Source organism: Dendropsophus ebraccatus, chromosome 1, assembly GCF_027789765.1.
Source record: "Dendropsophus ebraccatus isolate aDenEbr1 chromosome 1, aDenEbr1.pat, whole genome shotgun sequence".
Lineage (NCBI taxonomy): Eukaryota > Metazoa > Chordata > Amphibia > Anura > Hylidae > Dendropsophus > Dendropsophus ebraccatus.
In genome coordinates this window covers 83,519,392-83,591,480 of record NC_091454.1, presented here as the reverse complement: position 1 = coordinate 83,591,480, position 72,089 = coordinate 83,519,392, and the positions used below count along the sequence as shown (strand labels likewise).

General features: G+C 38.2%; 1 protein-coding gene across 1 annotated transcript; it reads left to right on the top strand.

The window, feature by feature from the left end:
• Positions 1 to 19,375: 19,375 nt before the first annotated feature.
• KITLG (KIT ligand) lies at positions 19,376 to 71,843 on the top strand. The gene is made up of 10 exons (XM_069974180.1): positions 19,376 to 19,561; positions 36,295 to 36,396; positions 46,267 to 46,329; positions 55,773 to 55,934; positions 57,538 to 57,694; positions 57,783 to 57,845; positions 63,123 to 63,244; positions 64,699 to 64,766; positions 65,617 to 65,675; positions 67,621 to 71,843. The coding sequence occupies exons 1-9, from the start codon at positions 19,547 to 19,549 to the stop codon at positions 65,654 to 65,656; spliced, it is 792 nt and encodes a 263-aa protein (XP_069830281.1). The 5' UTR covers positions 19,376 to 19,546; the 3' UTR covers positions 65,657 to 65,675; positions 67,621 to 71,843.
• The last annotated feature ends 246 nt before the right edge of the window (positions 71,844 to 72,089 follow it).

The following is a 72,089-nucleotide window of genomic DNA, read 5'->3' as shown; positions in this document are numbered from 1 at the left end:
TATCATGTTCCTTTATTCTTCTCCCTCCTAAACCCATCATTCACACTAAAAATTTGCTAAAATCTGTCTCAAGAAAAATAAACAGAGACATTGGCTGAAAGCTCTAGTAAGATTTATATCCTACCCTAGTGCTCATTTCCCACAATTTTTAACAGGGTCACAACAGGCTCTCTTCTCCCCAATTACAAGGAGTGTCACCACCAGGTTTGTTCCTGTAATTTTTACAGTCCTTTTTGGTTTCTCTACAAGTAAATGTACAGGAAATAGTGTTTCCTACTTTTCTGGACTTAAACTTGATGTGGGTGCGCAATACTGCGCACGGTGTTTCCATCACCTTCTTAGATTTGCTCGTGTACCAGACACACTCCTTTCTGCTGAATAGGAAGCTCCTAAAAAATGCTTGAGTCTCCCATTGACCTTAATGGGGTTTGTTACTTGAACCAAGCACTCAAGCATTAGAAAATATTCAACTCAAGTGACAGGCATTTAAGCATTTTAGTATTTACTCATCACTACTCAACTTCCCCCCCTCCTCCTGTGGAACAGGCCCTTTAGAGCATGCTGACAAATGCGTCCTATAGAAAGAATAGGGTCTGGACATTTTTATTGTGTTTTATTGTGAAAAATTACCTCGAAGCATGTCATTAAATGCTGTTAAAAACAGCTTAATGCGAATGTTCCATCATGTACATTGCTTTGGGTCTTTAACCTGAAATGATCAGCTCCAGCAGCAACTGCACAGTGCTGATACATTCAAGTAAGAAGCCCAAAGCAATGTACCTGATGGTATATTCGCTTTAACCAAAATAGCAGTCCCCATAATAATGTACTACAAATAAAATTGCTATTAAAAAAATAGAAACAGATTAGGAAAAAAGATTGTTTTCCAGTATCGGGTTTAAATCAATAAAAACAAATCTAGGTGATATTTGTCTCTGAGGCTATACTCACACACTGTAAAATAAAAGCAAAATACGGAAGCAAATAGGTACAAAATGCCACCATATTTTGAATCTAATAATGTGCTACAATAAAATCTATTAAAAAAAAAAAAAAAACATCCGTCTGTGTACACAATATATATATAAATATATATATATATATATATATATATACTGTATATATATATATATATATATATATATATATATATATATATATCTGACAATCCTGTTTAAACGGTTCTAAATTTTCAGGCAAATGATGATTGCAATAACTTTTTGCCATCAGTGGCTTTTCATGACACAAATGAGTGTGACAGATGCCAACTGGAAGTCTAAAATTACTAATCCAGCTCCAGATTGTATGTCCCACTAGGGATGGGGACTGATGTGATTACAATTGTACAGCGAAATATGTTAATGCTATATAGACAGAGAGAGAATATTTTCATTATAATACATTACCAAAAAAGGGTATTATTAATATAGATAAATATTATAGATTAAAAGATTAATATAAAAAAATTATACAGAGTATAAAATATAAGTATAAGCCCTGGGGTGTTTATAAAGCTTGAGCCCCCACATTTTTATGGATGAAACGGACAGTCAAGCCTTCCATGGCACTCTAATGACAGAACCACGTGACTACAGTGCCCGGGAGAGTCAAACAGTTTCCCTGCTCCTGGCATGATATTGATACATCATGCCGGCAGGGAAACACTTCACTACAAGACTTGCCCATCCTTGGCATCTATAACATGGGAATAATCCAAAAATCAAGAGTGGAGCAACAAAGAAAACAGTTTAATGGAATGATTTGCACAATTTCTGTGTTTTCAACCCACTCCTGGTTTTGGTTACTAAGTTGACACACTTCTGAAATGATGGCCATTTTTATTGGATGGCATTGATTTAGCAGCAAATAACTTATTATACCAGGCTGTTGGGCCCGCGATAGGCCCTCTTTAGCCCTCGTCCACAGACAGCCACTCACAATAGACACATTATTATCTGCCACTGGATGCTGACCATTTCAATAGGAGCAAGAATTATTGTGTTTGATGAGGCAAAATAATAAAAGATGATAAAATCTAAACTTTTCAACCATTGCTCTAGCATAAGTCATCCGGGGACAGTTAGTATGTCCTCATGTACATTAGATTTTTTTTATTGGATCAAAATCTGTAATCTGTAAATCTGCAAATATCTAATGTAAATAGACAAATGAAAGAGAAACATAAAGAAGTCTTAAAGGTGATTAGTTTCATCACATTACATCACAGTAATGCTAAAGATCATTTAAGCAGCAGAAATGTTCTTGAAATATAATGTCTCAACTAATCCAAAGATCAAAACGAAATGAAAGTTCAGCTACAGATTACTAGATATTTTCTATGGAATGAGAAACAGCAGTCATGCTTTTGAACTTTCTGTTGTGTGCTCACAAGAAAAACTAGATCTTTCACCAAACATTGTCATATTCCTATCTCAGGGATGCATATGAAATAGTCACATTGGCCCAGATTTATATTTTAAAAAAATTATTTTCATTTTATCAGAGCAATTTGAGAAATAAATGTTATATATTTGGACAAATAACACTTTGGGGGAGATTTATCAAAGGGTGTAAAATTTAGACAGGTGCAAACTACCCACAGCAGCCAATCACAGCTCAGCTTCCAGCTCTGGTGAAAGGAAAGAGGAGCTGTGATTGGTTGCTGTGGGCAGTTTGCACCAGTCTAAATTTTACACCCTTTGATAAATCTCCCCCTTTGTACCTTAGTACTGCACAGTACCAAATACCCCTCTGTAGATCATAAAAGATCCCTGTATAAGGACCAAACCAGCATCGCAGTATAGGTGGTGAGTAGCAGGAAAGGAGTCAATGGCAGAGGCTTTATGCATGAACTAAAGGATGGGACAAAAAGTTGCAGTTTGGGGTTAAACTCTGATCGGTCTTTCACTACCCGCAGTCAATCACTTTCATGTTCTTGTCACTTGCATCTAAAAACATCTCTAACATCCATCCATTCCTGTGGAATCAGCCAAAATTTTTATTGTTTCTTTGAATTCCTGTCTTGACTACTGTAATTCTTCACTAATCAGACTTCCCTTCTCTAGTAAAGCTCTGTTCAGTTGCTACATCGATGCCTCCTTCTTATGCCAGTCACTACACTGGCTGCCTATTCAGCATAAAATACAATATTAGCTTCTCTTGTCATTCACAAAACTCTCCACAAAGCTGCACCTCCCTAAATCTCATCCCTTATTCTTGTTTACCACCCTACCAGTGCTTAATGATCTGTCAGTGACAACAATTTACATAATCTGTACTTCTTAATCTCCAGGACTTTACCAAAACTGCACCAGTTCTTAGACTTATTTCATATACCCAAAGATTTAAAACATTTTTAAGCAGGCTATAGTGTAAGTTTCATAAAACTTATCACCCTTGCTATTACTGTTCCCATATAAGCACAAGCACTTAAACATGCAGACATTGGTTGGTGACTGATTCCCCCATCTTTACTCGCACTATCCTATTTATAAACAAAATAGCTAGATCATTGTAGTATCTTAACAGGGCCCTCACACCTTTCATTTGACTTGATGGTTACACGCATGTATATTTAATGTCTGATTTTGTTTATAGACCGAATATATCCCCAGGCTAGTGTCAAAAAGTTATACAGATTTGTAAATGACATATGGAAAACATGCCTCAGCGCCTTAATGTAAGGTATTGGACGCCTTCGCTCTCCGTGCCTCTACGCTCAAAGAATTGACATGTCAGTTCTTTGAGCGGAGAGCCGAAGAGCGCACAGAATGCCTACAGAGCTGTACTACAGAGCCATCTGGAGCTGCTGTTACGTCATACAGTGTCACAACTACTTTGTCTCTTTAATTAGCTGACTACAAAAGAGAGTTGGCAGGGGTAGCACAACCTTGGTAGTAAAGGCCCTATTCCACAGAAGGATTATCGGCCGTATTTGGCCGCAAATTGTCCAGTGGAATTCAAGCCAATGATCAGCCAACATTGTTCATGTCCGTTGATCGTGCAGTCATTTGTCTTTTAAGCATGTTGAAAAACAAACGACTGATACAGCAACGATCTGCTACCGTCGCTCCGTGGAACAGGAGCGGCGGCAGCAGCAGACTGCTGCCGTGTGCTATGGGCTGCCCAGACGATCTGACAATGGTTACAGTGTTTATTTTTCCAACATCTCAAGGACAGATACGTTACTTAAAATGTAAACCTGCAGATTTCTCAAAAATTAAGCTTCATACAAGCATAAATCGGGTCCTATAACACTCCTGCCCTACAATCCATGTGATTGTAAATTGTTATACTATATGTAGACTGACTATAAAATATTGACTTTTTACAACAGGAATTAACCTCTTCCCATAAACTGTCTGGATTCAAACAGTTCTCTGTCTTGTAGATAACAAATCTTTAGATAAGCTCTAAACCTTATGGAAAAGGCATAGAAGAAGATAAGATCCTTTATAATACTATTTTTCACATTTTGACATGAACTAAGTAGACCACCCTCTATTCTTTTTTACGTAAATTTTTAGAAGTCTAGTCTTTTCCATGCCCCTGTATACATCAAGTTAATGTTGAAGGGCTACAGATGTTTAAAAGGAGCTACAAAACAGTTTAGTATAAGGAGCTTTACTGTGGAAACAGCATAGTACAGCTACTGTATTTATGCTGTTTCTGTAACTTCCACTCACTTCTATGAGATACAATAGGGTTCTAGGTTTGAGACTACTATGTTTTTATGTTTTTATGAGCTTACCCAAATTACAGCTAATGTGAGCCAAGAAGATAGCAAGTACAGATAGTAAATATCAGATTAATGCGGATAGGATAAAACTGAAGTTTTATAGAGTAGAATAGAAGGAGATATAAAGAGACTGGAAATGGAGGTGGACAGTATGAAAAGGAACAATATACTTGTAAAAAGGAAGAGGACAAGCAAACCTGACACAGGATTGTTATATAGCATGACATAAGATAAATCTTCTCATAAAGATGATTAACCCTTTGAGGACCAGGCCCAAAATGACCCAGTGGACCGCGCAAATTTTGATCTTAGTGCTTTCGTTTTTCCCTCCTCCCCTTCTAAGAGCTCTAGCACTCTCAGTTTTCTATCTACAAGCCATGTAAGTGCTTGTTTTTTACAGGAATAGTTGTACTTTGTAATGGCGTCATTCATTTTACCATAACATGTATGATGGAATTCCAAATATATTGTTTATGAAGATATAAATAGGTGAAATCGTAAGAAAGAATGCAATATGGTAACGTTTGGGGGGTTCCTGTGTCTATGTAATGCACTATATGGTAAAAGCGACATGATACCATTATTCTATAGGTCAGTCCGAACACAACCATATGCAGGTTACGCAGATTCTCTAATGTTATATATATTTTTTTTTATGAAATCCTTTTTTTTGGCAATTAAATATTAATAAAATGGGCCTATTGTGACGCTTATAACGGTTTTATTTTTTCACCTATGGGGCTGTATGGGGTGTCATTTTTTCCGCCATGATCTTTAGTTTTTATTAATACCATATTTGTGAAGATCGGACGTTTTGATCACTTTTTATTGATTTTTTTAAATATATAATGTAACATAAAATCGGTAATCTGCGCACTTTTTCCCCTCTTTTCGTGTACGCCGTTTACCGGTCGCAATGACGCTTGTTATATTTTAATAGATCGGACAATTACGCACGCTACGGTATATTATATGTTTATCTATTTATTTATTTTTATATGTTTTATTTATATAATGGGAAAGGGGGGTGATTTAGACTTTTATTGGGGGAGGGGTTTTGGGGTAGTGTGTTAGTGTTTTGAACTTTTTTTTTTTACACTTTTGAAGTCCCTTTGGGGGACTTCTACATACATTAGTTTGATTTATACACTGATGAATGCTATGCCATAGACATAGCATTGATCAGTGTTATCGGCGATCTGCTCATTGAGCCTGCCTGTGCAGGCTCAGTGTAGCAGATCGCCGATCGGACCGCATGGAGGCAGGTAAGAGACCTCCAGCAGTCCGTTTCAACGATCGGGACCCCCGCAGTCACACTGCGGGGGTCCCGATCGGTAAGTGACAGGGGACTCCCCCTGTCACTTACACTTAAACGCTGCGGTCGCGCCGCGATCGCGGCGTTTAAGGGGTTAATGACACGCGGCAGCGCGATCGCTGCAGCGTGTCATTACCGGTGAGGTCCCTGCTGCTCACTGCAGCCGGCCCCCACCTTCTATGAAGCGCGCTCCGCTCCGGAGCGCGCTTCATAGCGGGAATACCACCCATGACGTAAGGTTACGTCATGGGTCGTCTGGGGACAGACTTCCATGACGTAACCCTACGTCCAGGGTCGTCTAGGGGTTAAGAAGAGTGTTTTAAAATATTGGAGTCTGCTAGCTAGTGATCCTAAATATGGGAGCATATTCAAAGAAAAAGCTGTCTTTTTCTGACGGAAGTACGTTAGTAACTCAGCCCCAATGTATGTGATCCGCGATGGCAAGTGGTGGAACAGTTGGATGTGTATGCTGCTGATGAAGAGAATTCGAAACGATTACTGCGAAGTAAAGCATTATAGATCGCAAGACTTAAAACTTTAAGTCCGAAAGGACTGAAAGAGACTAGTAGCTTCAAAGCATTTTTGTAAATTAGCAGTTTTCTCCCTATCACCCATGATCATGCATACTGTTGTATAGCATTGTTAAATATTATGTTTATATGATGTACAATATTATGCGGCATGTCTGTCCCCTATACTCTTTGGATATGCCGATACATTTCTAAGATAGTGTTTACATATCAATACAATTTGGAAACAGCAAGCTATCATTGATGTCAACCAATCTCCACTGGGGTAAAAACTATTATTAAAGGTGGCATCAATGAATGTACATGCCACTCGTGGGGACATTTTGTTGCTCACTCTGATCATTTCCAGTGCCACAATGTGGAAAAAAGTTATGTTTCCTGCTGTCAGACACATTTAATTTTCAGACAACTCGAAACTTCTAAATCTGCTTCCAACTTCTATTTGAAATCCCTTACATTCCACACCACACCAGTGTAGCCCGCACTACCTGGATTTGGGCTTGTTGAGCCAGTCTTGAAATCATCAGGTTTATTTAACATGCATAAGATTTGCTGCACAACCTCTGTAGCCAAGTGTGAACAGATGCTGCAAATTTCTACAGTATTACTTGACCATCTATGTATGGGCTTGTCCCAGCTTTCCCTGATAGCAGATGTCAGGAGGGTGAATCATGCATGCAGGATTTTAACATGCCAGGTCCGCTCCAGAGGCATCTGGTGGAGGCTAGTTCCCCACTAAGAACACATGCATGCTCAGCAGCGTATGGAGGCATCAAACTGAAAGTATTTAAATTGTGTGGCCCCCTTAGGCTGACTTCAGTCTGTTTCTATGCATAAACATAGTAGGTGGACCCCATCAAAAGGTTTAGGATTTAAAGACATACAACTAATGTGTATGACCAGCTTTGATATCAAGGCAACCTGTTTATATATAAGCAAGATCAAAACAAAAAGAAAACAAGAAAGTGGAGAAAACTAGCAAAATCAAAGCTACTGTAGCAGGTAAACATCTTGTGATAAGCTTATCATGTTTACACTGATAGAACTGCAGGAGATATTGCATTCTTAACAGATAACAATCATTAGCTTTGACTCACCTGTATCTATTAGGATTACATTATGAGCACTGTTGTTTTGAACAGTTGAGTTCTATCTCCATCTATTTCTTGAAAGCACAAATAGGAACACAAGAAAACAACATATTCTACAGATTCCATAGATCTAAAAGCCTTATTACACGGAAAGATTATCATGCGAAAAATTGTTATATTGTTGAAATTTAAGCAATAATCTTTCTGTTTTTATGCTGGCAAGGATTAAACAAAAAATTTGTTTCTGTGTTGTTGATCACATCTTTTGATTCACAAATCTTTCTCGTTTGTTTGTTTGCTGCGATCAGAAGGAGTATAGAGTATATGAACAATTGTAATAACAATAGTAAAAACAGTCATCATTAGAGAGCTGAAAATTCATTTTGTGGGGTTCGTAAATTTTGGGTCAGATTTGAAAATAAAGGAATCTCATTAAAACAGCCAAAATATAGTAGCTACAATAGTGGGACTATTACAGAGTATGGATTTTTCAACAGATGTTGTTACAGTGTCACTTATTGTCAACTACTGCTTTTGTGATATATGAGAGTAATAATGCTGTTTAGGCTATTTGTGGAGTACATTAAAAGTATATACCTGACTAACAAAAAAAAAGTCTCTGGAAGTATCATATGATGTACTTATGGGCTCCTGTGGACTAATTGTGTGCTAAAAGACAACAGATTGACAGATGCACATATGGATATTTACAAGGAAGTAGTGGGGACCTGATAATATGCCACACCAATTTGCAACAGGTGCTATTATTGGGACTCAAGCCTTATCTGTGCATTTTAAAGCACAATAGAGGCCCCTAGCAACTCTATGACAGCACAATCAACACCTGTACAAAATACAGATCAAACAGATCAATGCAGTACTTATGTACTGCATTGATCCATTAGCTTGACACTCTATTAATACAGTCTGTTGAAGGCAGGCTGTATCAATTGTTGAGTCAGGCAACCACATGAGATTTAGCAGAGGTTCAGGTTGCCCTGGCATTGGCTCAGCTCTCCAAGATGGTGTCACTGGGAGCCAATCCGAACCACTGGAACACTAAAAAGGTATGTAATGCCATTGAAAGCAGCTGGGTGTCACCATGTGTGGAGTATATGGTGTATCGAGTGCAAAGCCCTCTCTAAATATATCCTTAATGGCTCCATGACACAAATAAATGTCATGGGTAGTTAACAGGTTAATTAATAGGACAATATGTTATCAATAAACCACTCTGCTTAGATGCAAAAATATTTTATTCAAAGATTAACCATTTTCAAAAAATGGTTGCTTATCTGATTTGTTTTAGATTTTGATGCTGATTTGGATGCATACAGTAGCTGCCTTGATTGCCCTGCAACTGCCCATGCAAAGAATATATAGGAGTTGGGACTACTATTAAAGGCAGGCATCTCTGCTCCTGTAAAGAACATTGAGCAGGCCATTGAGATACTGAGAACACCAAGCCCAGCAAATGTAGTAAATGATAGCTGTGACGTACACAGTATGACCACACTCCTCAAAGCAACGAAACATACAGGAACAGCAACGAAAAAAAAATTTCCGAAATTTCCGAATTTTTTTTGCGAAATTCTATCCAAATCCTTATCTTCAATTGTAATTGTAGGACAAAAATTGTTCCAACAAGCTTTAGAACTCAGTATGGTAGACCAATGTTGCACATAATGCTATTTAAACTTTTTCTTCTTCTACTCTTCCCTATTAGAATCACTGATGCATTAAATGAGATACAATTCCACAAGTATTGCACCTAATGGAGACAAATGATGGCATTTTGTGTTATTTAGTACCATAGATTTAAATTGAGTGCAGTTTCCTGCATTTGATACAATTAATTCAAAATGTTAGCAATTTCCTTCATTGACAAGAACAACAATTAGCTGGTAAAAGCAGCAAGTATAGTATATTATAAAATACACAAAAAGTCAAAGCCAAAGCTAACCAATTACACTTACCACTTCTCCAAAAACATCTGTTTCACATCTTTGCCAGTGAAGGATGCTACTGTGCGAGTCGCACTATTCCCCAGGCGATAATATGAAAATACACAGGAACACTCTGTGGGAACATTTCTATTTCTCAGGATACCTTACAGTAACATCTCTGCAAAAATATTATTGTAATGGCTAATTTAGGGGTGAATATGTCACTTGTAGTAATGGTCATCACACACGTGTACAATATACAAGGTCTGATGATATGTACTTATAGTAATCCATAGTAAAACAATTTACTGTAAAATAAAATAAATAGTTGTCTTTATAGCCATAGAGTCATACAATAAACACATATGCATCAAAGTGAGACACAATTTTTGATAAAAGTTTATGAATTAATAGTTCCTGAAATAAAAAAGTCATTCTAACATAAAGCATACAGCTGCTCAATCGCATGTAAGCTCTTCTGAGCATATGTCGCCAATATGGTTGAACTGTAAGGACAGTATACAATGTCTTAGATCAAAAACATGATGTGAACAGATAACGGATGTTGTGGCAGGGAATCATCTTTCATGAAGCTACATGAAGCTTCATGAAGTTCTCTGCTAATATTTCTGAATGAACGATTATCACCAAGAATGACCATAAAATTCAAGAGTAATTTAGTTATTTAACAAAAAACATTTGTGGATAAATGTGTGAAGCTTGTAGAACTTAAAAACATGGGATGGGGGTTTACTAGAATAGAAGAAAGTGTCTAGTTTCTTCCCAGAAAGAGGGCCACACTTGCCTACAGGCTATGCCTGATAATGCAGCTCAACCCTATGCATTTGAATAGAGATGAGCTGCAAGACCAGAAACAGCCTATGGATAAGAATACCACAGTTTCTTGAATGAAAGCTGACCTATTTCTCTAATCCTAGAAAACCCCAAATATTAGACCACCCAATATTTTGGGTAAGCAAGGTCATTTATGGTCATCAGCATACTCCCTTCTCATTCTTTTTGCCCAGCATTGCTCCCCATTTGACTCATAGTTCCAGCATGGCTTCCCTCATATCTAGTCCATGATCCACCATTTTATTACGAAAGATGAAAAAATCTCTAGCACGCTCGGCTTTATCCAAACTCAAACGCTTTGCATTTGATTTCTGTGGGTGAAGGATACAGCCAATGATCCAACTTCTTCAGCCACCAGTAATTAAATGCAAACCATTTAGGTTTGGACAAACCCAAGTGTGCTTCAGATTAGCTCATCTGTATTAATTATTAAATCGTTGTATGGTTCCCTTGTGATTTCTGGTCAGTGACATGGCTTTAATCCCATTCATAGACCTTAATAAAGCTCCTGATCCTGATCTGATTCCTAGCCATCTCATCCCTGGTCCCAAACATAGCTGCCCTTTTCATTTTTAATGCCCAGCATGGCTCCTCTCCACATTGCCACACAATGCTGCACCCTAGACACCTCTACCAACCTAAGGGGCCTATTCCACGGAGCGATAATCGTCTGAATCAGCCCGATTCAGCCTGATTCAGCCGATTATTGCTTGGTGGAATAGAGAAAACGATCAGCCGATGATCGTGTCATTGGCTGATCGTTTATTTAGGCCCAAACCTAAAATCATCGGTCACCCACCACGCATCGCTTTGTGGAATAGCACAGAATTGCACCACGGGCGATCAACGATTTGAGAAGCAGCATACATTACCTAGCAGGTCTTCTCCTCTGCTCTGTCTTCCTCCCCGGGTCCCGCGGCGCAGCATCAGCTTTGGTGCAGCCTGACTGAGCTGTCAGACCGCTTAGCCAATCACTGGCCGCGACCGCCACAGCCAGTGATTGGCTGAGCGGTCTGACAGCTCAGTCAGGCCACCCTGGAGTTGATGCTGCGCCGCGGGACCAGGGGAGGAAAACAGAGCGGAGGAGAAGCCCTGCTAGGTAATGTATGTTGCAAGGGCTGCAGCCCTTGCTAAATGATCATCGGGCCATGGAATAGGCCCAGTAAACGAGCGCCGATCTAGCTGATCGGCGCTCGTTTACACTGTGGAATAGGGCCCTAAATCCTCATCCTCCCTCCTTTCTTATGACTCTCACTGGTGCTAAAAATTCCCCTCTACTCTTTTCTCAGCTTAAATGCAGCATGAATCTAATAGCATTCCTCGCTTGATGTTCCTTGCAAGTCCAATGGATGTTCTTTTCAAAAGGTGCTTCACTGAAAACAAGTGCTCAGAAAATAGCTTTTAGTTGGGTTTAGATATGGTTTATTTTCATAAGGGAAACCTACATGAATTGTAATGCAAAAAAAAAATTATCGCAGAAAAAATTGTTGGTGGGGAAGGGGCTCCTTAAAGAGTGATCTTCCGAGAAGGTTTCATTATATTTTATTATAGTATAACATAGATTCAAGTGCATTCATGTCCTTAGCTCCATGGCCAGAGAGACATAGTTGGAAACTGGAAAACATTTTCAAAGTTAGAAGAAAAGGTCAGGAAGAGGGTGAATAATTTCCAATTCAACCTTTCTCATATTTTATTGTAACCTACAAATTTCAGCCAAAAGAGGAGCTAATAAATTCCATTAGTTAAAAACAAATCTTTGATTATCAAGATCCCTGACGCTCCATTTCCCAGCCGGCCGAACATCCGACTTTTTATACACTGTAATACAGTGAAAGATCCAGATTTAATTAACGACCAGAGAAAGACATGCACTGTAGCACTTCTCTCCAGTTGTTTCTTGGGATTGCAGAAGATCTTAGGAGTGAGACCCAGTGCATTCAGTGAGTTTTGACACATCAGAGGACATATCAAAGGTTATTACAAATGATGGTAATGCTTTACATAGTTACATAGTTACATAGTTACATAGTTAAGGAAAGCTAATTGTATTAATATCACATCTATATATATTAGCCTATACTAAATGTGATAGAGCAGAGAAAATCCTATTTCAAAACATTAACCTAGCACTGCAATACAACCAAGAGTATACAACTACTGTATACAACTTACAACTGCAACTGCTTCAATTTCACTGGATCAATCTACATCAATGTGTATGAGTTGGTAAAGGCTGTCACAAGTTACTTGCTCCATTAACATGCAAAACAGTAGAGATGAGCAAACTTTTCGAAAGTTTGGTTTGGCAGATTCAATGAACTTTTATGTAAAGTTTGGGTTTGTGCCGAATTAAACTTTAACAAACCGCATTAAAACAGCTGAATGACTGCAGGTTTTTATCTGTTTTAATGCAGTTTCTAAAGGCCGCTTGTTATACTTACATGTCTGTGCTCCCTCAGGGTCCATTTTTTTCAGTCTCTTCCCGATGTCTTCTACAGTGAAGGCCTACTAAGTCAATCAGAGGCTGACGAGGACAGGGTAGTACCGCGGCCTATGATTGGCTAGAGAGAAGAGTGACAGCCTGCTAAGCCAATCATAGGCCGTGGTGCTGCCCATCCTAGTCCGTCTGTAATTGGCTGAGCAGGACTTCCAGGACGGGACCAGAGAGACACCAGGAGACACCGGGGGACTGCGCACAGGTGGAAATATGTTTATTTTTTTACATGAGCAGCACCATCTTGCTGAACCCCTCTGAACTTTGCAGAAAGTTCGGTTCCGTAGTAAACCAATTTTTTTGCAAAGTTCGCAACAAATCTGGGTTAGACAGATCTGGGTCTACTGGCTAGTACAGCAAGAGAATGATGGGATGTTAGACAAAATGCATTTGTCTGAATATACAAATTAGTCCTTACAGCTGCAGGCTAAATAGCATAATATGGCCATGTTCAAAACTGGCACAAGCTACAACTACATACTGTAGTACAATAACATGTGATAATAGAGCTGTAAAGATAATAGGCATTGGTAAGCCGAGCAGGCCAGTGAAGTACTGCACGCTGCTTTGATTTGCCTTGTGTATACTGTGCATAGTCTTTCCACTAAGCAGGAAATGACTCACAGCCTACTTTTTCAGACTATAGTGAGCAAAGTTTGTTGCCAATAAAATAACATGGGAAACCCAGTATGTCCTTTAAAAGTTATAAAAATACATTTCTTACTTGTTATTGAAACCCCATGAGATGGGATTTTGTGAGATTACACTAAAACATATTTAGGATATAGAAAACATATAGAGTACTAACATTTGAGTACTCAATTTTCCACTAAAATGGGAACAGGACCCAGCACATAGATCAAGAAAAACAAGTTTTCCTTGTCTTCTTATCTGGGATCAATTACTACTTATAGGTAAAGTACGGATAAAGAGAGGGCTCAGAAGCTAGTTGAATTATATGTAAATTACAGTTTTTACACTACCTTGACACACACAGTGTTGGACAGGGGTTCCTATGGCCTATCAGAGGAAATGATTGTGAAAAACTATTAGCCATCAACAAATTTTAAATTTAAGTCACATAGAAGAGTGGTACGAGTCCTAAGAATTCTCAGGATTTTCAGGATTGCTGCAATAATAATCTACAAAAAGATTTTTTGCTAAATAATTTTATATAAATATTTACTTCTACTTTACTACTTCAAACTTAGCATTATTGTTGCATTGCCCTGAACTATTGTGTCTTCTTTTTACCAAGTGTTATTTTGTAAATGGTCAACGTCTATTGGTATGAACAATGAAAGTCACTAGTGTTTGGTTAGCTTTAAATGGAGGATGTCAGAGCTAGTTCTCATGACTTATATTAAGCTGTATGTGGCAGGTGACCTTCTTTTCAAATCTCAAAGCAAGAGTAGTGGTCCTATTTGAACATTTAGAAGTTTGCCTGAATTCACTGCATAAGTATGTACTATTTCATTTTTTTTTCAGGCTTAGTACTTTAAAGCACACCGGTCAGTAGGTTTTTGGCATATAACTAAAGGTTGCAAACAAACTATAGGGGGACATTTATTTAGTCCGGCGTTTTCTGCGTCGGGCTTAAAAATGTCCCTGCATCGCCAACATAAATCCTGTGCGCATAATAAATGCCCCCCCATAGTGCTAGTGATTGGATGGAATGAACATTTCTGGTCTTTTGTAGCTCAGAGAAACAGCCCCCTGGACTTTTAAGGCTTATTTTCATATCAATTAAAATCATAATATCTCAGCGTTAGACGGGTCACCTATTAAAACAAGGTATGTACACATTCAGGATCAGAAGCCCTACCCAGCATTGGCCTTATGTCATACATTAAAAACATGCTGACAAGTCCACTAGCAATAGTACTAGAAACATCAATTTTCTAGATGTGTGACCAATGAAAAAGCCCATCTTTTTAGGCCCCAAAAACCTGATCAAGGCTATATTTTGATGAAGGCTATATTTTGGCTTCTGTTTTTAGTGTTTTTGCTTTTTGCCACTGGAGAGAATAATTAGCAAGATACTGTAAAAATTAAATTAAATAAAATTTTAAAAGGTAGAACATGCTCGGGTTATTTTCTATAGATGTCGGACACATCACTGGTAATTGCGCTGGGCTTCTAACGTTGATTTCTCTGCCCCAGCAGCCAGTGTGAAAGGTTCCCTTTAAGTGCAGCAACTTGTAACACCTTCTTACTCCCCCCTCCCATACTTGACCCTGCTTAGGATTTCAGGTGTCAATGAAGCAGAGGGGGGAAGAGGAGACATTCCAGCTTACAGCTATTAAGGAGCTTGGAAAAACCTCTTTAACTTCTTGTACCAGAGAAAAAAAGCATTTTTCTACATCCTTGAAGCACCGACGGATATATGAAAGGTACCATATGTCTCCTTTACCTAACAGCTAGCTAACAGGGTCAGCAGTTTGGAACATGAATTACAGCTGACAGATTCCCTTTAATAAATTCCCCCATGCATCCTCATCTCAGTCTGACATTATATTTATGCTCTACATTTGCTAACAATCTCAAATTAACATCTTGCATAATCCGAAGCTCCTATTCTCATCTTCAAAACTTTCCTTGGGCAGCACCAGTTCTCTGGAATGAAACTGAAAAACTCAAACTATTATGCAAAAAAAGGAGCCCGTGGAGCCTCATTTAAGAGTCTCAAAACACAGGACTAGCCAGATATCCCTCCGGGAAGGGCCCGGCCAGGGGTAGGCTCCTGTAGGGAAACCTCCAAAACCACCATATTAAGTGGCCCTATAAGTCAATGTGATGAAAAGGGAACACCAAGGCCAGATATCCACAGACAGCTAATTCTGGGTGTTGCCCCTCATCAGTGTGAAGCAGGATTCTGGCTAGGAGGGTGCAATGTCTAGTAGAGCAATAATTGAAACAGATCCCTGAAGCTAAAGCGCTCAATGCAGTGAAATCCTAGGTGCATTGCTCCCTGGGAAACATGAATAGGCAAAAAAGAGAGCCGGTAGAGCCTAATTTAAAAGTTTCAAAACACAGGACTAGCCAGATATACCTCCAGGAAGGACCCAGCCAAGGGGTGGCTTATGTAGGAAAACCACCAAAACCCCCATATTAAGTGGCCCTATAAGTCAATGTGATGACAAGGGAAAAACCAAGGTTTTTTTTGCATATTCATGTTTCCCAGGGAGCAATGCACCTAGGATTTCACTGCACTGAGCGCTTTAGCTAGCAGCCGGCAGTTTTATTGTTTGCTTAGTCTCCTTGAGATCAGTGATCTGTTTCTCTTATGGCTCTACTAGGCATTGCAACCTCCTAGCCAGAATCCTGCTCCACACTGATGAAGGGCAACACCCCAAAATAGCTGTCTGTGGATGGATACCTGGCCTTGGTTTTTCCCTTGTCATCAAATTGACCAGGGCCAGCGTCAACACAGGGGTCCTCAGCAGTCCAGGGGCCCAGAGAGGAAGAGGGGCCAAGTGTTCTGATGTTCAGCCCGCTCACTGTAGTGCAGGGTGAGTGCTGAGCATCAGAAAATCAAAAAAAGAGCAGGACCTGCGGAGAGAGAGAGAGGGATGAAGGACCTTATCACATGGTCAGAAGGTCCTTAAGCTAATTACAGTGTGGAAATCGGCTGGGCAGAGAAGAGGAGGGAGAAAACTGAGCAAGTTTTGTGTGTGTGTGTGTCATTCAGTCAGTGTCTGTGTTTGTCTGTCAGTCATTAATGTATGTCAGTTGGTAAGTGTGTGTCAGTAAGGTGTGTCAGTCAGTATGTGTCTGTGTCAGTAATGTGTGTTTGTGAATGTTAGTGGTGTCTCAAATGATTGTGCATAGTGTGTGGATGAGGGGCCCACTGAGGCTCTGTCGCCCAAGGGCCCACAAAAACCTGCTACTGGCCCTGACATTGACTTATAGGGCCACTTAACATGGTGGTTTCCCTACAGGAGCCATCCCTTGGCTGGGCCTTTCATGCTGGGATATCTGGCTAGTCCTGTGTTTTGAGACTCTTAAATGAGGCTCCACGGGCTCTCTTTTTTTGCATATTCATGTTTCCCAGAAAGCAATGCACCTAGGATTTCACTGCATTGAGCGCTTTAGTTAGCAGTTGGCAGTGTTATCTTTGGCTGGTCTTCCTGAGATCAGTGATCTGTTTCTCTTAAAACTCAAACTATTACCATCCTTAGTTGTAAACCTTTACGCTATGTTCACACAGTAAAATAATACCAAAATATGGCCGTAAAAATACAGCGATATTTTCAATGTAATAATGCGCTGTATCCAAATAAATGGGAAACTGGCCAACAGTGCACATATAGTATACAATAATGACCATAATTGACTACAAACATCCAAATATTGAACATGCTCATTTTTTACAACCTGCTCCTCCAATAAAAAAAAACTGCCATATATTTTTACTTTTCATACATAACTGCATGATAACAAGCTCCCATCTATACTGATGCTTGTGCATTGTAAACTGCATTCTGCTTATCAATATACAAGAGTTAGGGGAGACAGAATTTGTGCGCCTGTGGCACAGCACACCTTAGGCCGCACCTTCTTTATACTTGTATGGCAAGATTTTAATGAAAACAACATATGTGAAGTTATGATAGGCATGATAGCGCTGTAATCTATGCATCAGTGCTGGCAGTTCATCACCGCCGCTGGGGGTGACTGCTTTGATTTCAAATATATTCTCTAAATATAATCCTGTTATGCAACTTTTTTCTATGCAGATTTGAAATATGGATAGGTGACATGTCATTAGGGCTTTCTTCAGACACAAAAAACGCTGAAGATTGTAATGCACTACCATGGACTTCTACCTGCCCATTCTTCTGATTGGAAGTTCTTCTGATCACCAGTCAATGATTGGCTGGACAAGCATTCCCTACATGTTGAGAGGAGAGCATGAAATGATTGGCATGAGATTATTACCATTGGAATGGCACCGGCTGGGGATGGGAGGAAGGTCATGCCATCCTGAGCTTTTCTATATGTAAGATTACTGCTCCAAAACACTCCTTTATGGCATGTTCACATGTAGCATATAAATGCTGCAGACTTCAGTCAAGGAATTGAGAAATGACAGCATAAAATTCAAGCTAAAATCCTCAGCATCAAATCAACATTGGGTGCAGACTTTACCAAGAGAACCATGCTGTGGATACGTTACATATGAACATACACTAAAGCCCCTTTAAGGCTATGTTCACACAACGTCAAAAAAAGAGAAAAGGCGGCTTCTTTTTCTATTTAAAAAGCCATCTGTTAATGCCATGATATATTCGTCTGCAATGCATTGAAGTCACAGAATGACTGACGGATACACAGTGTATAAAATGGCGGAAGTTATCTGAGCGGACGTCAAAATAATGATCATGTCAATTATTTTTGGACGTCTTTTGCAAACACTGGACGTTATTTTTTAGCTGTTTACACACAGTTTTTATTTTTTTACTGTCCTTTCACCCTTTTTACTATTAAATTGGACTTTACAATTGAAGACATCCCCAAATGCCAATTAGTCCACCTAACTAGAATAATGTACCAACAGCTGTTGCACTGATGGACAGCAAAACAACAAAATGATGGATATCATTTTAACCTTAAAATGACGAACATCCACAGACAGGAAAAAGTGTTGTGTAAACATAACCTCAGAGTGGCCAACACATGCGCCATCATGTAGATGAATAGGAGTCTACTACATGGCTCAACCATTGTGCAGAAACGATTGCTGGATCATTTATGCGGCCCTTTTGCCGCCATCATTTGTCAGCTGCAGATCCCCTATTACTTGGGCAGATGCAAAAGAGTGAATAAGATGTTGGCCAAATGTATCATTAAGGAATATAGACTAGTCTATACTTGATCAGCAATAAATCATGAATGAGTAACTGTATTATCATTATTAGCAGTAGTAATAGCAACAGTATTGTTTAGATTGCGTAATTTCCTGCTGCTTGGCTTCCATTTGTGAATATTATTATTATTATTATTAATAATAAAGTAGCTTAAATACTTGTTTTATTAGCTACTTTGTATTCCTTTACATTTACCACCACCATATTGCGAAGGACTGTACTGTACAAGTTTTTGTACACTGATCCCACATTGTATGCCTGTGATTCCTAAGAAATGAAGTGCACTGCACTAATCCAGTGCAATGAGATAGCCTGCTCCCACACATGAAAGGTGACCTGGGAGTTCCTTCCATGCAGGTCAATAGGCAGAGCCTGCTGCTGCACTTGTCCTACTTAGTACACACCAGTTATCTCTATGGCCGGGCTTGTAATGTGTTAACAAGTCCCAATAAGAGAGCAGCAGGCGTGGCCAGCAGGCTGTATGAGCAGGAGGGGGAAGGCTGCTATATAACTAGTGTATTGGGATCAGAGTGCACAATCCCACAAAGTGACTATGAGAGAGGATTACTGCGAAGTGATTCCGTGCTTATCATCACCACTGGCCAGGGAAAGCCAATGCACGGATTAGCTGAAATATGCTGGGGCTTCACAACAGCTGAACGGATATTAGACAAGCTACCTGAACTGGAGAGCTCCATCCTTTCCTTATGAAGAAGACAAAAGTAAGTAGCTGCCTATTGCCATATAGTGGAGGTGCCATCCCTCATGTTCCTGCACTATTCAGGACACTTGCAACCTGCATACCCCAACGGTAATCTAACACTAGTGTGAACATAGCCTTATTCCCTAATAGGAGACAATCTGGTGTACAGCGTCCATGGTGGAAGGGCTTGTATTAGCTGTGTGTCTGCAGGCAGCAGAGGCTTCTGGAGGAACAGCTGGATGGCTAGAAGGAGCAGTGAAGTGCACCTGGAGTTGGGGGCTCCAGCCAAGGAGCACTGCTTGCTCTGGACTACTGGCACACAGCTCTGTCTGGCTGCATCTCCTATGGAAATAAGACGCAGGGGACTTGTTCCTTATTCCAAGGAAGGACTGTCATGCTTCTATGGCATACTGTTGCTGCTGAGATCTGGTTCTGCTGAGTATTCTTCATCCACCTTAGACTTTCAGCTGATGTGCAGAGAAAGCTGGGATCTATGGGCTGCTGCTATTTACAATGCACATGAATTATTCTCCCATACAGTGCAGTCTCCAACACATGCACCGATCTAGCAGAGCTCAATTGGTCTTGTTGCATGTTTATTACAGTGTCATATATCCCTAAAAAATCTGACATATTAAAGAATATAACAATGTGGCAGCCCCAGCCAAAGTTGAGCATATTCAGCTGTTACATATGTGTGGCTACTGTAGATTTGTATAGAGGAGCTGGTTGGAGGTGTCAGCACTTTACATTTGCCTTGTGGCTCTGTGTGGATTTTATAATTGTTCTGTCAGTTTTAGGAATGTTGAGATTTTACACCCAGGGGTCTGTACATTAAAACTTCCAGGGTGTTTCTGTGTTGTGTAAGCTTGTGATCTCTTCAGTACAATTATATGATAACTACTGTATGCAGCTATGATAGCTGTCTTTAAAAGCAGATGCATTATTATTGCTGTTTAGTGTGGGTTCATAGGCTGCAGAATATGAATTGTGGATATGCACCGTAACCATTGACATAAACTTTTACAGCTAGGGATGACATGTTTTATTCTGCATTATGTGCTATGATGTGTCTCTATTAAGTGTAAAGTGGCCATAAATATATGAGTACCACATTAATCACCGCAGTATAACACCCATCAGTCTGCAAACTGAGCTTATAGTGATACAGTAATGAAGAATTAAACTGTGTTTTGTCCTGTTCATCATTAAAACTCCAGTGGATGAAACTTCAGCGGTATAAAATATCTGTCTGACAGTTACTTTACATGCAGGGGTCCTGTTTCCCCTTGCATGGTGCGCAGGGCTGGTGGTGGCATTGATTTAGTGCGGTGGCTGATGTTTACTGGAATATCTGTCAATGGGAGGCTGACAGCCCTGTCTGATGTCTGTGTGTACTCTGAATAAAACTATCAGCAAGGCCATCATAGTCTAGGGTGCAGGTATTCTCCTAAATAAACACTGGGATGCCAGTCCTTCACAGGTCTAGAGTATGTTTGAGCATGATTTACATTTCCTAGCTGATAACATTTCTTGCTCAGTAATCTGAATTCTGCAGGTTCCAAATTCAACATTGAGCTGCATACACCTTTGATTTATAGTACTTGCTAGTAATAGGTTACACGATTTTATAATGCTTGTACAAGCATTAGCACTGAATGACTTTGAAGTAGCATAGGATTAAAGGTTGCATCTACATATGAAACATTGCAACTTTTGCCAGGGCTACCATCAAAGAAGGAATGTGCAGAGGTGAGAGGTACAATTTACCTCCGGTCTATAATGACCAAAAATATCTTCTGTTCCACATCTGGTGGCTGACCTTGCGTGCACAAGGGGTTAAACGCCTTTGATTGAGCCCAAAGAAGTTATCGATTATCAAAGTTGTTGGTTCTTTTCATGTCATTGTAGAAGATAAATGCAACTCACTGGGAAACTACCATTGATAAAGCCTCCCAGCAGAATAGAGATAGCAACTAATAGTTCTAGAAAGGTATATACAAAGTCTTTGTAAGGAGCTATTGGTCTGAGAATGGTATAACAATTTAGGTACTATGCATTGTCATTTAAACCTATGAAGACAGTCAGTATAGAATATTTGCTAAACATACATATATAAGCCACTACAAATCCCACAATACTGTGTCAGCTAAGCTTACAATATGTAATGAACTACTAGTACTAGAATAGTGTATTAACTACTCTTATGTAAGGATCTGCGAGTCCTAGAAAGGTGCAACAACTAAGCCCACATAAGAAACTAATTGTTCTAGAATGGCGTAACAGCTTAGCCTTGGTAAGGAAGTACTAGTTTCAGAATTATCTGTTAGCTAAGCCTGCTGTAAGGAACTACTAGTCCAGTAATGGTGTACCAAGTAAACTTAGGAGTTAGGAGCTACTAGTCCTAGAAAGGTACAACAGCTGTACCCACATAAAGAACTAATTGTTCTAGAATGGTGTAAAAGCTTAGCCTTGGTAAGGAAGTACTGGTCTAAGAACTGTGTGTTAGCCAAGCCTACTTTATGTTAGGAGCTACTAGTCATAGAACTGTGCATAAGCTTAGTCTGTCACATTGAACATGCAGTATAATTTTTAGGCATCATGGTACAGAGCAGGAAGAGCCAAGTAGATTGATATATAGTTTTATAGAAAACATTCTAGAATATCTAAAAATATTTTCATGTAAAACCTCTGCTCATTCTGGGCTAAGTAGTCATGTGGGCGGTCCTACCCAGTGATTTACATTTCTCTATATGGCCACTTATACTCAGAGAGCTGTCACTCACTGAGTAGGACCACCCACTTGACTATTAAGCCCAGAATGAGCAGAGATTTCCAGGAATAAAGTTATACTGAAACCATTTCCAAGCAATCTCCTCCACTTGTTCTGCTTTATAACATGCTGCCCTCAGTTTGCACTGTATTTTCAACATGACTGGTTCCCTTTAAAGAAACTAATCTTTCTAGAATGCTGATGCCACAACTAGATTTGTGTTAGCTAAGCCTATGTAAGGAACTGCTAGACCTTTAATAGTTTATTAGCTAAACCTTCATAAGGAAGTAATCATTCTAGAATAGTGTAGTAACCTAGACTATGTAAAGAACTATTAGTGCTAGAACTGTGTACAAGCTAAGTGCATGTAAGGAATTACTCGGTATCAGCAAAGTAAATGTCAGTTTACACTTCATTCCTGAGAATGAGAAGCAACTTATGTAAGATTTCCTGATAAGTATTTTTGGACTGGAGGTGGTCGAGCTCTCGTCATTCTGAACAAAACATATACAGTACAAAGCACTTGGGTGTGGTGTTACACAGGAAAGTGAGTCTCTGTGGCACTTTACCTAATAAAAAAACAGTTTATGTTCTTGTCTTAACCACCTATCTTCAAGGATTTGTTCAATAAACGGGCCATTCCCATAACTATTCCACTTTTATGGTGCTCAACGTAGATTGTAGAAGAGCCCCAGCAAAGACAAACCACACATGTCAGCTCATGGAATATTGAACCTGTTTTACTCGCCAAAGAACCTGCAAATTGTCTCTGTGTAATAATTGGATAATAAGCAAATGTCGTGTTCCACATGGTCACCTTGTCAGATTTAGTTATTTAAAAAAAGATAATTCACTCACAGTAAACCCCAAACACTTCATCTTCCAAAAATAAGGCTTTTTTCCATCAGTTTGGAAGATTTTTTTTTTTTTTTTTTTGCAACCCTCCAGCTTAGACTAAAAACATGTGACCTTTGCTAAGCATAGATACGTGCTGAGCATACGTTTGGTATGTAAAATGTTTAGTCTCACTGTCATCCTTCAACACAGGTATCTCCTTTATATACCATGCAATATCCTTAAGCCTGTGGGACTACCCAGAGACATCATTCTTTTAAGACATTTACAATTGTAGCCTGCAGGCTTTCTCTACTAAGTGAGGACTGCCATACAGTAACCATGAATATGAAGTGTCACCTGGCGTGTGCATGTATTTATTGAACGCTGGAAACAATTTTATCTATCTACTTTACTATTAAACCAGTTACTCTTTACAAAAACCTTACCGACTTGTAGACATGGATCCTAAACATTTTAATGGCCTTTGCTTTATGGTCAGGTTTTCTTTAAGCTACTGAGGCTATTCCCAGTAGATTGCAACATGATTCACTGTGACCAAAGTCGTCTATGAAAAGCATAGACCTCTGCTGTCTGGTCAAACAATAGAGGAGGCTGTATCTATAGGAAATATCTTAACCAGGAGCAGGTATCCACGAGAAGAGGTCATACTGGCCTAATAAAGTGCAGTCCAGCAAAACTCAGTGAAATGCCTCCTGTTGAGCTGGAATGTGATAATCTGGCAGACGTTACTTTCCATATGTATAGACAGTGCTGTAATACATGGCAGAAGAGCCTGTTTGGTGCAATCTGGTAAAGAGTATCATCCATGTGATAAGATCTAAGCAGATAATTGGGTGTAATGTTCACCCTGTCTCCAGTCACCCCTGCCTTCTTATTCTTTTGCTGATATATTTGTTGCAGTCACCAGTTACCATCTGCAGACGATTATCCTATATAATACTATGCAAAGTTTTTGGTTAAAGTGCTTTATTTTTCCAAAACTGGGGTGGACAGAAGTGTTGCTGAGTTGAAACCCTTCTACAGTGTGCTGTAGTTATTCCTGAAGGAAGGATGGACCAAGCTTAAGTGTTCTACTCTGCATGCTACTAGGACAAAGGGGTGAGGCCCTAATCTTGGCCCAATGCTTTTTACAAAACTTTTCCATGTTTTGGAAATTCTGGATTAAGTCATAATGGTGTCATCATCGAAAAAGGAATATATACAATAAATATAAAAGTTGTTGGTGGTTTTCTTAGAAGTAGGCCTCTCTATACTGGAAAAAAAAATGGAGCAAACGTTATATAAATGAAACCCAAAGCCTTTTATTTGCTGGCCCATGAATAGTTGCCTCGGGACTCGGTTTCTAACAGCTTTTGTTGTATTGCTACGCCCATATCTGTCTGCAATCAAGACTTTTCAGCTCATCTGCATAAGATTATTATCAAGTGCATAAGTAGAAACTAATTAATTGTTTTCTGATGAAAGTTTTAATCCCTCCAGGGAAAGTGGGACTTTTGCTAGAGCTCCATAAGAACAACATATGCATATAAAACTTATTTTCCATATTCATTTGCCCTGTAGTTTGTAAAGTGATACTGAGTTGTCAAACCTGCCAGACTCCCACCCTAGATCTCGCCCCTGCTGCTACGTTATCCAAATCTCTTACTTTCTCATAAGTAAGATTATGATCCCTTAGGGCATATAACTTTTTATCTGTATTTTATTTTTTATAATGACATTGTATACAAGGAAGGAATGTAGATCATTAAGGTGAAATGTAAGACTCGCTTGTGAATATAAATCCTTTAACCCACATTTATTGTTCATGCGGCATTGTTCAAGGGACACGATGAGAGGATGTATTGATGCTGCTTAACCCAACCAAAAGGTATCAAATATCTTCACCTGACGCTTTCTATGCTAACAAAAACACAATGCAGGAGCCTCATGAATTCAATAGAAAAAGCATAGTTTTCCCTGTGCTACTTTAAGGCAGTCTTGGGAGAAACATCCAGGGCTGTGCAGGAGGAAATTATAGCGAATTTAATAAGAAATTTTCTCCAGGGCTCTTGGTTTTAGGTGACTTTAGTATGTACCAATCTTGGATTTATAAGAATGTATATAGTAATGATAATATCAGTAAGTAGAGACATGGTATAGTTATTGTCTGAGGTGCAACCCGAAGTTCCTAGTAAATTGCAAAATCTGTAACTGGATTTCCCAAATGTGGCAGTAAAGCTTTTTGGCCTCCCCAGACAACTATCCTTGGATTCCCTATATCTAAATCTGCAAGAATGCTGGTATACTCATAATCTGTAGGAATAGCTGTCAGCCAAAAGAGTTTTCTGCTGACAGCTTTTGAAGGTGTACTGTAGGTACCTGGAAGCAACAATTGCCTTGAAGCACACAGTGCTTAAAGAGGTTGTCCAGCGAAAATCTTTTTCTTTCAAATCAACTGATATCAGAAAGTTATATAGATTTGTCATTTACTTCTATTTAAAATTATCCAGTGTTCTCATACTTATCAGCTGCTGTATGTCCTGCAGGAAATAGTGTTTTCTTTTCAGTCTGACACGGTGTTCTCTGCTGACATCTCTGGCCGAGACAGGAACTGTCCAGAGCAGTAGTGGTTATCTGTGGAGATTTGCTACTGCTCTGGACAGTTCCTGTCTCGGCCAGAGATGTCAGCAGAGAGCACTGTATCAGACTGAAAAGAAAACACTATTTCCTGCAGGGCATACAGCAGCTGTTAAGTATGAGAAGACTGGATAATTTTAAATAGAAGTAAATTACAAATCTATATAACTTTTTAAAACCAGGTGATTTGAAAGAAAACTATTTTTGCTGGATACCCCTTCAACTCCTACAACCAGTGCTGGCAGCCATTATGAGGCTTATCCCACACTGAAATACTGCTGCTTATCTCCGATTGAAATGAAAGGAAGCTAAGCTGCAGTAACCCAGCGAGGCCACTGCATAGAGAATAGAGCCATTTGCTTCTGTTTTCTCGGTATATGCTGCAATTATATACACCTTGTGCAAACAGGTGATTTGCAATGGTGTCAGGTACCAGCACCCCACTGATCTCATATTAAACGGATATTTCCCTCAGGTAAAATACATGCAAAATCATCCCCCTTCGTGGAGACTAACAATTTATTTTATACTGCTTTGTGATGAAGACACAGAAAACTGTGTATGAGCTGTTCTCACCAATTCCTAATAACTAGTCTCCCCACCTTATGTGTAAATAAATTTGTTCTTTATTTAGGTCACTGATATTATTATTTACAATCTTTTTGTTGTCACCGCTCAGATTACAAGATACTCCTGTTTACATAGAAGTACTGGAACAACACAACAAGGCAAAAAAGATGGAAGTACCACTTCTATCACCATTTGCTGTTTTAAAATGCTGTCTGTAATGTTCCCATTCGTTTCAGTAAAGTTAATGGGAAGACAGCTGCATTGTTCCCATCAACTTCCTCTTGTACATACAGACTTATGGTAAAGAGATCCAGGACAAGGCTTTAAGAGGGTTGGAAAATGCATTAAGCACTTTATTGAGTATTTACAATCTGGTTAATGCTTTGTGTGGTGAAAAGCTTTCTCTCCCTGACCATAGAATAGTTGCAGAAGGAATGATAATTCTTTTTTAATAATATACTATTAATATTAGTATGGTCTATACATCAGTCATTTTCCCACTGAATAAAAATGGACAGAAGGTTGAAACGTTTAGGTAGAAATTGGACAAGGTCTTTTGCTTTTAGATGATTTCAGAGCTTATATGTTAGGATTGGCTACACCTCTTCAACATGGGATTGTACTTTTTGTGGAGCCGGAGCACAGTGACTTGCTATAGGAAAAGGGGAAGGCATATAACATGTTGATGCAGATTTTTTTTGCCTGCCCTTTTGCAAAATGTTGGATACTTATTACACTTACTCACCAGCTATGTCTTTGTTTCGGATATAGGTAGCTGTCACGGTATGCATAGACTGGAAGCTTGGCTCATATTTTCCTATGTAACATCCCCCAATGTGTTCTACAAATGGTCCTTTTGTGGGAAAATGCTCAACATTCACTTAAGGCCCTATTCCACAGGCCGACTGAGAGGAACAGACTAGCGCTATTAGCCACTATTTTCACGTAGCGGCAGCAAGCGGGAGAATGAGTGTGGGAGGGGCCGTGGGGAGGTAAGGGGGGGCTGCCCGGGTGATCGCTAGATCGTCCCGGCAGCCCACAGCATACAGCAGTGGTCTGCTGCCGCCGCTCCTATTCCACGGAGCAACAGCAGCAGATCGTTGCTGTATGAGTCATTTGTCTTTCAACATGTTTGAAAGACAAGTGACGCAATGATCAGCCGACATGAACAATGTCGGCTGATCATTGCCTTCTATTCCACGGGACGATTATCAGCCGAATACGGCCAATAGTCGTTCCGTGGAATAGGGCCTTTAATTGAAATACAGTTGGGCAGATTGCTAATGCAAATGCACCCGAATTCTGGTTTATTGTGTGCCAAATAAGACTTACAGGACTTGTATTATGAGTTATAGACACTTCTTCGTCCAAAATGGGGCATGGCATTGGTAAAAGTGCGTGAAACTTAAGATGTCCCAGCAAACAATGTGCAGAATTCTGCAATGTCAAGCAATAGTTGCTCTATAGTGGGCGGCCTAAGAATATAAGAATATGGCAGAATGTTTTTCTGCAACCTTAGCGTTTAGAGATGTATTTGTAATGGTAAACCACAAGTGTTTTGTTTTTTTGTTCCTTAGGTAGGATCCAGAAGTTACTTATAAGCTTTAATTATGTTATAACCCAGAGATGTTGTAGGGAAATCTTGTATGAATTCTTCAACTGAAAGGCAGTCAATTCTCACACTGGTTGATATGGTCTGCATGCTGTTGATGGGATGTGTAGTGTAGTATTAGTTTATTTTATGACTGACTGCTGGGCCCTCTCTGTCGTGCAGTGCGCACTGCTGGGAAGCATGTTTTGCCATGCCCAACTTGAAAGTTAAGATTGTATCAATTCTTAAATTGGTGCCAAGTATACGGGTAAGCAATTGCATTCTTTTCAAAGATGAATTGGCAGCAGCACTGCTCACACTCCCACACACAAATTTCAGCTGGTATAAAGCAAATGCTTTCCCCTAGAGTCATTCTCTACTTTGCTGTTGAAAAGGAAGCATCTGAAATCCATAGAGACAAATTTGACAGACACTATTACTCTACTTTTTACTTTTTACTGGCAATCTTAGGCAAGCTGAATAAATTATATAACAACTGCATTCTTAAGTAACCCACAGTTATATTAATGCGTGTCAGTCTGAAAGTAAAACATTTATGTTTCGACATATTTTATTATTTTTTTTTACAGTGAAATATAGTCATTTCTCACTTTATTGTTGATCCTTGAATCCTTTTTACCTTATAATATTAAATGTTAATGCATCGCTGCCATGACACAGCAGTTCTTGGAATAAGGACATGTTTAATATGCTTAGAGTACTGGGTGTATGGCCTACTGAAACACAAGTTGAGGCTAATGAATGGGGTTTCTCCAGAGCTTCTATACCGTGGTAGATACATGTGATCAAAGTATTTTAGGAGTGATACCTTTATTGGCCAACAAAAAAATGTTAGAATTGTGTAACAATTATTTGTTGGACAATAAAGGTATCACTTCTAAAATACTTTGATCACAAGTGTTTTCCACAATATGGATTTTCTGGCTAACATGGTACTATACTATTTTTTTCTATCCAGAGCTTCTAAAAACTAAGAGCTGATAGGACTGCATGTAGAGAGCCCCGAGTTATTCACTCTCTTCCAGTCAGTGTTGCCAAGCATTCTCCCACTACCATCATATAGACAGGCCCTTCCTGCTGGAGGAACCTCTGGCAAGCAACACAGAAATGTTGTATTACACAGTGCCCCAAAGCAAGCACATAGGGGAGATTTATCAAACTGGTGTAAAGTAGAAATGGTTCAGTTGTCCCTAGGAACCAATCAGATTCCACTTTTCATTCCTCACAGATTCTTTGAAAAATGAAAAGTGGAATCTGATTGGTTGCTAGGGGCAAATGAGCCTATTCTACTTTACACCAGTTTGATAAATCTCCCCCATAATGTTTAGTCACACAAAGTTCTCCAGAGCAGAATCCACAGTATCAGGTCCATTCTATCTAATAGAGTCCCCCCTATTGTGTGAAGTCTGTATGTCCTAATTGGGTATGTTAACAGGGGCCCTGCCTTCAATGTTCCCCACCCCTTTCTTTTATAAGAGACGTCTCTTAGGGTCCATTTACACAGAAAGATTATCTGCCAAAGATTTGAAGCCAAAGCCAGGAATGGATTTGAAAAGAGGAAAAATCTCAGGCTTTCCTTTATGACCTGATTTCTGTTTATAGTCTGTTTCTGGCTTTGGCTTCAAATCTTTTCATCTTCATAATCTTTCTGTGTAAATGGACCCTTAGTAAAGCTGGTGAGACAAGGTGGGAGGTGTCTCTTTTTGATTTTTGCTGTGAGCCCTCCTATCCTCTAGGTATATCCCTATACCTGTGTTGCCTATAGAAACTGATCTGATACTGTGCAGATACTATCAAATACAAGTAATTGTGTCACACAAAGGAAGGCAAAAGGGCATAGTTGTGTATTGCTGGATATATTAAATAGAAAAAAAAGGTGTAGTATTAATTAATGAAGTAGACAATGGCTGTAGACTAGTTAATATAATAGCGGTTTAATAATAACTTTTGCTAGTAATAGGGTTTTTTTTGCAAGCAGATCGTAATCAGATTCACCAACCAGTACTCATAAGGCTTGCCAAGTATTTACATATTTCGAGACAAAAACGCTCCAGATTCTATAGCCTAGGTCACTTATCTTTACGACATTTATGAAGAATAGCCATTGAAGAATAGAACATTTTTCCTAATTGGTAAGAGCCTTCTTTATAAGATTACGGTGTCTGTGGGAAACATCAATATGTCAGATCTATAAAGACATTAGATGATGGTCTGTTGAATGTTATACTTAATGTACCAGGCCAGTGAACATACTTTTGTATGTAACATCAGCATAAACAATAGACTCGTAATATTCTGTAGAGAATTGTATTGAACAACTTCAGTTCATCATAGCCATGAATAAGAATTTTTATATTTACCGATAAAATATATATTTTTTTAAGTTGAAGAGAAAATAGCATTTCTCTAACCTTTACCGAGGAATTTATTCTTCTGTTCTGTGCCATGTGTCCTTTTAAATCAAACTTTAATCTAAAAGAAGTGAGACAAATGTTTAAGCACTTATCTTGTTGTTTTATGATGGTGGGTTTCAATGACACCATAAAACAACTTTTTGGCCTTGGAGTCCTATTTGATAGGAGGTTTAGGTCTGTTGCAATTAGTAATAGACGGCCTTCTATTTATATGGGCTTAATGCACACCACAAAAGGGAAGCAAAATCTGTGAATGCAATTGAAGAGTTTTTATTGTAGTAAGTTGAGTGCTAAGCCTCCCTAAGGAATTAACCTTAGAAATTGAAAATAAGTATGGGTTTGCGGTATCCTTAATAAGTACACTGGGAAATGTACACCCACTAGAACAACTCTGACATTAATGGCGGTAATGACTTGTTCCAGCTGACTTCAATTAAATAGGCAGCTCTGTCTTGGCTCATTTCATGTTACAAATCTCATATCTTTCTTCATCGTTAGCTGTCCTGGGAATACGTGTGATGATTGAAGTAACTCCACTTAAAGCATTGTACGGTCTCTTAAGTTGCACCTGTAAGAAATGTAATAAAATGTGTAACTTAAGAACAATGAAAGTTTAAAGAATGGGGGATAAAGCTTTGTTGTCATACGACAAAGAAAACTCATTACATGGAATGTGCACCTCCAGCAGCAACTGAGAATTACAGGTTGGGGCAGAAAGACAAAGGGTTGCACAATGGCTAAATGAGTTGGCTTGTTTGTTTCAGAACCCAACATTGTGTATATTTTAAGATATATTGCTGAGAAGATTTCACTTTAGGATAAAAAGTTTGAAATAGTATTTTGGATGTAAAAGTTAGTCACTAGTTCCTTTTTTTAAGGTATTCTCAGTTTTGACTGAATTGCTTAGATATAATAAAGCTAGATTCACATTGCATTAACACAATGCGTCCTAGCTATATACTGTACATTGGCAACCCATTAAGAAAAGTATGACAATGTATATTATGGCACACAATAGCGAGCCTGCTGTTCAGTTTAATGTCCATTCAACAATCACCATATAAGAAAATATATTGTAAAACTAGTTTCCCTAATGTTAGTGACCCAACAATGCATCTCTAACATAGTCATGCTTTCTTATATATAATACCACAGGTACCAGTCCTAAGGAACCATCTTTCATAACTGCTTCTAAAGCCCCTATTACACGGGGTGATGGAGAGGAGCTAACGAGCGCTCGCTTGCTCCTCTTTCCAACTCGCTGCCGGCCCTATTACATGCGTCGGCAGCAAGCTGGTAAGAGTCGGGTGGGGAGTTGCGGGGGATTGCCCGGGTGATTGTTTGAGTTGTCTGGGCATTCCATAGCAGATCGCATGGAGCAACGGCAGCAGATCGTTACTATCTTAGTTGTTTCGTGTAATAGGGACTTAACTCATGTCTGCCCTCCCAGACTCCTTCTTGACCTGTTGACTGTGACCACTATATGTAGGTCTATTAGCTGACAAGACCCTGTGGTAGCTGGATATAGGCAGTATTGTGGTTTCATTAATAGATGCAAACAGGACTATATATTGTGGAGCAGAAGAACTAAACAATAGGTCATTTTCTAATAATATATTGCCTTTAATGTCATAACAGTGTCATAACAAAGTCCAAAATTAAACAAAGTCGGTGAAGCTTTAAAATATCACAAGGATATTGCATAAAAAGATTGGGGTAGATTTACCAATGACTCCTTTTTTACACCTTTGAATAAATTTGTCGTTCTGTGGATGTCCATTCACCACACACTAAAATGTGCACCATTTGTGAGCTGGCATAGGTTTTAGCTTAGTGTTCTGGTGTAAATTTGCAGGTATGTGTGAGGCCGACCCTCTTATATGATAACTAAACTAGTTTTGTGCTCTACCCTTACCTGTGTTTGAGTACTTTGTTGTCCCCCATAGCGTGTACTTAATTTTTTATGTAAAGCATGTTTATAGTACATAATCATATAGTGCAGTATGTTTACATGTCATTCCCCCCCCCTTTTTAATTTTTTTAGATTATGTCAGTCATTTTGTTTTTTGTACAGCTGTTGGTACATTATCCTACTTCAGGTGGACTTATTGCCCTTTAGATGTGTCTTTAACTGAAAAGTTCATTGAGTGTTATCGTAAAGACGGTTAAAGAATGGTAAAAAATTAGAAAATGTGTGCGAACAACTAAAAAATAACGTCCATTGTTTGCAAAAGACGTCCATAAATAATTGTCATGATCATTATTTTGACGTCCGCGCAAACAACCTCCATTATTTAATATATTGTGTGCATTGGGTGGCCGTCATTTCATTGACTTCAGTGCATTCCATCAAGGTGTATTAAAATTCGGTAATAACGGATGTCATTTTACAAAGAAAAAGCGGACGTCTTTTCACTTTTTTTTACTTACTGTGAACATAGCCTATAGGAGATTTTTGTTCTTGTATTAGGGCGTGCAGTAAGTTTTTCACAGCAATTACCTAATCAAGTATTAATGGAAGTAATTTTATGTTACCCGGCAGGAACTCAGTATTATGATCGAACTCCATTCTTCTATTGCTCTAAAATGTGTCTGGATTAATATTTTATGAAAACACCATGAAAAGGAACATATCATATTAAAAGAGGCGCCGTGGACCTGTTTTCTCATTGTCATTATTTATCACCTAATTTCAAGGCAACCTGTTTTTAGGATGTAAATGAGAAAGAGAAACAGCTGTCAGCCGCCTTGTTCAGCTCCATGTATCGAATGGCAATGTTACTAAAACCACCTACATTGTTTTCATTGAACTTATACAGATATGCAGGGTGTGTTAAAATAATACTTCAAATGCAAACTCCAATTTGCATGGCACTCGCTTAAGAAAGCAAAACTGACAACATAATATATTTTCTCCAGATTTTATCATGGTTTGGAACGTTTAAGGCAAATATTTTTTGGGGAAAAAATTACATCATAAATTAAATAAGAATCATGATTGCAAATAAAAATAATCTGTATGATCAGGAATGATTTAGAGATACAGTAGCCAAAATATTAATATACATTTCAACTATTTATGCCATGGGCTGACATTATGGAGATAAGCTGCAATACCAGATACCACCCACATACAGGTGTGTTTCTAAAAGACCTGTTTCTATAAAACCTGTTTTATGGTGAATGGATAGAGGAAGAACAAAAGTACCGGAATTGGAAAATTAAAGCAGGAATGGGGAAGCTAAAGCTTTGGCTGCCCAGGCATGATGGAAATCGTAGTTTTGCAACAGCTGGAGGGCTAAAGATTCCCCATCCCTAAATTAAAGTATACCGCTAAAGTTTATGTCCAGTTTGATCTTTAGTCTCAAAGTGGAAAGAAGCATTCAATGCTGGGCGGTACAATAGCACAGGCAACTGTACTACATGCAGCTTGCTTCAAGCATGAGCCTTCTTCTAATTATTAGGACTCATACTTGGAACTCGCTGGTCATCGTACGGTTGACTCGGCAACCTGACAGACCAGTGGGGACCTGTGTCTCTACATGCTGGAGCTGAAGATTGTATGCTTTAAATACTTTAAATGGTCTAAATTGTGGTGGGGTGAACCAACAGGAATTCTGCTAAGTGGACTTACTCTCCTTGATAAAGTGAAATTAATAATCCTAGTATTTATGGTCTAAGGACCCTATTACACCAACAGATTATCTGACAGATTTTTCTGAGCCAAAGCCAGGAATGGACTATAAACGGAGAACAGGTAGTACAAGAAAGACCTTGATTTCTCCTCTTTTCAAAACCCATTCCTGGCTTTGACTTAAAACATTGGTGTAATAGGGCCCTAAGGGTATGTTCACACTGAGCAAATGAGGCAGAATCCCATCTGCCTCAGTGTGATACTGTTTCTCTATGAGAGGGCTCATGCGCCTCCGCTCCTGCCACTACCTGCTCAAAGTATACACGTCAATTCTTTGCGCGGAGACCGGCGGGAGCGGAGGCACACAAGCCCTCCCATAGAAAAACAAGCTGGATTCCGCAGCAGAGAGTTCTACCGCAGAATTCCGCCACATTTGCTCACTGTGAAAATACCCTTAGAAGAAATCCTTAATTTAACCTTTTTTCATTAGATTGTCTGGGAGTGAAAAAGAGATATTTATTTCCCTTGCTATGCTCATTTTGTACCCCTTGCCACCTCACCTCAATAACTATCTGCCTCCTCACCCATTGAAGGGTGCTGGATGTGTCCCTAAGGCAAATACTATGATGCATACTCATGAAACCGAGCAACATCTTTGTCAACTGAATACAGGCATAGTTTCATTTGCGTACGTAAGTTACAACAATAGCACCTAGCCCACCCTGTTAAAGTAAGGAGGAGAGTATAGGCGTGTTGGCGCAGAGCAGAAAATTAGGCACAAGTAAGTGAGGAAAGTTAAAGTGAGGAAAGTCTTTTTCACTGTCTGGACAATCCCTTTAATCATGGTGAAGGAAACTATGCTGCCAGGATAATTTTACTAGTATTTGATAAACTTTCTAGTGTTCTGCTTTCGACTTAGAAGAGAAATGTATAAAAGGCAAAGTCCAACTTTTCAGTCCCTTGTCTTCTACATGCAATTCATTGTTTACTTTATAAACCAATATTTACGTATTATCAACATATCTGATCACTGCTCCTGTGTTCTCTATGGGGATAGGAGGAGTAAGCTGCATCAAAAAACCTCTTGCTGCGGCTTATCTCTCTCTCTCTAAACAAAGGGGTCCACCGTGATTTTCCATCATGGCCGATCCCTACCACCACCACAAAACCATCTGTGGGTTGTTTGGAGTGGTCCTACCTAAAGCCTAAGGTAAATGGGGACTTTAAATTCTGAGATGGCAACACTAACAAATTCTGATGATTTCATATTATTATTTCATTTGGGGGTAGTGTTGTTATTGAGGGGTTGTGTGGATATAAATACTCCCAATAGCAATGTCTACACCTAGTGTGGCTTGATTAGCGGCAAATGTGTATGTATATGAACCTTGTGAACGTAATTTTCAGGAAACAAATAACATGATGAATATGTTATTCATATTTGTTTTATATATGGGCCTGAATTTTTCCTGTAGGCCTGCTTTATCTTACTTATTATTTAGCATGTAAAAATGAAGTGATGGTATATATAGCCTGTGTATGTTGTGTAGCATAAAGGTATAATGTATGCCTGGAAAAATGTAAGAATGGAAAAATTTTACTTGTAATGTTAAGCTATCTATCATCAGTAAAAACAGGTGCCTTTTGTTAGCAAGGTGACAACAGTCATGTCTGTATTGAGCAAGTAAGCAGCTGGACAGACACTGCTGAGAGCCCTGTTCCAACCAAGTATTTCCTTCAGGCCTTACTAGCTACGTTCTGCTGCAAACCACATTCATTCATACATAGTAGAACATTCCTTCCAAAGATAAGGTACTTACTCTTCTTTCATCCGGGTAATTCAAGAAAATTGTGGATTAAACTTCATTTTGTGGTTTTAACCAGAAAAGTCTACAGCTCGAGTCCTACAACATTAGCTATGGGCCGTTCAGTAGCTGCTGTGCTAGTGATTAATTCTCTGTTAGCCAGTGACAGTCTTTGAATTATCTCTCACATTCATGCTATTCATAGATGCATAAATAATTCATAGTGATCCACTGTGGGGTATGTTGGATGTTTGTCCAGGCCTGTGTGGTTATGTTAGTGATAATGTGCAATTCTTGACAACATTATACAACTTTTAAATTACCCTGGAACATCCAAAAAGTTAGCAGTCATTAATCAATGTCTAGGCTTATTCGTTGCCTCCTTACTTTATAGGCTAGAATATCATTTTTTTTATTACATAGCGCATTCTACAATATTGACTTACAGTGATTTCTGCATTCTCTTTCAGACTTGGATTATCACATGTATTTATCTTCAACTACTTTTTGTATGCTTTGGAAGCCCGTGCACAAATCCTCTGACTGATGCTGTGCATGACATTGAAAAACTGGTAAGACTCATCATTTTCTTAAAACTACTAAGATTTACTTAAAAATAACATCAAAGCATTGGACTAGGGCAGCAGAGTGGTGTCTGCACACTACAGGCAAAACTCTTTCAGCCCCACCCTAAGGCCCCATTCCCACTGAGCAAAAGTAGTGAAATTCCACAGCGGAATTGTCCGCCGCGAATGCCGTTAGCCTCCCGCTCATAATGGGAGTCTATGGGAGGCGCGCGCTCCTGCTCTGTACGCGCTGAAGAATGAACACCCATTATGAGCGGGAGGCTAACGGCATTCCACAGCGGACAATTCCGTCGCGGAATTTCGCTACTTTTGCTCAGTGGGAACGGGACCTAAATGTAAAGTATGCAATACACCAAATAACTGTTTAGTTTCGCTATTATTTGATTTAAAAAAAAAAATTTACATATCAGAGAGGCTAGGTGCTCAGCCCTCCACAAATTGTAAGAATAAACAGGAAGAAGCGTTTTTTGTTTTTTTTTTCCTATTCATTCCTCACTGCAGGGGACAGATTCTGTAGTAAGTCTATGGAGCCCATCTGCAGCGGGCACCAAAACAAGAAGAGATGCGCTGATCTGAGCCCTTCTCCCCAATTGTCCTAGTGATTTGTGGGGGTCCAAGCACACAGTCTCTATAATAGGTCAAATAAATTTTCAAGTGCAGTGACACTTTAAAGGGGTTGTCACTCCCCCAAAAAAACACTTTAATTTGAGAACCACCAAGGCAAGGAACCACCAATCAACTGATCATTGTGTATACAGAGCCTTGAGTTGAGAATCAACTTGACATCCTATGATACATATATTCCCTAAGGGTAGCTTCACACACCGTATCACAGTGAATTTTCTGCTGCGGATACACAGCAGATTTGATGTAAATAACAACACAGATTCAAATCTGCACCATCAAATCTGTTGCTGATCTGCTGCGCATCGGTCGTGTGTGTTAGCACCCTAACAAGACTTGTAGCACAACCCCATTGACTGTTATAAATGACGTTAAAATATATTGCCTGCATTACTAATAATTACAGCAAGTTGGGTTATTTCTGTACCATGACCTTTTCTTTAGGTCTTGTTATGCTTTAATGCAAAATTACCCCAATTTTAGACAATTGAAAGTAGATATCAATGGAATTTCAGAAGCTGGATAAAAGGACATGATTAGAGATGAGCGAACTTTGAGCATGCTTTAGTCCATCCGAACCCGAACATTCGGCATTTGATTAGCGGTGGCTGCTGAAGTTGGATAAAGCTCCAAGGTTGTCTGAAAAACATGGATAAAGCCAATGACTATATCCATGATTTCCACATAGCTTTAGGGCTTTATCCAACTTCAGCAGCCAACGCTAATCAAATGCCGAACGATCAGGTTCGGATGGACTCGAGCATGCTCAAGGTTTGCTCATCTCTAGACATGATGGAATGTGAGGGCCCAGCAGGCTACACTGAACAAACAAGAACATCAAAGTGTATACAAATCTTCTGTCATCTCATGTCAAACTATACAAACAAGGTCCAAATAATATCACATTAAACTAATATAATCCTATTCACAAAAGGCCAAATCACAAAATTAAACCTAAACTGAACATTTTTTTGATAACCTTTTAAATACAGATTTTTTTTTTTCTAAAGTAATACTTTGTTAAAATGCACTCTTAATACAACTAAGCAAATTACCATCTATAAAACATGAAGGATTATGCATTTATTTAGTTGACATTTTCTGTTACGGTAGCTTCAAGGCTTTCTCTTTAAAATACCATATTTTATATACAATTCATCACCTGTCATTTGTGTGCGTTTACAAAGCTTTAAGATCAAAGGAACTAGTAAAAAGATATTTATTTATTAGGCTCTCATCACACTTCCATTATTAACACCATCATGATAGCTATGAGGGATATGTATTTGAAAGAATCCCAATTTATTCTAGTGGATCTTATTGACTTATAATGGGGTATGTTTTCTGTAGTTTTATTTTTCATGCCAATAACAGTCTAGTCTGCTGTGATAGAGAAAAGTACACAGACTGAACAGAAGCCACTGTCAATGTACAAAGAGCCTAACATCTGAAACAAATATCTTATGTAAAATATATACATTTGACTTCTTTTTATTGGGTACTGTCAGCATCTTATTGTGTTTAAGTAACTCGGGCCGAGATAGATATGCGAATAAGGAAACAAGGATTTTTGTAACGTTTGGTAAACCTTACCAGAAAACCTCATTTTAGAACACATAGAATCACATAAGAATATATGGAAAATACAAAAGCCAATGATGAAGAATATATGTGATCTTCTCCCTATTTGTTATATATTGTCAAACCTCAGTGTTTCATCTCTTGTCCTGTTTTCCTGTTGTTTGATTAAAATCCTATCTTAGCAACACATTCTCCATATCTTGGGACTTACCAAGAATAATTTCCATGTGTTTGTACTTGGTGTAATTTGATATTCTTGCACTCTACATAGTCATTTAAGGGAAATTTATGGACTAAACTACCCTTGACTTGTTTTATGGCTGTTTGCGCTTACCTTGACTAGAACAGAATTGTTACAAGACAAATATGCTCACTTTTTTTGTGATAAAACAGATGTGTGGAGCTAATATCACTCCTGATTTCCATTATCCCAAGTGTTACTGTTTTTACTTTTTTGCACCCTTTTATTGTTACATTAAATAGTTGCATGTTCCTGCTTATAGGTGCAGTTTTATGAGTTTTCATCTGTACATCCAGATTTACATTGAAAACCTGGACTTTCGGCAAAGCCCACTGCGTCATTGGTTTGTTCCTGAAACTATAATCCTTGAACTCCATGGCTTGCTTGCAGTTTGTCAAGCCTTAAATCATGTCCCTTCCATTGTTAAAATTGATCTGCATCCAATGAATAATGCATTGGGCACATGTCCATCTGAGCATTAGATATAGAACATAAGCTTTGCAAGGATAGCTAGCAGTTGTGGTGAACAGTTGTTGTTCCTACTGTTATGTAACTAATTTAGGAACATTTTAAGATGTCACGTATTCTGTCTGTACTTACTCATCCATTCAGAATATATATATATATATATATATATATATATATATATATATATAGTGTGTCATGGTTTTACATTACCCATAACAATCACATTATGGACCTATGTTGCTTCATTCTGCCTTTCATTAAAGGTATGAGTAATGTGTAATAATTCTTAGTGTGAATATTATGGTGTGGACATCAAAGTACGAGCACCAATATATCATGCCGAGAGGGAGGAAATCTGTTTAGACACATCAAACTGGTTCTCTGACATGTAGACAAGGTATGCCATTGGTTTGGAGTTTGTTAGCAGTCATAGGTGCATTGCTGGTTTGATAAAAATCTAGAATAGAAAATATTAAGTCTGTGCTCACACAATGCCGAAATGACGGACCCCCCTGAAATTAATGGGAGGGCAGAGAAATATACAAAAATTAGTACTTACATCTTTGTGCACTACTATATTTCCAATTCAATAGGTCTGTAACTGTTGTTGCAACGTTGGATCTAGACATTGCTGCAGTTACTGGAGTTCTAATACTGACTATCATGATTTTTAGCCTTCGCATTTTATATATATATCATTGGTGATCCCGATAACTAATATAGTCCACAAGGATCCTGTGGAGTGTTGTTAATTTGAATATACTCAACATCAGATTTTTAACCATTTAATCTATTGTTTTATATATTTTGTGTGTTGATGTATACCATTTGATATTTTTTAGTTTATTGTCTTAATAAATTTATCAATATAAATACTCTTAATAGACCCTGGTCAGATCTTTTTTCCTATTAATTCTATTATAATTACCGTTTGATATAGGGTTGACCATTGACCTTGGGCATATTATGGCAGCCCCACTATGTGCTATTATTCAAAAAAGTTAAATAGTTTACTACGGCAGATGGGAGATGGTTTTTGGAGATGTATGGCCACCACTCGCCGAGGACCATAGGGTGCTCGGTAGAGCATTAAGCTCAATCGGGGACCCCAGTGCTCGATCAAGTGTGCTCGCTCAACGTTACTTGAGGTCTTACATTAGTGATCAATGCTTGGAAAGTTGTAACAGAAATGGAGCTCACTATAGGCATTGGTAAGTGAAAATATTTTGCTTGAGGAAGGTAGATCTTTTTATGCAGCAAGCATAGCGCACATTTAGCTATCTGTGTAATTTGCCCCAAGCAACCAATCACAGCTCAGGTTTTGTTTTACCAGAGGGTATTTGGATAGCAAAGCTAAGCTGTGGTTGGTTGATATGTGCAAATTTACACCAATTGATAAATCTTGACCAGTTTAATGCTTTCCAGTTGACATAAGGGTTGTCACCACTGCGGAGCAGTTTAAGATTGAAGACCTCTTGTAACATTTTATGACTTTGATGCTTTCATCCTGTGTCCCTTTTGTTAGATGCATCAAAAGGTATTCTGTTTCATAAAGTGTAGAAGGCAAGTCTGCAAGGCATTCTGAATATTTTAGAGTAAATAAACAAATATGGTGACAGTCATGTGGCTTGGTAGTTTTTTAGACAATAAAACTGTATGTATGTTTTACAACATATGTTGATAATTTACAGTCACCTGCAGACCCAGTAGAAACAGTCAATTTGTAAAATAAAAGTGTGTTCACACACATGCCAGACTGATATTTTAAAGTTATGACTTCCATGGAGATTTATCATGTAAAAAAAACAAACTATGGGAACATGATCATCTGACTAGGTGGATTTTTTTGCTGGGGAACCCTCACAGTCAAAGGGTCTTCGTTTAGAATATACTAGAATATAACCTTGTATGTTTATCCAATGTAATGTATATAATTAAGCCTATAACCTACCATAAAGCAGTAATGACTTTAAGGCCCTATTTACACCACATGGTTGCACAAGTTTGCAAATATGCATTGGCTACGAGTCAAAAAGTTTTTCCACTGTATAATGGGATGTGTTCCTGGCAGGAGCAGACTGCGCTTTTGAGTCATGCACAGAAACAGTACACACTGAATATAGTTACTGTTAGACTACATACAGTACATTAAAGTCAAAGAAACCACCAGCAACATGTCATGGTATATGTTAGTAAACCATTTTGAAAGCATATCGCTATAAATGGATAATATGTCAAGAAATCATTATATGAATGGGACCTAAGCTGGTTTCTGGTTTCCAACAAACACATAGGCTCAGAGTATTCAATCTATTTGATGGATATGTTTTAGACAGCAACCAATCACGGTCAATTCTGAAAAATTAAAGCTAAGCGTTGATTGGTTGGGTTATAGTTACCAAAGAGAACTCTGATTTCTAATAAAATGATGTGCTGCACTTTCAGAAATATTTGCTTTGGATCTTAAGTAACTACCTGTGCTTTGTATTGTGACAGTACAACTGTCAGCATTGCATAAGGCCTTTTTAAAACATAGCTACAAAAAGTCACCTAATCATCAAAATCATTTGCCTTGTTTGTTGAATAAATATGGCTTGGGATAGTTTGTTTGCATCCACTCGAAAAGCTTTGCCAGTTTATTTGAAAAAAATAAATAAATAAATAACATAGCAAACAAGAATTCATAATGAAGGTGGTAGAGTCAAACCATAATCCTAAAATTTGGCTCCGCTCTGTAACTGTCATGAATGGATCGTGTTGAATAACCGTTGCTCAAACAGCTTTGTTATATGTTCGGTTGACGTTAAGTACTAAAACAAACTTTTTTAAATTCATTACACAATCTTATCAATATAGTTGCCCAACTTTGTATATGAAACATAGAGGACTATATAGCAGTCCAAAGAGATTTGACATGCATCATCTAAACCTGCTGATTGGTGGGGGGGGGGGAGGGGCAGATCAACGGACCAGCCAATGTGTGTTGGTGGACTTTTAACTCTTCCCCCAACAGCACATGTCGGAGGTAGAGAGGGAGTAGGCTTGTATGATTTCTAGTGCCTGATTCTTATGTTTATGGGGGAGATAAGCTGAACTGTTTGGAGGTGTTTTTCTTCTCTCTCCCCATTAAGAATGCATTAACACTCAGACAAGCTTAAATGTGTATGAGAGTGATGAAGTGGTATAAGATGTGCAAAATTTGAATTATTCTTAAGGTGTCCTTACACTTTAGACTTTCGACAGCCATACCCACTGCCATCAGTATACTGGGTATGGGGCTCTCCCGATTGTCCACCGACAGATGATGTCAATGGAGATAGGGTGAGGTGTGATGGGAAATGACCACCCACCTGCTTCTTTTCAGAGAGATAAGCCACAGCAAGAGCTCCCCACCCCATAGGGAACACAAGAGCACTTGTGCTGAACGACTAGTCAGTCAGTAGAGATAACTGACAGTCAAATGATTATTTGAACGTCAGTTATTGAAGGTGTACGGCCCACTTTAAACAGACTGCCTAATGGTCCGTTTACACAAAGCAATAAATCCCTCAATTGATTGTTTAATGATTTTGAAGCGACAATTTGTTTTTTTTATGCCGATTACCATTTAGACAAAGAGTAAATTTTTCAGAAAAAAAAAGTTTTTACAATCTCTAAGATCGCTTAAGGCCATCTCACACACTAGGGTGAATCTCTGAAAGACTGTTTAGACATCAGCGATGATTTGAGAAGGTGTTGAAAGGCCACGATGAACGATTTCTCGCTCATTGCTTGATCGTTGACTTGTATTTACACGAGCAGATAATCGCTTAAAAGCAATCCTTATCGCGTAGATATGATCAATAATTGTTCTGTGTAAACAGACCATAAGTTTTTTGCTGTTAAAGTTTCATTCTGAATTAATCACTCTGTCACACTGCTGTCAAATCTTACAGTTATGAACCACCAATGTGTGTGTATGTATGTATGTGTGTGTATATATATATATATATAATGTGCATGTATGTTTCTTACGATACTTTGTTACACCAATAAAATGGTGCCTAAAGCCCTTATTACACGTAGCGATTATCGTTCAAAGATTCACTATAACGATCATTCGCAAGCGATATCTAGCGATTTTGTTGCGATTGATTCTGAGGTTATTACATTCACTGATTACTGTTACGATAGTTTTTACTTCGCTATATGGTCGTTAATCCTTCCTCAAGACTATTCACACAACATGTTTTATCGGGAAACGACTTATTACACAAACAAATATGCAAACGATCAGCGAACTACCAATGATAATTTTTCAACATCTTGAAAGACAAAAATTAACAATTTTTCATTCATCGTTAGATCGTTGGGTGTTGTTACACGGACAGATAATCCCTCGTTTTCAATAATTTTAAGGAATTTTTAAACGATAATCGTTCTGTGTAGTAGGGCCTTAAGTCTTTTTTTTCTTACAACTTTGGGCTATGTTCACACTGCGTATGAATCCATCCATAGATCGTACGCCGCCGTACATGTGCGGCTGAAACTACGGCCGTGGGAAAAATCGACATGCGGCCGGATGCGTAGGAACCACGAACATACGCCCGTAGTACATTTATGCTTCCCTAGCTTGTTTCGAAGCGATCTGAGGCAGGTCATTTACTTGGAAATCTTCGCCCAGCCTCGTAAACCACACAGAGCCTTTTGGATCAAAAAATCAAGTTCAATTTGGCTGAAATAAGTACTTCGTATGGGACCGCATGGAAATCCACGGCCGTGAGTTTCAACATTTCCTCAAACAATGGTCTTGTTCATTTTTCATGGCGCCGTATACGATCCGGCCGTAAGCTCATACGTAGTGTGCATTGTGCGGGCGTATATCGTATACTTTCAAGCGAACGCATCAACCTCAAAAGTACATGCGTATATTCGCAGTTCGCACTACGGACGGATTCATACGCAGTGTGAACATAGCCTTAAAACAACAGTTCGGCTTCAGACATTACAACACTACATCATTCAGTGATTGATTTACATTTGTGTTATAAATCATGGCCATCCTTTCTACAAAGTCGAGCCTTTCCATGCTTTTGTTCAGCTACAACATGACTTAGTCAAAAAATGGAATTTGATATGCATCACTTAACCCCTGTAGTTTGACCTATTTGTTTTTTACTTTAGGGCTAATTCAGCTTTGCATGCTCAAAATTTTTCTGGTTGCAAAGTGCTCTGCAATATGCTGGTGCTTGATCTGTATATGATAGCAACAAGACAACATACTGACCTTATGTGCATATTATATGGATGTATTTTGTTAAAAAAAAACAGTGAGGCTAGAAGCATTAGGCTGGCTTCACACTGCCTTAAAATCCTGGGAAAATGGCAATTAAAACACCATGGCATGTTTTAAATTTTTTTGCAAAAACAACGGTGGCCAGATGTTAGCTTATAATATGCCTTACGCACATGGCATTTTTTGGGGGCAGCTTTTTTCTCCTTTCCGACATTTTTGAGGCTCTGTGGCAGTTTTTCTAAAATCTAAACAAAATGCCCAATTAATCAAGTCCTAAACGCACAAAAGAATATATATCAAACCAAAACAAGGATCCACAAGGGATCACAAAAAGTGCAGGACAATCATAAATAAATATAATTATAATCTTTATTCAAATATTTCTTATTTAAAATGACATAAACATGAAGGGACTGAAACAGATCCAAATACATAAATTAGTGAGGGGACATGAAAAGATGTTTTATGAAATCATATATTGCGCATGCATGAAGATAGATAAGGGCTAAAGTGACCGTGGCAATACAGGCAACCTCCACTGTATAGTAAACAATGTAAACAGTATTGTAAATAGCAACAAAAAAATTAGATGTACACAGGCAAATTCCTATTCCAAGTCACAGTTGCTCACCAGGAGTGGGTTTGAAAAGAGGAGAAATCTCAGTCTTTCCTTTATGACCCGTTCCCTGTTTATGGTCTGTTCCTGGCTTTCACTTCAAAAATCTGTCAGATAAATCTCTCTGTGTAAACGCACCATAAGGCTATGTTCACACAACGTTTTTTTTTAGCTCCATTTAAAATGACGTACGTTATTTTAAGACTAAAATAACAGCTGTTATTTAGCTGTCTGGCCTCCCCTTGTCCATTGAATTTAATAGTAAAGATGGAGAAAGAACGGTGGTAAAAGGAAAACTGTGTGTGAACTACTAATAAAAAACGTTCGCTGTTTGCAAAAGACGTCTGAAAATAATGATCATGTTCATTAATTTGACGTCCGCGGCAAAAACGTCCGTTATTTAATACATTGTTTGCATTGGACGTCCGTCTTCCCATTGACTTCAATCCATTGCCATTGCAGTCAGGTTCTTTTTTTTATTTTAATGCCCTTTTTGCCGCGATTTAACTATCATAGAAATGAATCAAGCGCAAGATGTAAAAGAATGTCACCTGGATGAAATCTTTGATCCCTTTGTAATCTAGGAGGTTTTCTGATAATACAAATCCTTGTGTTGGAGGGGGTGCTTTTTACCCTGTGCAGCTGCCTAATCTTGGCTAGTAAGATTTATTGATGTTATAGCCCAGTCTGTCCCCTGACATTTGCTGCTAAGGGACATGTGGCGGCCCTCAATATGCAATAGATCTCACACCATTAATATTGTATACAGTATATGAGTAGCCTTACAGTGTACATACTGTAGCTTAAAGGGGGTCTTTTATAAAGGCAGACCTTTTCTACACGCCTTATTACTACTGCTACTAATGCTACTTTTTCCTTTTTTTTTATCAATTAATTTTTTTATATTGGCAGAATGTGTTGAAGTGTTGAAATCCTCAACATTTGAAAAAATTTTAATAATATAAATAATTTCAAACCATTTGAAATACTTTTACGTTTTTTACCTGAATGTATCAATGAGCTCTAACTATTTCTATTTGTAATTTTCAGGTTGGAAATCTCCCGAACGATTACATTATGCGTCTGAAACGTGTCCCAGCAAAGGATCATCTAGTAAGACTCGTGTCTGTGTTGCAAAGTCTGCATGTTTCCCCTTGAGCATCCCTTTACCCTTTATCAGAAGAATTTTGCACATTGTTGTAGCTTAAAGAAGATTTCCACTTGGCCAAAGTTTTTGCAGAAATCCACACTCTCTGCAATTACACAACCCCATTCAAATGAATGGAAATCATTTCCAATTGGGTTCGAATGTGGACATCCCTCTATGATGATATCATGCCTTTGTAGGTCATAAGCACAAAGGTGGCTTTCTGAAGACAACTGCTTTAAGAGTCAAGGGGGGAGATTTATTAAAGGGTGTAAAATTTAGAATGTTGCAAACTGCCCACAGCAACCAATCACAGCTCCTCTTTACTTTGACCAAAGCTGGAAGCTGAGCTGTGATTGGTTGCTGTGGGCAGTTTGCAGCAGTCTAAATTTTACACCCTTTGATAAATCTCCCCCAAGGTCTCTATATACGTTATCCTCCTGTTGGCCAAACCTGCCACTCGCCACTGTGAGGGAATTTTACTGCCTTAACCCTATGGTCAGGCTGAATGTTTATGTGTACTGGGGAGAACAGGAGAGAGAACTCTCTGTAATTATTGAAGGTGTATGGTTACATTAACCCTGTATGTGTGCTTTCAGGTTTAGTTATTAACATTATCCTTCGCTCTAAGGTTTTTTTTTGTTTTTTTTTTATCCCCCTTTTTCAGGTTACTTTGATAAAGGTAGATGAAGTGGAAATTCCAAATAGGTCATTTTGAGTTAGACCTTGTGCAGTGTTGTTGCTGTTGTTCTTGTGAGCTATATCATACACGGTATTGATTTAGGAAGGGCTTACTTAACTGTTTACAAGTTTCTGAATACAGGTAGTTAACCTTTGGTCAAAGCTACTTTTTCGTGCTCTACTCTATTTTATACATATTTTAATGTCAATACTGAACAATCACTTTTTCCCCCCTAAATTACCATTATATGGTGTATTTAAGTAAATTACATACTAAGGATATGTTCACACAACATCATTTTTAGGCAAAATAAAAACCCTGCAATTTTGTTATATTGATGTTAAAAATTATCATGATCATTATTTACAGCTGTCAATATAAAATAGCCATTTTATTCACCTTTAAAAGACAATGTGTTAACATAGCCTAAAAATAGTAATCTAAAAGCCGGCATTTATAGGCATGTGTCTTTAGGATTTGTTTTTTGGATGATGGCAGAGGTGGAAAATAACATAAAAAAGAGGTTATCCATGTTTTTAAGAATTTTTTAAAATATAAATAAGGGAACAATAACTCCTGATTCTGGGCTGGTCAGAACTCTGCTCTTCCTTCTGGAGCAAACATTACGTAACCACTGCAGCCAATTAGCAGTGTCAGGGGTCACAGGCCATATGCCTGGCATAGCCATTTAGTGATGGGAACCATAATGCCAGGAATACACCCTGTAACCTCTGATGTCACTAATTGGCTTTAACAGTCACATGACATCCAATCCAGAAGTAACACGGGCGTGTACTAGAGCCTGAACGGGTCATCAGCACGGGATCAGTGAGTTACTGCTCGTATGTTTTTTGAATGTATTTGAGGCCCTTTTAAAATTTTGTTAAAAACATGGATAGTTTTTAATGCTGCCAGCTCAGTATTTTGCATACCACACATACTAGTCTGTCAGTATCACCTGCCAGTTGTACACCTTGTAGTGACTTGCAGTACGCATACCTAAAAAATACAAAACTTTTTTTATTATTGTGTTTTAAAATATAGCAACATTTGGATAATTAGAATACTCCTTCTGTTCTTTTGACAATTACCTAATCATTGCATGCGAAAGCATTAAAAGGGTTTAAATTCTTTGTTATAAATACAACTGTTCAGGCATTAAATAAAAGGAAGATGTTGCACAATAGACATACATTTTATATCATAAATATTCATTCCCTGAACACAGCCAGCAGTGTAAACAATAGATGGGTTCATTGTGGTTGCAGAGGCTACATATAGGAACACGTATGCATCTAGATGGAAGCATTTCTATGGGTATACCTGTATCAGAAATATCAAATTGTAGGTAGTGTAATATAAATTAATAGGAAAATGACAGTAGTTATGGGGCTGCTGCTATGAACAGGGGCTGCCTTAGTAAGACAGGAGAGCAACGTCCAGGATCAAAATGTCCTTATTTCACTAGTTATAACACAGAAATAAGGATTGCTATAATTCTGCTGTCATTCATCATAGTTACATAGTGTTACATAGTAACATTATGTTATATAGTTTTTCTTTAACTCTCAAAAGGTTAGATGAATCTAACCTGCTGATAGTTTCCTATTGTGCATGGGGCACTGAAGATGAAGGTAAGTCTATTTCCTTGATCCTCTGCCCTATTTCCATGCAGTTTGAAGTTGAAGTGTATGGGGCTCTCCCAAACGACCAGCGACAGTTGATGCCGGTGGTGATAGGTGTCATTCGTAATGGAAAATCACCGTCCGACCACTTTGTTTCAGAAGAGATAAGCCACAGCAAGAGCTCTCTTCCTGTGGCTTACCACTCCCCTACCCATAGAGTTAAAGGCTGCCGTGTATGGGAAGGATTGGTGGCGGGTGGAGGAGATAACTAATCAGTTGGCCGTCAGTTATTAAAGGTGTATGGGGAGCTGTGGAGGTTAGGTATGAAGGGTAGAGGTTACACCAACAAGAGACTATGCAGTAACATGCATGTAGTATCAGTGACTGACTTCCTTGCAAATGTATTCTGAGACAGAGACATGCTGGAGAAGGAACAAGAGGTCACAAGCTAGAAAAACTGTGGAATGTGCATTCAGCAGATAACATCATCAAAGGTTTTGGTCTTGTAGTTATGTTATAGGTGTACACCAGCAGGCCTACTTATACAATAGTACTCATACTATAACTACAGTGTATATGTGTGTGTGTGTGTGTGTATATATATATATATATATATATATATATATATATATATATATATATATATAATTTTATTTTTATTTATTTTATTTTTTTTTAAGTGGAGATTTTCAGCTTTCATTCAAAGTGTACCTGTACATTTAAACTCCTCCATGCTTTTCAGATGAAAAGATGTAGTCCACAAAGGGCTGTCAGTGAGCCAAGGCAACTGTATGAGAGCCAACAAGTTCTGTGCATTAGTCCTATTAGTTACAAATAGGCTTGTGCACAGTATTATCGCCTTGGGAAATGTGCTGCCCAGCATGGATCATGCCACTCTACAGTGATCTAAAGAATAGATAGGAGTTCAACTTACAGGTTGCCTTTATGGGACACAATAAAAATTACATTTACCGCATTAGTTTATAATAAATTAAGGAGCTGAAAAGTCTGGAGTCGATTACAATTGGTGGATTTGCATTTGGTAGCTGTTAATGGGAATTGTCAATATGCGGTCCAAAGAGGTGTTAATGCAAGTGGGGAGGACATAATTAGACTGAAGAAGAAGAAAAAACTATATTAGAGAGAAAACTGCCGGTTGCCAATTCAACAATACATTGTGTTCTTGAGAATAGGAGCCATAGTCTCCCATTAGAATGGAGTGGTAAATAAAGAATGTACACCTCTACTCAATTTATTCTCTATGAGAGCTGTCGAAAACAAACACTGAACTGTGGTTTGAGACGACCACCCAAAATTGCAAGTGTGTGTGTGTGTGGGGGGGGGGGAGAAATATAAATATATTTATACTTGAAGATGAGAGCAGCACTGCTGCATGAATTAGTGGTGCCAGCAGGTAGGACCTTAGACTCGGGTCCACAATAATACAAATGGATGAACCAGCAGCACTCCGTTCAAGTAGATTCCAACGTGAATTTATTCCATACAGAAAAAGGGTGCAACGTTTCAACTGCCTCTCGCCGTCTTTTTCAAGCATAAACACGTGATACGTGACGCAAATATATACACACTAACACAGGTGTTCACAAAATTAAGGGGTGTTACCACCCTACACACGTGATAAAGTACACATTAAGTGCACAACACAAATTCATTGTAAATAAATACATTTATATACAGTGAGTGAATAGTGTCCAATTCCTTTCTCTTGAAGTCCATACATTCAAGAAAAGTCCACCTCCAGCAATAGTGTTAATCAGTGTCCCAATGTGATTAAAGTTCCAAATTGTCCACTTTGAAAAAAACATGGGCAGGCATAATTGTACACAAATTATTATTATTGTTCCATGTAGATAGATGACAGGATCCATTAACCATGATCAGCGATAGACCCACAAAGATATAAAAATAGGACAGTATTCACATTATGTCGTATCCTGGGGAGTCAAAAAAACTTTAAGAGGAAAACCACTTGCGGGGGTAACATTTCTCCTTGCCGGCTTGTCTACCATGACTTTGCAGTCCCTCCTTCAGACGTCTCGGTGTGAATACGTTCCCATATCAGGTCACGTATCACGTGTTTATGCTTGAAAAAGACCGCGAGAGGCGGTTGAAACGTCGCACCCTTTTTTTGTATGGAATAAATTCACGTTGGAATCTACTTGAACGTAGTGCTGCATTTGTGTATATACATATATATATATATATATATATATATATATATATATATATATAGTTACAGAGCAAGACAAAGAGATAAAGAGTCATGTCTAGTCTGCCTTCTATGTATCAGTAATCGGGGAATGACTGGTAATAAATAACAGCAGTTTTTTTCTGGGGCGTAGGATTCTTATCTCTATAGAAGGCCAATAGGTCAATGCAACTGTATTATTGTAAGCTTAGAAATGTACATTCTGTCTGCTTTTTTAATACAAGGTCATTTTTATGGTTATGCTATGATTAAAATAGAATTTTATTACAGCTATACTTTTATACATATAATATCTTGATGGTCTGGCCCTCTTAGTGGCTGCTTGTAGGTGCACAGTTTGATTGTTTTGCTAATTGCATGCTTTAAGGCACCTCAGATTGTGCAATGAACTGTCATAAGTGAATGTAAAAAATGACTAGTGTGTCGCTGAAGTGTGTTAGACAAAAGCAAGTTAAGCGCCCACACTAACGATTTGACTTTTGCTCTTTGTGCAAATAATTCTTGCTATTTCCTGCCAAATACCCCAGATGCAATTCTGTCAACCCTTGCCTATGGTCAAACAATCAGTTTCTGTGAAGCATCTGCCCACAGGAAAACAAAACATATAACATTGAAAATTAATCACAATTAACATTATAAAAATAATAAACAACCTAAACAAAATTATATATCTATCTCAAGACTAGTCAAACCTAGACAACTCCTTTTAAGGGCTTAAATGGTTCTTCCGAACCTTGTTTTCTATGGCATGTTCCTAGCTGGAAAAAAAAAATTCTTAAGGCAACCATTACAGTGTATGGCTATGTTCACACAACGTTCAAAAAACAGAAAAGGCGTTTGCATTTTCTATTTAAAAAGCCCTCCGTTATTGCAGCAATGTAATTGACTTCAATGCATTGCATTGAAATTAATGGAATGAGGGACGTTCAGTGCACACAACAGAAAAAAAGATGGACGTTATGTGCAATAATAATGATCATTTTAATTCTTTTTGTACGTCTTTTGCAAACAGTAGATTTTTTTTGTTGTTCAAACACTGATGGTCAAACGGAGAAATGACAGAGGAAAAATGCAGAGGAAAAAATGTAGTGTGAACATCTATCTTAGGGTTGCCCCCTATTGTTGCAAATGCATATGGACAAGGTCTTTGGACTGCTGAGTGTTATTTCCATTTTAATAGTTATTTGAATGTTTATTCCATGCTAATGATATATTTGTAAACAAATGCATATATTTACTTAGTATCGCTGAAAGCTGTTTGTTAACACCAATGAAACCTCTTAACTTGAAATACTAGTAAATCACCTTTTTTTAGTAGGCTAATTAAAATGGAATCCACATTCCTGTTTCCGTTTGACCTATAGTTCTTGAAATTCCAAAACTTTCTTATAGGGGCTTTTTTTTCTTGGTGTTGAATAACAAAGGGTTATAGACAGATCAAACACACTTAAAGTACAAGTAGTCTGGATTTACTATAGCTTTTTATAGGAAGACAAATGTTTATCTCATGCAGTAATCACTCACTCGTCTTAGTGTTAAAATACTTTTTTTTTTTCTTTTTATAACCAAATGTAATGGGCTTTAATTACAATGGTTTCTTATGCCCCTATTCCACAGGTCGTTTAGAGGAGCAAACGAGCGCTCTCAGCGCTCGTTTGCTCCTCGTTCCCCGCTCGCTATTCAACGCGGCTGCAGCGAGCGGGTGAGTGCGGGAGGGGCGGCGGGGAGCTGCGGGGGGGCTGCCCGGGGGATCGCTGATCGTCCGGGCAGCCCATAGGATATAGCAGCGTCTGCTGCCGATGCTCCTATTCAACGGAGCGACGGCAGCAGATCGCTGCTATATCAGTCTCTTGTTTTTCAACATGTTGAAAAACAAGCGACTGCAACGATCAGCCGACATGAACTATGTCGGCTGATCGTTGCACTCTATTCCACCGGACGATTACCGTCCGTAGCGGCCGATATCGGCCGAATACGAACGATAATCGTTCCGTGGAATAGGGCCTTTACATCAAAAAGGTATCCCCTATCTACAGAATAGTGAATACCAAGTTAATTGGTAGGGGTCCAACCACTGAGACCACCAGTTCCAAAAGTGGATAAAAAAAAAATGTCCACTGAATGAATGGAGTGTAGTACATTCTCGGGGTCATGGTGTTCCAGCAGTTAGACTCCACTAATCAGCTTGTTATCCATGCTGATATTATTTAGTTTTTGGGGTCTTAAAGTATAATACAAGGGAGGTTTGCAAGAGCACGGACTGGCTATAATAGTGGCAGGCAACCATTGGCATTCAGCCTAGTGTTGAACTGCAGCCTGCAGCATGCCCTGCCAGTCTTAGTTATTCTATTACTGGAACTATTTTAAAATTATTTACCAGGTCCACTTAAGCTGTTTTTTTTTGTTTTTTTCGTTTTGTTTGTTTTTTAGACAATGGGGGACATTTATCAAACTAATTGCGCCTGTTTTTAGTCTAATATACCTAGTTTGCGCTCAAAATAAATCTAATATGAATTTATGAAGCTTTTTTTAGACAAGACTATCCAAATTAGATGCGACTTTTTGAATTAGATTTTTTGTTGTTAATTAGATTGAAAGTGCGCCAGAATTCTTTTTTAGCTAAATTTATTAACTGCTCAAATTTTTAAAAAGTCGCATATATTGGTGCATCGCTACGTCTGCTACGAACCAGGTGAATTTATTAAACTAATTAAAAGACCATTATTTTTAAGACACATTTAGGCTATGTTCACACCGTTTTTTTTCAGCTCCGTTGAAAATAACGTCTGTTATTTTGAGTCTAAAATAATGGACGTTTTTCAAAGCCTGGCATCCCCATAGTGCAATGACGGGTGTTTGCACATTATTTTAGTTTGGGGTTACTAATTGCCCTTTGGTTGTGGCTTAAAGAGGATATACCACCTGGTACATCCTCTTTAATCTGAACCCACCTATCGAACGGCGCTGGCATGGGGAAGCTGGTGCCGCGGGCCGTTTTTCGGATGCGGCTCCCTTACAATGAACTGAGCCGCGTCATACAGGGGAGGGAATTTCCTCCTACTGGGGGCGGGCGAGCCGGCCTCCAGTGCTTGAGCACCGGCCGGTTCCCGTGCATAGAACGGTGCCGTGCACTGGAACGGGGCCTCGGTCCAAAAAATGGACCTCGGCACCGGCTTCCCCGTGCCGGCGCCGTTCAATCAGTAGGATCAGGTTAAAGAGGATGTACCAGGTGGTACATCCTCTTTAATTGAAAAATCCATTGAATTTAATAGTAAAAACAGAGAAAGAACAGTGACAAAAGAAGAACTGTGTGTAAACAACTAATAAAAAATGTCCGCTATTTGCAAAAAACGTCCGAAAATAATGTTCATGTTCATTATTATGACGTCCGCGGCAAAAAACGTCCGTTTTTCAATGCATTGTGTGCATAGGACGTCTGTCTTCCCATTGACTTCAATGCAATTGCATTAAAGTCAGTTAAATTGCTGCAAATAGCAGTTTTTTCTCCATTTTTGACATTGTGTGAACATAGTCTTACTATGCTATTAGACAATTTAAATAAATTTGACTAAACACATTAGATTGGAAATTATGCCAAAATATCTTTGACAAAATCGTGGTTTTTGATTTGTTGGAAAATATCCCCCAATGTTTTTGTCATATGACCTAAAACACATTATGATCAGTTTATGGGCTTGATTTGTAACAATATACAAATTTTCAAAGAATAATATGTCAGAGGATAATCTATTGTTACCACTTTCTCTAGAAAATGGGTCTAGTAGTAAAAAAAAAAAAGTCAGGATTAGAGACTAGCGAATCTTCTGTCTAAATGGCGCGAAGCACTTTGGTAAGCGGCTTATCAGCCACTTGCCTTTTATTACTCTGTTCTGCTCCCTGCCTCTCCACCCCAGGTGTCGGGAAAAGCTGGATCAAGGCCTGGTAAACTGGGAGAAGTTTTCCAGGACTGGACCAGCTTTTCCCGGCATCCGGGGGGGAGCAGCAGGGCGCGGAACAGAGTTCAAAGGCAGGCCTCTGATAAGCCACTTTACGATCAAACAAAGCGCTTCATTTCATTTAGATGACTGATTTACACATCTCTAGCCAGGATACCATGAGCTACATAGTGTCACAAAATTAAGACTTCAACTGCTAAGATAAATCAACTTTTCATTCTGTTACCAGTTCTCTTAACCTGTTTGCTAGTTGTATTATTTTTGGGGAGAGCTGAAGAAATTGGGAAATTCCCACAAGGATTGTTTCCAAGTTTTCAGGATTCCAAAATATCATATTTTCCAAATGATGCAACTGCATGGCACAGTAAATGTGTCACTACAGGAAAGTTAAACGCAAGAAATTGTGAAATAGACTATATAGTTCACCACAAAAACTTTTAGGTTCTGTTAGTATGAAATGTGTAATAAAATATTGTAGAACCTGTAACTTTTATCATTCAGCTGCACAGTTGGTAGCTAGTTTATTCAACCTTTGCTCACTTAACACTGTTGCATTTTGTATTTCTTTGCCATGTCGAGAAACTTATTTTAACTGGAAAATCTGTTTTTTCTAGCTTATAAACCTATACTGAGTATTTTCAACAACAAAAAAATCTTCAAAATTATTTTCTATTTGACATGAACATCTGTACTGGATAAAACAAGGCCAGATGGTAACTTGAAATGTAAAGGGGGGTTTCTGACATAATGGCATTCTTACATCATTTTGATATTTAAAATAATTGCTTGTTGCCCAACTTTTTTTTTTTGCCATATTTGACATCAGAAGAGCTAGGTTTACAAGTACACTGTACATTCTCCTGAGATACGTCTGTGTTTTGTACATATGTATTTATTTACATTCTTTGTCTTGCAGGCAAAACATTGCTGGTTATACGTGATGGTGCATGAACTGTCCAGTCGCCTTGAAGTACTTGTAAACAGATTTGCGAATACGTCACAAAATTACAAAATCTTAGCAGACCTGTCTTTAATATTCCGAGAGATCAGGAACTGTGTCAATCTCAATGAGCAAATGGTAATTCTTTTTAGTTTATGTTTCTGTAAACAATGTCAACGTCAATATTGGCTAAAAGTTGTATCTTTATTACTACATGAAGTGTTTCATGAATAAAGCTCACATATTATCACTAGTGCTAATAATATAAGCATCTAGTAGACAAGTACGAAGAGAATTGAGCTTTGCATTCTTCAGAGGTGAGCAAAACTACATGCACCAGTTTGGAGATCCTGTCCTTAAATATTGGAAATAAGGTTCTGTCTGTCACATTAATAACTCCCTTAGAACACAGGGTAAATGTAATCTGGACCTAGTGCACACAGTTACGATAGTTTCTCTTGGCTCTGGTATTTAATGTTATAAATATATTCAACTTTCTCTTTACAATGTGGCACAAGCAGTTAATAGAAGCAGTCATTTGCAATTTAGCCACCTACTAATGGGTAGCACAGTACAACACCCTATGGCTATGTTCACATAATGTTAAAAAAAAAACAGAAAAGGCGCCCGCCTTTTCTATTTAAAAGACATCCGTTATTGCTGTGATGTAATTGACTTCATCTTGTCTGCATGGACATCAAAATAATGATCATGGCAATTATTTTTAGACCATTTTTTTTTTTCACTGATCGTTCATTGTTTTTACTATTAAATTCAATGGACTTTTCCAATTAAAGACAAACCCAAAAGCCAATAAGTCCACCTGAACTGGAATAATGTACCAACAGCTGTCATTGCACTGACGGGTGGCCAAACAGTCAAATGACGTATGTCATTTTAACCTAAAAAAATAAAAGTTGTGTCAACATAGCCCACTACTGACAAAGTAAAAAATAAATACCTTTTCCAAAAATTGACAAAATAGTAGGTCCTGCACTGCAGTAATGCTGGAGTAGCAGCAAGTTCAGGGGTAAGTTTACTTTTTCGTCTTATGTGGATGCAGCCTGTAGGCAATTTTTGTTAATTGCTGGAAAACCCCTTTAAAGTGATGTTTTGTACAGAAACCTTTCAAGACTTGTTAGGTGTCTTTATGTCATGTATCCAGGTATGGCATCTTTCCATATATGAGACCAAATGAGTAACACAAAGATTAAAGTTAATTTCTACTAATAAATAAAGATATCAATGTAATTCTTCTTCCTGCCTCTAACAATGGATAACATGGTGTTATGCTACATTTTGTGTCTTCAAGGCAAGAGAAGAGAGTAAGGATGAGTTCAACGTTAATTTAGCAGAAATTAAACTGAAACAAAACTGTAATAGACTTTCTGAAAAAAAAAATGAAAGAGGCTGAAGGGCCCCCCACAGAGTAGAGAATGTAGCTTCGGGCCAAGACATAATTGCTGGAATAAGCAGCACATTCTTTGGTGCGTGTGCAGATAGGTGAAAGAACGTAACCCAGTAGCAAAAACATGGCCTCTTGTGATTTCATATGCATTCTGTAAATACTGTGCTTAAATATTTAAAATTCATTCTGTAAATAAAATATGCTGAAAACTCCAGGGGGTTAGAGAGGATTAATATAAGATTAGGTCTACACCCCTTTAGGTAAGTGACTCACCCAAGTTATGAGTATTGTTCATCTAAAAGTCAAGTTCAATTTTTATTTCTCTCATTACAGGATTTTATAGAAGAATATTTAGATACAGTTTCAGAAGGGGAATTTGTACCCAAAGAGTTTTTTAATTCTGTGACCAGCACGTTTGATGTTTTCAAGGATATAAACAATACGAATTATAATTCTACATGTGAGCTACCTACAAGTGACCCTGAGTTAAGTAAGTACTAATACTGAAATACACTGGTCCTTGTATTTATTTAGATTATTTAAGAAAACATTAATATGTGCTGTTTTTTTTATTTTAGGTTATGTCACAAATGGAGAGACACAGTATGCATCTAGCCATTTACGAAATAGCACCAGAATTGGTAAGTATAGAACATCAAGTATCTTGGTTTCCAAGGAAGAACTGTTCTTCCACTGCATGAGACCATATAGTTTATATCAATTTTTCCTTGTCACTAGTTATATATCAAATAGTTGTTACTATCTTTTCATTTTCACACTGACTACAGATCCTTAAAATAGGCTCCATCCAGGTTTCCCAGGACTCCCTAGGGCTGCATTCGACTTCTGCAGCCACAGGGAGTCAAATGTTGAGGGTTCGACCTCTCTGGTAAACACTAATTGTAACACTACTGACTTAGGCTATGTTCACACTACGTAAGTTTCTGGCCAAAGCGCGCTCCGTGAATAAGCGGCCGGAGATTTACGTAGTTTGCGTACAATGCAAAGTATACGATCTACGGCTGCACAGTTCACACTACGTACGAACTTGCGCCCGGATCGTATGCGGCGCCGTAAAAATGAACCAGACCATTGTTTCGGGACGGAAATGCTTTAACTTACGCCCGTATCGTAACATGCGGTCCCATATGGAGTGGTGATTTTTTCTTTTTTCCACTTTGATTTGCCAATCCAAAAGGTTCTGTGGGGTGTCCGGGGCTAGCTGAAGATATCCCAGTAAAATACCGCTGTCAGATCGCTACGTACGCTGCTCGGGAAGCGTACGTAGCTTACGGGCGTAAGTTTGCGGACCGTACGTAGCCGGCCGCAACTTGCGTAAATTCCGGCCGGAGTTTTACACGTATATGTCCGGCCGTATATATATGCGGCCGGACATATACGTAGTGTGAACATAGCCTTAGTATGCATGAGCCTTGGGATGAATTTGCGCCTCCATGCACTTCCTAGATTCAACCTATACTACGTATACAGCGTTGATAAATGTGGACCAATGTGTGTCACTAAAGTATGTTTCATTGTACCCTGGAGATTGTCATCTCAATCAATTAGAAATAGGCATTTTCTAAATATATCCTTCTATCATTCCATTCATTTAAATGTTGTAACATATAAGAACATAACTACTATTTTAGGTGAATACCTTTCAGACACCTTTATGAGCTTGTGTAGCCAATTAATCTTACTTAAGCATTACAGCTATTTGAGTGTGAAGTATTTAATCACAGTTAAAGGTGTGACACTGCCAAGAGCACAAGTAGATATAACATTTATATTTCTGGCTAAATGTAGAAAGTAATTATATGATATTTGAATAATGATGGAATATATCATAGTATGCGCCAAGTAAGGCCTTGTTCAGAACCTCAAGGCATCTTCCCTTATTAACTATCAAGGATAGAAGAGTCAGCACTAAGCAACAAATAAGATGATTAATTTTAGATTTTAGTCTTCAACTAAATGATACCCTGGAGCTTTCACAAAAGCACAATGCAAATAGGGATTCTCTACTTTCTCAAGTAAGGCTAAATAACAGAACACTTAAAAGGGGTTTCAAGGCAAAATGTATTGTTGAATCATCCTTAAGAAAGGTCATCAATAGCAGCTCAGTGATACCCAGCACCCCTATTCTAGCGCTACTTTTCTACCGTTTATAATTAGCCTAGGCTGATATATATTGCAATAGACTACATAAGTCTTATTAGAATGATGCTTGATGGTGGGACTGGGTGGGGAGAAGACATGGCCTCCTACCACGTGTGATTTATTATGATTTACATTTGCCAGCCTCAGATTCGCCAGATATTTTTGAGTGGTGTGTGCCGCTTAGTAAATGGGGCCTTGAGGGCATGGATTTATATTAGACCGCATTTGCCAATCTTAATAAATTTCCCACATAGAGAAGTGGTTGAGATTTGATATCCATGGCATTGGACTGTGGTATTATTGAACTCTTCCTGTTTGTTAAGTACCAATTTTCATTTAAATATATATCAGGTACTAGATTTAAATGCACTTCCCTACTATGAAATATCAGATGGTTAAAAACAAGACCTGCACAACTATGAAGCTTAGACAGAAAAACATTGACTAGTTATTAATCATGCCGAACCAATTTTCGCAAAGTACCTGCTCAACAAAACATGTTTAAATGTAGCTGTAGACCCCATGAATTTATTGATATTTATATTACATGTACTAATGTTATACAGTTCAATAAGCAGTGTTCTAGATCAGATTAACCTATTCCAAATATTTACATTGTCGCATATTCCAGTGCTATATACTTTGACTTCCACATTCTAAATACAGAGACATTTGCAGTCCTTGAAATACTTTCAAGTTGTATTTTTTCCTCTTGTTCCTTTTGTGACTTTACATCATACTTCTGGCAATCTTTTAAATCAATTAATCTTATTTATAAAATATTTACACTGAATTCTAGTTGGCAAGGATGGAATGTAATGTCACGGTTTAGCTACCACTTTACTGCTATGTTTGGTATTTCATTTGGACCTGGTGCTCCTGCTGCTACATAGTGGAATGCCTACACTATAAATACACTTATTTCTTTGTCATGGTTTAATTCTGATGCTTAATTCACAAAATAGACTGTGTTCCAAGAGCCAATCGGTACCTGTCTGCTGCCCTTATTGTGACAATGCGAATTTGGAATTTATATTGTGAGCCCTAGTAAGGTATGGGGCTGATCTGAGCAGTGACAAGCTATGTAAAGTGCTTAGGAATATGTTGGTGTTATATAAATAAAGGAATAATTATTATAATACAACATATCACGTTCCTGACCATTGGGTGGATATCTGGCTGTTGGGTAGTGCAATACATACAAAACAAATGGATGCCCACAGCTCCAGTAAAATTATCATAGCTTTATTCATAAATTCTTCTTAAAATCCATAGATAGAACATTTAAAAAAACACTCTAACACGTTTCATGTCATGATTTAGAAACTATGTCCTGAAACGCGTCAGTGTTTTTTAAATGTTCTATCTGTGGATTTTTAGAGGAATTTCTGAATAAACCTATGAGAATTTTACTGGAGCTGTGGACATCCATTTGTTTTGTATGTTGCCACCGGAGTATGGCCCGAACCCATTGTTTTCACCTGCTCCTTGCCTAATGAGGACCAACATTACCTATACATAGATCTCTTTAGGCAGAGTTGCCCACTACTATCATAAAAACAGGATAATTGTGCTTCCTACTGTCTAACAGCCATGGTTCATAATTTCTTCTTGATTTAATTTACATGAGCATCTTTCTGATAGAAAGATGCTTAGTGAAGAGCTTGGAATCTTCAAGAGATAGGCCATTACATAACAAGGGAGCCACCTATTTTTCTAGCGCAGGTTCCTTATGGTAACACCTGTGTTTGAGGGAGCAATGCCTGCACATTTCATTTCCATTGTTATATAAAGGAGCCGCATTGTTCTTTGTGTGACATGCTTGTTAGGAGACATCTGTATTAAAGTAGAAGTGATATGTTTAAGTGTTAATCCTCCATCCTCATTAAAGGCTTATCTTTAGTTTGATCTCATATAAAAGTCATTGCTTCTTTATTACCACGCTTTATTAGTCTAGGATTTAGGATACGATCATGATCTCTCCTCCAGCTATTCTGACATGTTCTGCACTGATTCTAGACTGTTCCAAAACAGATAATTGCTGGAGGCAAGAACTATATTATAGCTCATAAAAAGTGTTAATGGTAGGAATCTAATTTATAATAAGCATACTAAGGCTATGGCAGTTTAGGGAAGGTTGTTATATTAAAGGTTAGTTACCTGTTAAAAATCTTTTATCTTAGAATGCTTTTCCCTGCAAGAACCAACATTCCTAAACTCCCACAAACTTATGAAAATGTTAGAAGTATTCCAATCCTGAGATCCTGTGGGCAGTCCTGTACACTGTGTAATGCAGTCTCCATACTGGTACAATAAACTACACTAACCATGAAACTCCTCAAAACTCCTCTGTCCGTCTGTGCACTTCTATAAGATCAGTTACATCAGGAAACTGGTTCTAACATGGGTCTCTCAAGCATAGGGGCATGGGCTGTCAAGCTGCTAATCCTGCTGATAACAAACTACACTAGTAAGATGTAGGCAGGGTCACCAGGGTCACCAATAGGATATGGGACCCAATCTTTTTATCAATTCTAAACATTTGGTAGATAATATAAATTGCTATTTTTTTTCCTTTTAATTAAAATGTGATTTTTGTAATACCCTTTAAGGTGGTTGTGACATTAGAAGAATGTCAGCTGAATGGGTTATCATGTATCAAGGTGTCCTGACTTTTTCCCAATAGCAGATGGTGGGAGAAAGAAGTATTGGGCAATTGGATAAACCCCTTTTTCATCTGCTGATTCTCTTACCATCAACTGAACTATACTGTACTGAGCTATTACTGTTTGGGAGATCTCCCCGTGCTCAGTTCCATAGCCTAGATTTTCCTTGCCTTCGACTTTTTCTGCAATTCAGCATCCCAGGCTGATTATGCACAATGTGTGCCAACTCTCTTACTGTAAGGGATGGCCAGGACTTGAAAGAGGGCATGTATGCACATGCACAGTAGCTCCTCTTGCCAATCTGACAGTGCCACTGCTTCCTGATTCCAATTGGCACATTGAAAGAACAGTTTACTCTGCCCCCATGCTGCTGTGAAAATCAGTGGAGAACCACTCTAGATGAACAAAGAGTAGCAAAGTCCATTTACAATAATATCATATTTTTATATACTAAAAGCATCAATCAGTGCTTTTGTATTGGAATTGTTATAATATGGGGAACTACAATGTTCATTATTACTCTCTATGTGCAAGATGATCAGAAAAATGTAAATAAAATGAGATTTAAAAAAGAGAATCAGTCTGAGTTTACTTGCTGTACTATCCCAAGCATCAGATGGGTGGAATCTGTTTATTTTTTTCTGTAAGCAAGAAGATATGTGTTACACAACTGCTACAGTTTTTACCTTTTTTCATATTTTATTATGACATGTTAAAGCTGATACCCGGATAGGAGACAGTACAATTATTTTATGTTGTTAGATAAAACCTAGATCCATCATAAGTAGAAGGGCCAAGTTTATTGCTGCATTGGTGAACTAGTCAATTTTATCTTGAAATATGATTCCCACAATACATAAACATCATACCCCTAGGTGAAACTATGCAATTGCCAAATATAATAGTTTGTACAGTACGGTTTATATAGCCTAAAAAATTTGGACTACTACATTAATTTACTTTTTTTTAAATTGTAACATGTATTGTTGAAATGTTATGACCTTTATATAGGCTTAATTTTTTTTTATACTTTTTAGTGTAGTGTTCAAGGTTTATCATTAACATATGTAAACAATTTTATATGTTTAGTTCCAGGGTACACAGAATCAATTGAAATAAACAGCAGACTGTCATTACAATGGCCAAGCATAGCATCAATAGCACTGATGTCTATAGTCGTTGGATTTGCCTTTGGTGTTTTATGTTGGAAGGTAAGTTTTAGTATCCTAAATGTATTCTTATTTTCTATAGTAGTAAGGTGGTGGTGATGCTCGTTCAATATATAGCTCTGCTAGTCTTGTAAGACATAGCATAACAGGCTAATCCCCCCCCCCCCAAAAAAAAAACTGCATACTTGACCCAGATTGCTTGCTTATATTAGTAGTGATGTCTGGCAGCTGCTTTTCTCCTAGTTGAGCAAAAATATCAGACATGTTGAATTTCACTATTCCTAATCCTTTTTTCTTCTGACATTTGCCATCAGGGGGCTTGCAATGTTTTTAGCCATAATAAATTTCTACTGCTGTTTGGAACATTAAATGACGCCAATCTAAGCCGGGCCTCTTCCTCTTAGGGTGCCATAATAGTCATAGAGGGTGCAATATTGATCTCATTCTAAAGACTTCTTAAAGCATTTCAGGGCATAGATTCTAATTTAAAAAAAAAACAATTAAAGCGCAACTATAAAATATTTTGACCATTCAGTTTTAGTTAGCTCAGGTCATGATAAGACTTTTTGCAATATACATTAATAACCTAAAATGAACAGTTTTTTTAAATACATAAGGCTGATTATGCCCTTAAAGCTCTGTCTGGCTCTGACTTATTTCTGCATTCCTGCTGGACACGCCCCCTCCCTGCAGATCCGTCCTGAGTGTACGGACTCTGACAGGAGGATCAGATAACAGCCCTGACACAGAGAGAAACATAAACAAACCCTCCTCCCCACCTCCTAGCAGCACGTTCTCCCCCCTCCCCTCACAGAGGTGACTAAGCAGAGCTGAGGGTGTTGTGTGTGAGGAGCAGCGCAGGGGAAGAGCTGGATGGAGGGACAAGTACTCAGTGCTTCAACAAGGAGGGACATCCCAGCCATGACCCAGCCAATGTACTGCATGAGGGAGAGTGGGTGAGTCGCTGAGGGGAGGACTACAAGTCCCAGCACAACACAGCTGTAGTCCTTCCATAGTACATATAACACTCACTATCAGATGTCTGCAGCAGGTGCCCCCACCTCCATGGCTGACATTATCCTACAGTGTAATCAGAGCAGATGACTGTATCTAATCCCACTGTGTGTGATACCATCTGCTGGTACTCTGTATCTAATCTTACATTGTGATACTGTATGCTGGGGCTCTATCTGATCCTGCTGTGTGTGATACACCTGCTAAGGTGCTGCTCAGTGAATGGAGGGACGCAGCCAGGGAGATGAGGGATAGGCCACGCCCACTTTGTCTCAGCCAGGAGAAAAATTCATTTATTCTTCTGAGCCAAACAACTGGGGATATCTCAGCGAGCGTACATGCTATCAACGCAGTTTAGGGCTCTTTTTAAAAGGTAACACGAGGGCTTTTTATTTGAGGAATTTAATTTTTTGGCTACTGAAATTATAGTTGCCCTTTAAGCTCTGAGTTTTTATGGTTCTATGTTTCTTATTTTTTTTAAGGTGAAACACAGAAGAAACCACACTGAAATTCCTGGTATCACCGTTGATCAAAGAGAGGCTAATGAAAAGTATGTATTGTGTTCCTTTTCCAATTTCATATATTGCATATTTATTTCAGGATAAACTGGATTGTAACAAACTTATATAATTTGGTGTAATGGAAATTATACACAGAGTCATTTGTACAAACTTATTTAGTCTCCTTTCACCTTACTGTTATTGCACACTATGGGGAAAATTTATGAAGGGGTGTAAATATTCACCTGGTGTAAACTGCCCACAGCAACCAATCACAGCTGAGCTTGCTGCTCTGGTAAAATAAAAGAGGAGCTGTGATTGGTTGCTGTGGGCAGTTTACACCAGGTGTATATTTACACCCTTTCATAAATCTACCCCTATGTGTAGGACATGCCCAGGTTATTGAAAGATGGTAAAAACTCATGAGCAGAGTTGAGCGAACCTACAATAAGAATTTAATGAATTGGTTGTCTAATTATTTACTAATTCCAATTTCCTGAAGATGTCTGGAAGGACACAGTGCAGAGTCCCATTCCAGACTTTTCTATGAAGTTGCATCACTTGTAAAGCGAAAATACTTTTACAAGATGAAGTGAAATTATGGGTGATTCATTGGATTTGGGTAGAGTAAATCTTACTGTGGATTTGCTTAACTCTTCTCATGAAGTACCTTTGTACTGCCAACAACCTTTGATATGTATTGTTTTACTGTACAAAGATAAAAAAGCTATGCTTGTGACTACAGATTTGTTGCCTCTAAAATTATATGATTTGGGGGGTTTGGACCATAAATTAGAATGTTTTCTCCAATTGCATTGGTGTATAATAAAGCAGTCAATATTATGTTGTGTGACTATTTTATATTAGCATAATTAATGTATTTCTTAATATCTCTTTCAGTATGCTACATCAGACACCAAGAGAGGTCTCTGTAATATAGACATTTTCAGCAATATTTGGTGAGTAATTACTCTGTAAATGTACAAATATACTATATTAAGTTCTTCCCAGTATACATTTTGTATCAGATGTTGTCCAAAAAGTTTGAACATCTATTAACCTTCTCAAAATGAATAAATATGCTGTCAAAAATATGGTAACTACACTGGTGAATGAAGATGCCCATTTAGTACTATCTGTACTGTCTTATATTGCATTTTAGTCCCATTCACCATCCAGACACAGATCACAGACAAGATTAGCATGACATGACAACCTCTTTAGGTTGGTTTCACACTTACAGTTTTTCTGCAAGTTTCCATGTGTAAACTATGCAATAATCTACACCTGATCTGGAACAGGTGTAGATTATTGTGGAAGCCTTGCGACAGGTGCAGGGTTAGCTGGCTCTACTGACCCCAGATGAAGCCATACTTGAAACATACATTGGGTTGGCTGGGGTTTACCCTCTTCTCTCCTCTCTATGTTTGATTCTTTCAGTTTGCTTTTTGCACTTTTTTCTCCCCACTATGTAGTTTACTGTTCTAGCCGGGACATCACTTATAATGTGCTTAAAGCGACTCCGTACCCACAATCTGACCCCCCCCCAAACCACTTGTACCTTCAGATAGCTGCTTTTAATATAAGATCTGTCCTGGAGTCTGTTCGGCAGGGGATGCAGTTATTGTCATAAAAACAACTTTTAATCCGGCAGCGCTGTTTCTAAGGGCCGGGGCTTACATTTCTATATGCATTAGGCTGGCACAACCTCTCTGTCCTTCCTCCCCACCCTCCTCATCATTAGGAATACTCCAGGCAGATTGCTTCCTATTCCCCACCTGTAGCAGCCCGGCACATGGGCTGGATCGTTAATACACCTGTGCAAAGCTAAAACAGCAGTAAATGTTCCTGGATCATTCCTAATAATGAGGAGGTTGGGGAGGAAGGACGGAGAGGTGGTGCCAGCCTAATGCATATACAAATGTAAGCCCCGGCCGTTAGACACAGCGCTGCTGGATTAAAAGTTGTTTTTATGACAATAACTGCATCCCCTGCCGAACGGACCCCAGGACAGATCTTGGATTAAAAGCAGCTATCCGAAAGTACAAGTGGTTTGGGGGGGGGGGGGGTCAGATTGTGGGTACGGAGTCGCTTTAAGTTTACAATGTTATTATTTTCTAGTACCTGCCAGATGTAGGCTTCCAAGTGACATTTATGTTTATGCTTTTGGTATATTTACACAGGTTTGTATTCTATCGGCTACATTGATCATTTGTACTGCAATTTTAAGAGGGGAACCTTGCCTGTGTATCAGTATTTTCTTTGTTTTTCTATTATTTTATTCTTATTTATAAAGGTGAACTTTTATTCCCTATACGTTTTTTCTTGTGTTTTTAGATTTCTTCTTTCATGTCATCAGACATGTCAAACGTTATTGATCACACTGTTGAGGCCCACTGCAATTAGGAGATAGAGCTGCAGAGAGATTGCAGCAGTGCAATCCACTCTCCAGCCGCTCATTCTATCAATAATTTCTTATAGACTTACATTAAATAATATTGACCGAATGAACGGCCATCCGGGGAGTGGATCGTGATCTCTCCATTGCAATATCTTCTGATTAGAGCTGTGATCCATGTAGTAACAGGTACTCTTTATAGGATTTGTTTTTTTGCTCAGCACTTGCTGTTCTTAGTTTTGACACAAGAAAGTGCCCACCCAGCCAATGGCTGGTTGCAGTACTGACCCCTAACCCACCCAGTAATTGTTAGAGTGGGTACTTCCTTGTGTTGGGAACGAGACCTGTAAGTACTGAGCAGTGGGCCTGGGCCCCATCATAACAGCACCAGGGGATTGAGGCAACTGAATACAGGTTTTTTTTTTGTTGTTGGTGTTTTCTTTTTTTTTTTACTTGTGTTTTTATTATTTTCAGAATACTTACCTATATCTCAATTTCTTTAACAGGTATCATCACTTTATTAGCTTTATATCTGGAACAGTAGAAAACAGCCTCCTACTCTTGTGATGCAACAAACTGTTTTTTGGACTCCTTTGAGGTGAATTCCATCATTGCTACCTGAATTGACACCACTTACAAGAGTTTGTGCCTCACTTGATTGTTTACTGTGCACACTTGCCCTGTTTGTCTGCTTAAGACAATAGCTATAATTTCTGGAGAACCTGTAACAGAAGATAAATGGAGAACCAGAGCTATGCCAAACACTTAATGTTAAGAGAACAATTGTATGGTAGAGACGCTATCCTACCAGGATAAAAAAAAAAAAAACTAAAAAAAAAACAGATTTTAGGATTACTGGATAATTTAGTCTGTTTTGCCTTTTTTTTCTTCATTTTTTGTTATTTTACCATTTACATTGATGAGATGGGACAAAAATACAGTAGTTTGATGAAAGTATGTAACACTCCATAATGATCCTGACTCCTGGAATATAGTCACACCGTGTCAACATAGCCCTCTGACCATAAAGAAAAATGAAGAAACTTCTACAGCTGCAAATATACAGGGCAACGTTCTCCTAGCACAAGAGTCAGGATATACCTATATTCTTTTTAAAGTTCACATAATAAAATATATTTTTTTATATTGGACACACTTTTCTGTACATAAAGTATTATAATATGTACCACTTGCATTGAGTCGGTAACTCTGTTGGCTAAAATGGGCCTGTTAGATATAAATTAATACAAAATAATTATAAATAATATAACCAAATAGGAATTTCATAATCTATTTAAATCCATTTCATGGGGACTTATTGTGGCATAGCTCTGATTGCAGTCATACAAAGGGTTAATGACAAGATTTGTGCCACAAATAGTTTCTCCAGCAAAGTACCATGGGAACTTTGTGCTGTGCTGGCGACAGTGTAAAAAAATACATTCAGTTATGCATTGAGTGGCATAACAAAGTGGTCTGTATTTATATACAATTTAAATTATTTATTGCAACCATTTACTATAGTAGAAATTATGATCTTAAATACTTTATTACAAACCTGATGTCATAACATTAATAATTGATTTGACAACATATGCCAGTAGTAACATTTTCTTGTAATGCTTCATTGGAATCTGTTAAAATATTTTGCTCACTTTTAACAAGACTGCGGTAACTATGACATAAAACAATGGTAATGTTTTTGACCATTCCCTGTTATATTCCATATTTTTAAAATGTGCTATCAACAGATAAGTATCAGTGTGTTTTGGGAATAAGGCAGTATTTCTGCCTTCAGTTTTGTAATGTACAGGATATTTGTTTTTCCATATACATCTCAATAATAATGTTAAGTTTACCTGGGAGTCTTTGGCTCATCAGATGAGTGAATTGACAGTATTAATGAATGGAAGAGCTTTGTTAGGTCAGCCAGCTGCCTTTGAAGTGCGTGCCGGTCGCCTGGAAACGCTGAATCCAGTCCTGGGAAACTAGGAGAAGTTTCCCAAGACTGGATGCAGCTTTTCCAGGCACCCCGAGTGGAGCAGTACGGAGTTGAAAGATAACCAACTGATAAGTCAACTGCCGAGCTTACAAAGTTCTTCACTTCATTAATGCTGTAAATTCGCCCATCTCTAATTTTAGGTAATATCTTCTAGATGAGATGTAACGTGATAAGAGATAGGAACTTTTGGAGATGGGACACTCAATAATTGGTCACTCAACTAATAGTAGAAGTGGTAAAAAATAAGGATCACACATCTAGATGCCAGATACCACTTCCTCTGTCTTAACAAACTGTGTTTAAATTGCTGAAACCTTACCATGATGTTGTCATTATCCTGGCATTATCAATTAGCCGAATAAACATCTTTCTTTTCTTGTTTAATTTTGGAATATTGGTGAGCTCCTTTCTATGCATGCCAAAAGTAAGATCTTTTTGGACTAAGTATGTAGTATGTAATGCTTGTGTTATATATATATATATGGTTCACATATTCTTAAAAAAAATATATACATTTAAAGGATATTTTTAGATTTTGTTTTTCCTAATTAGTTCTATAGCCAAATGGCTCTTATCTCTTTTAATGTTTCAGATCATAGACCTAATGTGGGACCTAGTGACACCCTCAAATATAGAACATTAGACAAATTAAGTTCAGATTCTGTTGTCATATGTTATATTATACCAAAAAGTCCAATCTCATACTGATTACATCAGGGATGGGGAACCTCCGGCCCTCCAGCTGTTTCAAAATTACAATTCCATCATGCCTAGACAGCCAAAGCTTTAGCTTCCCCATCCCTGGATTACATGGATACATCTCAGTATCAAATCAAACTAGCTATTATGAGAAACATCTAGGTAATGTTCCTTTAAACTGCTATGCTTTTGAGTCCTGCAAAGTAAACATATACATGCAGGATATGGACCAAACACAGTCACTGGTTGACTACTTTCAGTCCATTAAACTCAATGGACCCACCTGCAGTTGGTTGCAATATATGTCGGCATTCCTTTTTGAAAGGTTGCCAAAGTATACCCCAAACTTCAAATTGTAATGTGAATAACCCCTTGCAATATATTTGTTGCCTTTTACTTTTAATACAAAGGAAAATAACTATTTTTATTTACTTTAAATGCCAAAGAAAGCAAGATGCATTTTTCATGTTCGTCCAGCCCTGCGTACCGAGACTATTAGGAGAAACATTCAGCACATGCCAGTTTACAAGTATGCAAGTATTTGCAGAGGATCATAAGAATGTAATAGTGATAGCAATGGGTTTTGTTTTCAGACGTGGATTTACTTAGTACTGTACAGTATATCAGGAATGTCCATATATTTTATTTACAAAAACTTGAAATGTTTATAGCACATCTGGCTCTGTTTAATGGAGTAGATGAAAGTATGAACTTGGATCTTCAATAAACTCATTTTTATAGCGAAGAGTGCTAAATATAAATTGGTGTGTTTCATAAGTACTCTGGCAATAGAAAGTTTTTGCAAACCACAAAACATAATTGACAACACACATGACCAATATTACAAATAACCAACAATAGCTTTGGTACCGTCCTGATGGTGTGGAATTACAGTGTAGTCTTATTCGCTGTTATGAAGTTGAGTTGTAATACCAGATACAACCCACTGATCAATGTGCTGCTGTGCTTGGAAGAAAGTGTCAATGTTTTTGTAATCCTGCACAAAATCCTTTAATGAAACCAGGATGCTCTGGATGTTTTTGCATGCAGTGAATGCTTTAAATAAATATTGGTACACGGCACATAGAAGTGTGCCTCTCCTGTTCCTGTCCATCGGTTGTGTTTTGGTTTTTCAACTTTACTCATTTAAAAGTTGACACTTTTTAGGTTTAGGCTTTCCATTACCTTATTCTTGTCAAGGGACCAATAGGCTATGTTACCACAACGTAATTTTTAAAGAACAAATGCACATTACATTGAAATGAATGGCTAATTGATTTGCGGGCACACCCAACAGTGCCCGCAAGTTAATTGTAAACTAAAAAACGTTCCTGCAACCAATACAGAGGTATCAGCTGCAAGAACGCCCTGCATGCAGCCTGACGGCCCGGGAGTTTAACATATGTGTGAACATATCCTTAGACTAACAGTGTAGTCTAACGGTTCACACATACATGATCCGCAGGAGATTTGATGGTGCAGATTTGATGCTGTGTTCAGGTATTTAGATACGATAATATCAAATTTGCTGCAGATCCTGTATGTGTGAACGCACCCTAAGTAGACTCCTTCCATTTTATTTTTTGCATTTTTAAAACCTATCTTTACCTCCGGTCCTAAGTCAACTTAAAAGTGACTGAAAATGACAACAGCTTGTAGATTTGGATATAAAATTATAAAAGGGGGGGGGGGTAGGAATTTATGCATTTTCCATGCTTAAACTATGAGCCTTAATTATGCATTAAATTTGAGCAGCACAATGTAACTACAACATTAAAATTGGTAAAATCATTTGAAGAAAAAAAAAGGGTACTTTGTGATTGTTTTCGCTTTGGGATGAGTTAAAAAATTTTAACCTTTTCCATTTTTTTCTATTTAATTCATTTTGCTGTTTCCATTATAGAGTGATATATTCTAACAGATCCGAAGCATTGCCAATTTTTAGCTGGCAGCATGATTATCATCATCTATAATCTCATTGTTGCCATTTTTCTTTTTACTGGTGGTATGATGGTAATATATATGTATCCAGAACTCTGCCATTATTATTTGTGGTAACATAAATGAATGTGTTGTGGCACTTGAAATAATGAGGACGTTTACAGCAACAGTGCAGGTATGAGCAGTAGAACCATCAGAGGTTATGGTTTGGATAGTTATATTCTGACTGCAAGCCAAAAGAAAAATAATGTCAGTCTTTTATAATGTAATATGTATATATTTGTTTTTAAAATTTATGTATGTCCTGATTAATTTTTTACTGGTTTGAATTTG

Bases quoted from the DNA above. Each gene is read 5' to 3' on its own strand.
- KITLG (XM_069974180.1), top strand. The intron at 36,397-46,266 runs GTAAGACTCATC...TGTAATTTTCAG, and splicing joins TGCATGACATTGAAAAACTG to GTTGGAAATCTCCCGAACGA. The intron at 46,330-55,772 runs GTAAGACTCGTG...TTTGTCTTGCAG, and splicing joins TCCCAGCAAAGGATCATCTA to GCAAAACATTGCTGGTTATA.